Genomic DNA, 72,089 nt, shown 5'->3' with positions numbered 1-72,089 from the left:
CCCTGAAAGATGAAATCCTCAGGTCCATAGGTGCCCAATATGCTACTGGAGAAGAATGGACAAATAACTCCAGAAAAAATGAAAAGACGGAGCCAAAGCAAAAACGACACCCAATTGTGGATGTGATTGGTGATGGAAGTAAAAGTCTGATGCTGTAAAGGGCAATATTGCATAGGAACCTGGAATGTTAGGTCCATGAATCAAGGTAAATTAGAAGTGGTCAAAAGGGGAGATGACAAGAGTGACCATTGACATTTTAGGAATCAGTAAACTAAAATGGGCTGGAATGGGCAAATTAATTCAGATGACCATTATATCTACTTCTGTGGGCAAGAATCCCTTGGAAGAAAGAGTAGCCCTCATAGTCAGCAAAAGAGTCTGAAATGCAGTACTTGGGTGAAAGCTCAAAAATGACAGAATGATCTCTGTTCATTTCCAAGGCAAGCCATTCAATATCACAGTGCCACCTGGGAAGCCATAATTTAATTGTTCAATTCATTATTAATGATTCCACAACATATGAAACTTTTATCCTCTGTTAATAATCAGATGATTTGGGAATTTCATGACAATAGAATTATTTAGCATATAATGTTAAATTGTTAGTATTAAGATCTTTCTATACCCACTCACACATATTCATTCACTCATACCCCATACACACAAACACTAAATATCTCCCTTCTTACCTTTTCCCGCTGGAATTGCAGTTTAAGTCATGTAAAGCTAGCTTGTTGTTGTTGTTGTTTAGTCTCTAAGTCCTTTCAAACTCTATTGCAACCCCATGGACTCTGGTTCCTAGCAGCTGATTAGAGAGAGCAGGCGCTACAAGCCAAATAAAAGAATAAAGAGTGTCTATCTTAATTATATATGAAGAATGTCCTCTAAAAAACAAACAAAAAAACACTGTCACACTAACCCAGAAACAAGACAGATAAATTTTCTCTCTTGTTTTCTCACTGATCTAAAGCTGGTTCCTCTGTCCATGGGATTTCCAAGGCAAGAATACTAGAGTGGGTTGCCATTTCTTTCCAGGGGATCTTCCCTACCCAGGAATTGAACCCATGTCTCCTGGTTGGCATGAAGGATTCTTTACCACTGAGCCACCTGGGAAGCCCATAAAATTTGCTACAACATAGTAAATATATTTCCCTGAATAATTCATTTGACAACTCTGGCATTATTATTAGACAAATAGTACATGATTTTTTTTTCCTTATCAATCCCAAGGGAAGTTGCTTATTCTTTTTGTCATTTCTAGCTTTCTTTCAAAAATACATATTTGATTATATCACTGCACACAGGAAAATAAGTGCTTTTTTTTTTTTTTGCAGCTGTTAGAGAAAGAAGTGAGACACATTTGAGAAATCATAGCATCAATATTAAGCTTTTAAGAAAGTATATGTCAAAAATTCTTCTGACTGACGTTCAGGAGTGGCAGATGGCAGCCTCCAGGCGTTTAACTGAGGAGAGTTTAATGAGGGGTCTATTACAGAGGTGTGGGCAGTGAAAGAAAATAGACAAGAGATGGCAAACTACCCAGGGACTAGTTGCACAGGCTAGCTGATACCACCAACTGAACTGAAGGGACAGAAAGAAGGGAGAGTGTTATAAGGGACCAGAGAGACCACAGAGCCTGATATATGCCTCCTTCCTGCAACTGTACCCACGGAACACAATGCATTCACGTCTGTGGCAAGACAGGGGAGGGATGAATAGAAGGAATAGTTATTTCAATCTCTCTTTGCTCAGAATTCCAGGAAGTACACAGTTACCTATAAGCATCTCTGGGGTTGTTGAAGTCCAATGTCATAACGTGCTCTCACCTCACTCCTTCCTAATCTCCTTATAAGTGTAAACATTTTAATCCATAAATTCAAATAAAATATACATTTAGATGAATTTCTTAAGCAATAAAACCGAAGAGAAAAAAGAAAGCAGCTTTAGATCCCTGAAGAAACAAGAGAGAAAATTTATCTGTCTTGTTTCTGGGTTAGTGTGACAGTGCTGTTTTGTTTGTTTGCTTTTTAGAGGACATTCTTCATATATAGATAAGATAGATACTCTTTATTCTTTTATTTGGCTTGTAGTACCTGCTCTCTCTAATCATCTGCTAGTCATAGGCTAGTTTTTTATTGTTGCTGTTGTTGTTAATTTTTTGTTTATTTTTTGTGGGTTTTTAAAGAATATATTAGCATTCTTAGAGAAAACCCTTTGTAAAGTCTAAAGGTATTTTCTCAATGCTCAACCAACTCTTCATTTTAGCCATCGTCTTGTTGCCAATGCCCCAACATCCTTCACTCTACATTTTGGATTTGTGTACAGACACCTCTCCCCAGGCTTGGGCATGGATTTCCAGGTCTTTGGGATTTGTGTCAAGCTAGTGTTAAAGACCTTTCAGAATGCTGGCCAATTTTTTAATAGGTTTTATTCCCTTAACATACAAACTCGCAAGACTTCCCTGATAGTCCATGATTAGGACTGGCATTCTCACTGCTGAGAGCCCAGAATTCAAACACTGGTCAGGGAACTAAGATCCCACAAGCAACCCACCTCCAAAAAAAATAATTAAAAATATACAAACTCTCATTCATTCAATCAGCAATTATTTAATACTGAATAATTCTTCCTACCCAAAGAATTGGGATGGGTACCTGGAATACTGCAGTATTCTTGAGAATATTCAGATTTTTGTTCCTTTTCCCCTGCTTATACAGGGATGTATTTGAATGAAGTTTGTTTTTTTTTTTTTTTTTTTCTTTTTAGTTTGTATTGGAGTATAGCCAGTAAATGGTCTTCCCTTGGCCAGGAACATCCTCTAGAGAAGGAAATGGCAACCTACCCCAGTATTCTTGCCTGGGAAATCCCACAAACAGAAGAGACTGATGGACTGCAGTCTATGGAACTGCAAAGATTGGGACATAACTTAGCGACTGAGCATGCACTCACAAATAACTAATTAGCAATGTTTTGATAGTTTTGAGTGAACAGCGAAAGGATATATATATATCCATTCTCCTTCAAACTCGCCTCCCACTCAGGCTGGCACACAACATTGAGCAGTTTCAGGCGCTGTCCTTGTGGTTATCCACTTTAAATATAGCAGTGTGTACATGTCCATCCTAAACTCCCTAACTATCCCTTCTCCCCATCCTTCCTCCAGGCAACAATAAGTTTGTTCTCTATGTCTGTGACTCTCTTTCTGTTTTATAAATAAGTTCATTTGTATCATTTCTTTTTAGATTCTACATATAAGGGATGTCATACAATATTTCTCCTTCTCTGATTTAAGAATGAAGTTTATTCTTATTTTTGTTTATATTACTAGTTCTTAGTACCAAAATTTAAGAAGTGTATTCTAAACATATGTCCATAAGAGCAAAACAATAAAGATGATAGGGGATATGACTGTTAGAGGTAAAAATGTTTAGAGTCCAGAGTGAAGAAAATTTGAGAACAACCCCCAATTTTTTTTCCATTAACTTCCACTTTTGCAACATGGAAAATATGAGTGCTATATAGGTGTAGGGGAGAAGCCTAATTTCATTTTCTCTTTTCTTTAACAAAAGTATCAGTGAATTTTTTTTAATACTTTTCTTAAAAACATAACTTTTAATATTATATTTTAGTACTCTGAAAAACAATTTCATCCTTTTCATCTTAATCAGAAAAGCAATTTCATTTCTTCATTGTTGCTTCTCTTTATAAGCACACTCATTCTTCCAAGTTTTGTTATAACATGATTAATCTATTATTATGATGTGTATCAATCAGTTCAGTTATGCCTAGCAAAAACACAAAGTTTATTAAAATAAAATCATTATGTTCTGAAGTTTTTGCACAATGAATACATGATTATTATGAAATTAATTTTGATATACATCATATAGCATATAGCCTTCTTTTGGAATATAATTGAATAGTAAAGTAAAGCACATTCCATTTATAATAAAACTATATTAAAAATGCAAGCACTTGCATCAAAACTGAATTTATAATAATAGTCTCTGTGCATTTGTTACTTATCTTTGCAGGAAATTTGTATGACTTTTTAACCAAAATCTAAACTGTAACTAAAATGAGATGATTCATAGAAGATATAAAAATATACATAGAAATGAATGAAAATGAAAACACAACAACCCAAAACCTATTGGACACTGTAAGAGCAGTGTTAAGGGGAAGGTTCATAACAATACAGGCTTACCTCAAGAAACAAGAAAAAAGTCAAGTAAATAGCCTGACTCTATACCTAAAGCAACTAGAAAAGAAGAAATGAAGAACACCAGGGTTAGTAGAAGGAAAGAAATATTAAAAATTAGGGCAGAAATAAATGCAAAAGAAACAAGAGACCATAGCAAAAATCAAAAGCTAAAAGCTGGTTCTCTGAGAAGGTAAACAAAATTGACAAACCTTTAGCCAGACTCATCAAGAAACAAAGGGAGAAGAATCAAATCAATGAAATTAGATGTGAAAATGGAGAAATCACAACAGACAACACAGAAATACAAAGGATCATAAGAGACTACTATCAACAACTATATGCAAATAAATTTAACAACTTAGAAGAAATGGACAAATTGTTAGAAAACTATAACTTCCAAAACTAAGCCAGGAAGAAATAGAAAATCTTAACAGACCCATCACAAGCACAGAAATTGAAACTGTAATCAGAAATCTTGCAGCAAACAAAAGCCCAGGACCAGACAGCTTCACAGCTGAATTCTACCAAAAATTTAGAGAAGAGCTAACACCTATCTTACTCAAACTCTTTCAGAAAATTGTAGAAGAAGGTAAACTTCCAAACTCATTCTATGAGGCCACCATCCACCTAATTCCAAAACCAGACAAAGATGCCACAAAAAAAGAAAACTACAGGCCAATATCACTGATGAACATAGATGCAAAAATCCTTAACAAAATTCTAGCAAACAGAATCCAACAACATATTAAAGAAATCATACATCATGACCAAGTGGGCTTTATCCCAGGAATGCAAAGATTCTTTAGTATCTGCAAACCAATCAATTCAATACACTACATTAAGAAATTGAAAGTTAAAAACCACATGATTATCTCAATAGATGCAGAAAAAGCCTTTGACAAACTTCAACATTTATTTATGATTAAAAAAAAAAAGAACTCTCCAGAAAGCACAACAAAGGAAACTATAAGCAAGGTGAAAAGACAGCCCTCAGATTGGGAGAAAATAATAGCAACTGAAGCAGCAGACAAAGGATTAATCTTAAAAATATACAAGCAACTTCTGCAACTCAATTCCAGAAAAATAAATGACCCAATCAAAAAATGGGCCAAAGAACTAAACAGACTGTTCTCCAAAGAAGACATACAGATGGCTAACAAACACATGAAAAGATGCTCAACATCACTCATTATCAGAGAAGTGCCAATCAAAACCACAATGAGGTACCATATCACACTTGTCAGAATGGCTGCTATCCAAAAGTCTACAAACAATAAATGCTGGAGAGGGTGTAGAGAAAAGGGAACCCTCTTACACTGTTGGTGGGAATGCAAACTAGTACAGCCACTGTGGAGAACAACATGGAGATACCTTAAAAAACTGGAAATAGAACTGCCATATGACCCAGCAATCCCACTGCTGGGCATACACACCGAGGAAACCAGAAATGAAAAGAGACACGTGTAACCCAATGTTCATTACAGCACTGTTTATAATAGCTAGGACATGGAAGAAACCTAGATATTCATCAGCAGACGAATGGATAAGAAAGCTGTGGTACATATACACAATGAAATATTACTTAGCCATTAAAAAGAATACATTTGAATCAGTTCTAATGAGGTGGATGAAACTGGAGCCTATTATGCAGAGTGAAGTAAGCCAGAAAGAAAAACACCAATACAGTATACTAACACATATATGTGGAATTTAGAAAGTTGGTAACCATAACCCTATATTTGAGACAGCAAAAGAGACGCAGATGTATAGAACCATCTTTTGGACTTTGTGGGAGAAAGAAAGGTGGGATGATCTGAGAGAATGGCATTGAAACATGTATATTATCATATATGAAACAGATTGCCAGTCAAGGTTCGATGCATGAGACAAGTGCTCGGGGCTGGTGCACTGGGATGACCCAGAGGGATGGGATGGAGAGGGAGGTGGGAGGGGGGTTCAGGATGGGGAACACATGTACACCCATGGATGACTCATATCAACGTATGGCAAAATCACTACAATATTGTAATGTAATTAGCCTCCAACTAAAATAAACAAATTAAAAAAAATAAAATAAAATGAGGTGATTACTAATAAGTCATAAAAATAGATACATAAATATCTAAATAGTATCAGGAATGTTTGTTTTTATTTTATGTATTTGGTAGCTCATTACTCTTTTGGTTTATTTTGTCAGCTTTTATAACTTAGTAGTTATTGTGATTTTTCTGACTCTAAGGATGTAAAATAATATATGATAAAATTTTCCAAGCTAGTCTGATCAAAATAGATCCTTTTCAACTATATAATTTTGTCTCCCTTTTCTTCTGATTTTTTTCTACTGCCTTCCTCAAAAAGAAAAGAAAAAGCCTGTTTTTGTTTTTTTCTTAATTCCTGTAGGGAGTAGAATCTTGGAATTTTTTTTTTTTTTAATTTTCAAAATGTTATAAAGCAACACAGACTAAAATGGATAGTTCAGTTTTTAACCTGTCAGTCAATACCCTTTTTACACTAAAACTGTAGTGTCAGACTTATGTATGACAAATTTTCCTGTCAACCAAACAGTTTTCTAAAAACCCTTATATATTTTACAAAATCAGTGGTAAGAAATCTGTCTGATTGACAGTTGAGGCACATATAGTTTGGGGAAAAATATGTTACAATTAAGTGTCCTTCCCTTAAAAAAATAAAATTCAGATATGACCATCATTTGAGTGGTTGTTAACGGATTATTCACAGATACTTGCAGTTAATGCTGTGTGCAACTTTTGAAATTTCTTCACTGTTTAAAAACAAATAATATAATCATGGTTGTAAGTATGCATGGAATAAGCAGCCCAGACAGGTTGCTTTATGATGACTCCAATTATGAAAAAATAGCAGTAACTGTTAATCCTTGCTAATGTTCATATAACAACTGTTGTATAATCACATAGAACACACATATGTTCATATTTAAATTTTTTAATGAAAAGTTGCAATAATGACAAAATGCGTGTGACATTGGTTGGTGATAAATTTCATGAAAATACAGTCCCTAAATGTTGAGGAATTTCAATTTCTTCCTGCATTTGCTGACATTTACTTAATGTCTTCCCATTTAAAAACCCCTTAATTTAAAATTCTGATGGTAATCCCCTGGTGGTCCAGTTGTCGGTCACTTTCACTGTGGGGGCAGGGTTCAATCCCTGGCTGGAAAAGTAGGATCCCACAGGCTCAGTGGCATGGCCAATAAATAAATAAATAAGTAAAAATTTGAGGATGTTTTGGTGAAATATCTTCTTCCTTTCTTAGACCTTCAAAGTAGGAATTGTCCAACCTTACTTTAGACAACAAGATATATCCTTCATATCTTTCCCTCAATTCCAGCCCTGAGATATGACCCATTTCTACTGCTTATTATTCAGTATGTAACCAAGACCATGTACTACCATTAAAAGATATAGGATTGTCCCCATTATTTCAACACAAATACATATTTTATGAGCCTTTTATGCTATAAGTGGTGAGTTAAGGGTAGAAAGTACAAAAATTAATTTTATAATGCTCTCCCAAGAAGTCACTATTCTATGCATGAACTGATGATAACTTCATCCTCTTTTCCTAAATTTCATAAATCTTCAGATTATAAAACACACAAACAGAGTCAAGGGATTTTTCTGTCTTTAGATGAAACAATAAGAACAAGCCCTGAAGAAACAGTAGCATCCTACAGAATTATTGGAGTACTTTAAGAGAATGTTTAACAAGGAATCCACTCAATGGTAAATAATGAAACAATGCAGGTTTCAGTGTGTAGAGCATTATTCTGATAAGACTGAAGTTATTTTTAATTGCTAAATGGTTACTATAGACTGAATGTTTGTGTCCCCTTCAAAATTCAAATGTTAAGTTCCAACTCCTAGTGCAAATGTAATTTGGATGTGGTACCTTTGAGGAATGATTCGGTCATGAGAGTGACCTATTCACTATCACATTTCTTTACATTTGTGTGTCTCATTACCTTCATATATTATGAGCTGCTGATATCAGAAACCATGTACGCCCATTCATATAATCTCAAAACATTTTATACATACCAAAAGTGTTAAAGCATATATTCACACAGAATACATCTCATTATAGTGAATAATTTGCTAGATACTGTGAGAGATGCTAAAAACATATAATGCATTAAATTTAATCACAAAGACTACATAGACTACTGGGGAGATAAAATTAATGAGAGGGAGTAATAAATACATAGTAGACAATACAATTACAATAAGATTATATAATTATAGTTGTAAAGTCTATAGGAAATCTAGAGGTAAATCAATGAAGGAGGGATCATTAAGGATAATAGAGTTGTAAATTCATTCAGAATTTATGTAGCTGAAAATGTGCCAAGTACTTTAAATGCATTATTTTGATGAAGCTTTGTAATGATGTAAATTGTAGGTACTATTATTATTGTACTTTACATATGCAGAAATTGGAACTTGAAGGTTTTGTGAAAGATTATTAGTTGCATTCTCTATCTTTAGTGTCAGAACTATAATTTTTATTCTTCCCAGTCCCCCAACAATATTTGTAGGTGCATATGATGGTGATATTACCTTCTGACCTATAAAATTTGAGGGATTAGGACATGTTAGACTTTTAGGAAATTCTGTTAAAGAGAAGAGTACATTTACTCTTCCCACTTTTTTTCATTCTGAAAATCTAGTTTGGTTTCTGCTGCAACCAAATTCTTATTCACACATGAGGTGACCTTAAGAGACAATAATCTACTGAGGATAACATGTGTGAGCTTTTGTCCTTCATGCCACTGGTCAGCTGTGCTACCAACCCTGGACCGTCTTCTTCTGATTTTTTTTTTTTTTTTTTTTAATGGCAGAAAGTGAAGAAGAACTAAAGAGCCTCTTGATGAAAGTGAAAGAGGAAAGTGAAAAATTTGGCTTAAAGCTCAATATTCAGAAAACTGACATCATGGCATCTGGTCCTGTCACTTCATGGCAGATAAGTGGGTAAACAGTGGAAACAGTGGCTGATTCTATTTTTCTGGGCTCCAAAATCACTGCAGATGGTGATTGCAGCCATGAAGTTAAAAGACACTTACTCCTTGGAAGGAAAGTTATGACCAACCTAGATATCATATTAAAAAACAGAGACATTATTTTGGCAACAAAGGTCCATCTAGTCAAGGTTATGGTTTTTCCAGTGGTCATGTATGGATGTGAGAGTTGGACTGTGAAGAAAGCTGAGCACTGAAGAATTGATGCTTTTGAAGTGTGGTGTTGGAGAAGACTCTTGAGAGTCCCTTGGACTGCAAGGAGATCCAACCAGTCCATCCTAAAGGAGATCAGTCCTGGGTGTTCATTGGAAGGACTGATGCTGAAGCTGAAACTCCAATACATTGGTCACGTGATGCGAAGAGCTGACTCATTTGAAAAGACCCTGATGCTGGGAAAGATTGAGAGCAGGAGGAGAAGGGGACGACAGAGATGAGCTGGTTGGATGGCATCACTGACTCAACGGACATAGGTTTGGGAGGACTCCGGGAGTTGGTGATGGACAGGGAGGCCTGGCGTGCTGCGGTTCATGGGGTCGCAAAGAGTCAGACACACAGAGTGACTGAACTGAACTGAATTCCCATTTAACTTGTTTAAGCTAGAATTTGTATCTTGCTCCAAGCTAATCAAATACAAACTCATATGGAACTGAACTAGAAGATTCATGCAACTGAATCTTTGTTTATAAGGGGAAATGATGCACAATGTAAGCTACTGCTTGAATAATTTTAGCAATACTATTATGTGCATGGTTAATGGCAAGATAGTCTCATGATTATGTGAAAAATAGGAGACTGAAAAATGTAGTTGCACTCAGAACAGTTCAGAGGCATTTGAAAATTATCCTTATTTTGAAAATAATGGATAATGAAGCTATACACTGAGAGCTCTGGCTCCACTTTATGGTTATTTATTTAAAAAAAAAAAAAACACTCACATCTGCTAATTGTTTATTACCTTTGGTTTTCACTTTTTACTTTCCACATCAGTTTTACTGATTATTTCTTTCCTGAAATATTTTACATTTGAAATTATTTTCTTTAGAGACTTCTTTTATTGGCACCTGCAGCATTTAGATTCTTTCTAAACTTCAGATTCTAAATTAAGGCTAATTTACTTCATTGCTTGCAAACAAGGGATTAGTCTTTATGAATTCAGAATTGAAGTGATCTGGCTATTTGGAATATATAGCATAAGTCCACTAAAATATTTTTATAAAGTAGATGCTAGAATTCAAATATATGCATATATTGCTATGTAATTTTCTTTTCTTTTTAATTTATTTTTTAATTGAAGGATAATTGCTTTACAGAATTTTTTTTTTGTTTTTTGTCAAACCTCAACATGAATCAGCCATAGGTATGCATATATGCCCTCTCTTTTGAACTTCTCTCCTATCTCCCTCCCAAACGCACCCCTCTAGGTTGATACAGTGCCCTGTTTGAGTTTCCTGAGCCATACAGCAAATTGCCATTGGTTATCTATTTTGCATATGGTAATGTAAGTTTCCATGTTACTTTTTCCATACATCTCACCCTTTTCTCCCCTCTCCCGATGTCCATAAGTCTATTCTCTATGTCTGTTTCTCCTTTGATGCCATGTAAGTAAGTTCTTCAGTATCATTCTTCTAAATTCTGTATATATGTGTTAGAATACAATATTTATCTTTCTCTTTCTGACTTACTTCACTCTGTATAACAGGTTCTAGGTTCATCGACCTCATCAGAATTGACTCAAATCCACTCCTTTTTATGGCTGTGTAATTATTCCATTGTATATATGTACCACAGCTTCTTTATCCATTCATCTGTCGGTGGACATCTAGGTTGCTTCCACGTTCTAGCTATTGTAAATAGTGCTGCAGTGAAGAATGGGATACCTGTGTCTTTTTCAATTTTGGTTTCCTCAGGATGTATGCCTAAGCGTGGGATTGCTGGGTCATATGGTGGTTTTATTCCTAGTTTTTTAAGAAATCTCCATACCATCTTCCATAGTGGCTATATCAATGTACATTCTCAACAGTGCAATAGTTTTCCCTTTTCTCCACACCCTCTCCAGAATTTATTGTCTGTAGACTTTTTGATGATGGCCAATCTGACAGTTGTGAGGTGATATCTCATTGTTGTTTTGATTTGAATTTCTCTAATAATGAGTAATGTTGAGCATCTTTTCATGTATTTGTTAGTCATCTGTATGTCTTGTTTGGAGAAATGTCTGTGTAAGTTTCATATAGGGTGAGATATGTGCTGAGTTTTTGTTTGTTTGTTTTTCTTCTGAAGAGCAAAGCTGAGTGAGGTGGTAATCCTGTCTGCTGATGACTGGGTTTGTGTTTTTGCTTTGCTTGTTGTTTAGATGAGGTGTCTTGCACAGGGTGCGACTGGTACTTGGGTGATCCTGGGTCTTGTATTCAAGTGGTTCCTTTGTGTGAGTTCTCACTATTTGATACTCCCTACGGTTAGTTCTCTGGTAGCCTAGGGTTTTAGAGTCAGTGATCCCACTCCAAAGGCTCAGGGCTTGATCTCTGGTCAGGAATAAAGATTCCACAAGTGGTGTGTTACGGGCATTGAGTGAGATTAAAACAAACATCCAAAAATGAGAAATCAAAGATGAACTGCAGACAAATGGCAGTTACAAAATCAGGCAAATAATAATTAAAATAATGGAATATACATATACACCCATGAGCAAAGTCAAAACAGTCCAACAAAAATAATGTACAGTGGATTGACCCAGCGAACAAAGGAAATAAAAAATTATATTTACCAGTTAAGAAAAAAAAAAAAAAAGCACAAACTGGAAACAAAACTAAAGCAAGGTTTCAGGTAGGGAATAAAGCAATGAAAACAAAACTAGCAAATATGTTAAGAGAAAAGGAAAGAAAGAATAGATAGCAAAGTTACATCAGTTCAGTTCAGTTCAGTTCAGTCGCTCCATCATGTTGGAGTCTTTGCGACTCCGTGGACTACAGAACGCCAGGCCTCCCTATCCATCACCAACTCCCGGAGTTTAGTCAAACTCATGTTAATTGAGTCAGTGATGCCATCCAACTATGCTCTGTCGTCCCCTTCTCCTCTCACCTTCAGTCTTTCCCAGCATCAGGGTCATCTCAAATGAGTCAGCTGTTAGCATCAGGTGGCCAAAATATTGCAGTTTCAGCCTCAACATCAGTCCTTCCAATGAACACCCAGGACTCATCTCCTTTAGGATGGGCTGGTTGGATCTCCTTGCAGTCCAAGGGACTCTCAAGAGTCTTCTCCAACTCCAAGACTCCAACCTCCTACATAGAGCTAGATAAAGAAGAGTTGTTTACATTAAAGATTAACTGTAAGGGGAAAAGGACAGTAGTAAAAGCAAACAAATAAATGTAGAAAAAAATGATAGTAGGTTTAAAAAATTAAAATTAAAGAAAAGAAAAGAAAAAAAAAAAAAAAAAAAGCAAACTTCACAGAACTGCAAAAGCCCAATGTAGAGGCAGAGGTTAAATAACAATAAAAAGAAAGAAAAAAAAAATGTGACTGAGAAAAAAAGCTCGTGGACTTCATAGTGCCAATAAAATCAACTTCAACAGAGCAGGGAAAAAAGGGAAAAAAAGGAAAAAAAATCCAAAAGAATCTACAGAACAAGTTAAAACATAAGAATAATAAGTGTTGTTCTTGAGTCACTGCTGTCAGAGTCCTTTCCCTCGCTGGGAGTCACAGTCCACCTCACCTCCCCAGGATGCCTCCAACACGGTGCTGGTCTCTGGACCTGCTGTGGGAAAAGCTCAGATTGTATTCTGGTCGTACTCCCGTGTGTTCTTGCCTCCAACGTCCATAGCTGTCAGAACTAGTGCATTTTCTCTTGTGGGAGCTCTCAATGACCTTTTATGTGTTTAATAGACACAGGGTCTGCTTAGTTGATTGTGTGGATTTAATCTGCAGCTTGTACAGCTGGTGGGAGGGTTTGGGTCTTCTTCCTTACCCCACACTGCCGCTGGGTTTCAGTTGTGGTTTTATTCCCACCTCTGCATGTGGGTCATGCACTGGGGTTTGCTCCTGAGGCTGCCCTGGAGGACTTGGCTCTGCCCCTGTGAGGCTCAGGTGTGGAGGTGGTGCAGCTGCTTGGGTTGGAGGGGTTCTGGCAGCACCAGGTACTCAGGGGACTTGGCGACTAGGGCAGCAGGAAATATAGTGCTCTAGAAGGGTATGGCAACTCGTATTGGCCAATACGCTCCAGTATTCTTGCCCTGGAGAACTCCCTTCACTGACAGAGAAGCCTGGCAGGCCACAGTCTACAGAGTCGCAAAGAGTCGGACATGACCGAAGTGACCCTGCACACAGACACAAGACTTGTTTTGGCTGTGGCAGATCTGCCTCAGTGAGAGTTGAGCATGAAGGTGGGGCAGCCACCTGGCTTTCGGGGACCGTGGTGGCACCAAGTGTGCAGGGACACGGACTTCCTCCACAACAAGAGTTATGGCCCTATCAGAGTCTTTTTCGAGCCTGTTGTAGCTGGCAATCAGAAGGCCTCTTTGGCTAGTCTTTCTCTGTAGCTCCACCCATTCAGGCACTTAGAGGGCTCCCTTGCCTGGGGTCCTTCTCTGCTGTTTGGTGCATCAGGCACATAGAGGAGCCCCCCTGACTGGGGCCCTACTGTGTAGATCCCAGTGTGAGGCACTTAAACGGGCACCCTGGGTGAGATACTGCTCTGTGGTTTGATGCATCAGTCACTTAAAGGGGCACCCTGAGTGGAGTCCTACTTTTTAGTTCAGTGCATCAGGAATTGTATGGGCCAGTCTCTCTGTTGTTCAGCTGCCAATGCCAGCATGTGGGGAGAGAGACTATGGTGATGGCTCCATGCCCTGTGCGTGACTCAGCAGTATCGCTGTGCTTCCATGGCTGCCCAGCTTTCTTCCACAGGCATTTCCCACCACAATCTCTTCCCTCACCTCCCCTCCATCTGTCTTTCCACAGTCAGTAGCAGCCCTCACCCTGGGGTTGTTCCACAATCCCTAAACTCCAGCTCCCAGCCACTGCATCTTCCAGGGAACCTGCATCCCTGTTCAGTGTATGAATGTCTGTGGCAAGGACTCTCTGATTCTCATTTCATTTAGGCTGACACAGATCAGCTGTTTCACTCTCAGCCTTAAATGTTTCTCCTCTGACTCAGACAATTGCCCTGATGTGGAGATTGGATCCCTGCTTCAGTTCCCCCAATGGCCGAGGACAGGTCCAGTCCTACTAACACTCTGGTTTTCCCCCCTAGTTCCTTTGTCCTACTGAGCTTTGAATGGTTCTATATATTCTTTTCCACTCATCAGGTGCTCCTGTCCTCTCTCAGCTGGTGTTCTGTATGCACTTCTGTGTGTGAAGGTGTATTCCTGATGTATCCCTGGAGAGAGATGTATTCCATGTCCACCGACTTCTCCACCTTCTTTTTCTGTTGCCATGTAATTTTGATTTGTTACCTTCCATTTAAGTTTCAGATTGTGTATACATAAAGCAGAATCTTTAAATATATACAAAATCCTAGTTGAATATTTTGGAAGACAGTACAAACTCATCAAAGATGATTGAGCTAAAGAAAACTGCCTAGATGTTGGTTTTCCACAGATGTACTGAGAATCATTAGTCCTAGGTTATGATGAGCTCAAAAACATTTCAACTTCTCAAAATATAAACATCACTAGTAATGGTATGCAAATTACTATAATGGTGGTAAAAAGTTTTAGCACCATAATAATATTCCATTTTAAAGTGAAAACATCTGTGAAATGCAGTAATTCATTTTCATCAACTGACTTTGCAGAGAGTGTTTCTTTTTTTTTTTTTATAAGAACATCTATTTTGTAATGAGCAACAGCTGAAAAGCAAATAAAATTAATGATATCATATTCTATGTTCCTTATTTCAAAGTGGCAACCATTTAATTCTGTTTTTTTTTTTTTTTTTACCCTGTGTAAGGAACAGAAAAAAAATTTCATATCACAACTGTCTTCCAGTTTAGGATGGGCCCAGAGTAAAGGGACCAGAATCATCTCAGCTCTGTTTTCTCCTAGGAAACTCAGGACTTGCTTGTTTAGGCAAAAACAGCACTTGGGGCTCACAGGGTTTAGCTCTGCTCATCAGGGTTATGGGTTTGACTTCAAAGTTTGGATAATGGAACCATGTTATGAGACTCAGAGTAATAATTTTCCCAGGACACACTCTCCCATGTTTGTCTTTCTAAATGTGTGTCTAGAGCAGTCTTGAATAGTCTGAGTCCTAAACTTCTGGAACACAATAACATTGATCAATTGCATTGGTTTTATATGCCATTATTATTATACATAGGGTTTGGTGGCTAATGGTGGCTGGTGGCTCAGCTAGTAAAGAATCCACTTATAATACAGGAAATTTGTGTTAGATGCCTGGGTTGATCCCCTGGAGAGCAAGGCAACCTACTCCAGTATTCTTGCCTGGAGAATCCCATGGATGAAAGAGCCTGGCGGGCTACAGTCCATGGGGTTGCAAAGAGGACATGACTGAGCAACTGAACATGCATGCATGTATTATTCTACATAGGACTTCCCAGGTGACATTAGTGGTAAAAACCTGCCTGCTAATTCAGGAGGCTTAAGAGATGTGGATTCAATTACTCTAAAGGGGTTAGGAAGATCTTCTGGAGGAGGGCATGAGAACCCACTCCAGTATTCATCCCTAGAGAACCCCATGGGCAGAGAAGCCTGGCAGTCTTCTGTCCATGGGTCCATGGGATCACAAAGAGTCAGACATGACTGAAGGGACTTAGCATGCACTTGCGCACGCACACACACACACACACACACATTACTCTACATAATATTCATCAGGTTTTGATCCAAGTGTATTTCCATCAATGACTGCAAAGCTAGCACTTTATTTTACTCCTGGCAACCAATTAAGAAGCCTACTTTGAACATTTTATTTTGTCGGCTGAAACACCTAAAGAAAACCACTCTGAGATGGGTGTTTATGTTACCGAATCCAAGCTCACTCTGCTTCCTACACAATAGGCCAATAAATCTGGGAAAACCAGCTGAATAAAAAGATGGCAGACTAATGTCTCAAAAAGGCCATCTTGTGGGGGCCTAGATGCCAGGTTCTTTCATGGATCAGAGACAAGAGGAAGTGAGGAAACAAAGTAAAAAGACCATTTACTTCTTGCAAATGTCTCCTAGAATGGCAAGCCTTGGGCAGGGGAATATGTTAATGTATCTCTTCCAGCAAAATACAGGTGGACAGGGTTATGAACAAAGGCACTTTAGTTTAACAGTCAGGCAGAGAGGGGCAGGGTTCCCTGAGGCAGGCCATTATGTATGATTATAATAGCAAAAGCAGCAAAACAAGGGTTAAAGCAAGAGGAATAGATTCAGCACCTTCCTGACTGCATTTACCTATTCATAAGATGCAGGGATTGCACAAGTTTAACCCTATAACTATTGTGTATAAGGAGTTTGGGGATAGGCTTTATTCATTTTTCTTCAGACTGAGTTTTTATTGTATATGTGATTTCTTCCAAAATCTTCGGGAAAATCTTTTGAAATAATAAGAAATTCTGTTAGCACATATTGTGGCGTTGTGAATAGATTTCTTTAACCTGCCATAGGAGGAAGATAATGGGGGAAGTTAAGTTTTTCCTCAATCTTGACATAGAAGACTATTCAGAAACTGCCACAATAACATATTGTATCTTCATTACTAGAAAGAATGTACTTTAGTGGGTGAGAATACTAGTTACAGAATTATGAGTTTGGAAACAGTGGTGGAAAAAGTCATCTCTGACTAAGGAACAGAGACAGCATTCCTTCCAGGAGCACAGGGTCCTGGAAGTGGGTTATAAATTTCATCTTTGTATACGTTGTCTCTAGTTTTCCAGGCAGGTTGCTATTAGAACACTCCCATTATGACTGGAGAAGCAGAAAGCTCCTATGTTCCTCTTTTTTGGCAGCAAAGATAACAATAGTAAAAAATGTGTTCTAGGGAAACCTTTCTTGAAATCTGATTTCCTGGAAATTTTTAGAGATCATGTTGAATTTTGAAATGCACAATGGCTAACAATATAGTGTCCCAGGGTTTTGTCCTTGTAAGTGAGGAGACAAGCTTTCATAACTGCTTGAAGGTAACAGATAACATTTAATGGTCATGTACAGATGTGAGAGCTGGACAAAAAAAAAAAAAAAGCCTGAGCACTGAAGAATTGCTGCCTTCAAACTGTGGTGCTGGAGAAGACTCTTGAGAGTCCCTTGGAATGCAAGGAGATCAAACCAGTCAATCCTAAAGGAAATTAATCCTGAATATTCGTTGGAAGGACTGATGCTAAAGCTGAAGCTCCGCTATTTTGGCCACTTGATGCAACGAACTGACTCATTAGAAAAGACCCTAATACTAGGAAGGATTGAAAGCAGGAGGAGAAGGGAATGACAGAGGACAAAATAGTTGGATGGCATCACCGACTCAATGGACACGAGTTTGAGCAAGCTCTGGGACATGGTGAAGGACAGGAAAGACTGGTGTGCTACAGTTCATGGGGTCGCAAAGAGTCAGACATGACTGAATGACTGAACAACAACTACAATAAACTTCCAGTCATATGAGTAATATTTTCCAGGAATATAATGTACAGCAAGATGATTATAGCTAATAATAGTGTATAAACATATAATTTGAAAATGCTTATTCTCATTGCAATAATGAAATGGGAATTATGTAACAGAATGGAAGTGCTAGATAACACTGTGGTGGTAATCATTTTGTGACATTTGTTCATTGAATCAATGGATTGTACACTTTGAACTTATAATAACAATAAAGGGAGCTAATTTTAAGTTATATTCTTAGAGGCTGCTATGGTATGAATGTTTCTGTCCTCCCCCGAAATTCATATGTTGAAATCCTAGCCCACAGGGTGATGATATAAGGAGGTGTAGCCTTTGGGAGGTGATTAGGTCATGAGGGTGGAATCTTCATGAATGAGATCTGTGCCCTTATAAGAGAAACAGAGAAAACTCCATTACTCTGAGATTACAGAAATCAAAAGAAAACCTTCTAAGTGGAAGTGCCTCAGGGGTCACAGAATCTACATAATCTGTATGTGCCATTATCTTGACTTCCTACCCTCCAGACGGGGAGAAATAAATGCTTGTTTTTTATAAGCCTCAGAGTTTATAAACTTCCCAGGTGGCACAAGTGGTAAAGTTAACTTCAGTTCAGTCGCTCAGTCGTGTCCGACTCTTTGCAACCCCATGAATCGCAGCACGCCGGGCCTCCCTGTCCATCACAAACTCCCGGAGTTTACTCAAACTCATGTCCATTGAGTTGGTGATGTCATCCCGCCATCGCATCCTCTGTCATCCCTTTCTCCTCCTGCCCCCAATCCCTCCCAGCATCAGGGTCTTTTCCAATGAGTCAGTTCTTCATATCAGGTGGCCAAAGTATTGGAGTTTTAGCTTTAGCATCAGTCCTTCCAATGAACACCCAGGACTTATCTCCTTCAGGATGAACTGGTTGGAGCTCCTTGCAGTCCAAGGGACTCTCAAGAGTCTTCTCCAACACCACAGTTCAAAAGCATCAATTTTTCGGTGCTCAGCTTTCTTCACAGTCGAACCCTCACATCCATACATGACCAGTGGAAAAACCATAGCCTTGACCAGATGGACCTTTGTTGGCAAAGTAATGTCTCTGCTTTTTAATATGATGTCTAGGTTGGTCATAACTTTCCTTCCAAGGAGTAAGAAGAGTCTTTTAATTTCATGGCTGCAGTCACCATCTGCAGTGATTTTGAAGCCCCCCAAAAATAAAGTCTGACACTGTTTCAACTGTCTCCCAATCAATTTCCCATGAGGTGATGGGACCAGATGCCATGATCTTAGTTTTCTGAATGTTAAGCTTTAAGCCAACTCTTTCACTCTCCTCTTTCACTTTCATCAAGAGGCTTTTCAGTTCCTCTTCACTCTCTGCCATAAGAGTGGTGTCATCTGCATATCTGAAGTTATTGATATTTCTCCCGGCAATTTTGATTCCAGCTGTGCTTCTTCCAGACCAGCATTTTTCATGATGTACTCTGCATATAAGTTAAATAAGCAGGGTGACAATATACAGCCATGACATACTCCTTTTCCTATTTGGAACCATGTTGTTCCATGTCCAGTTCTAAATGTTGCTTGCTGACCTGCATACAGGTTTCTCAAGAGGCAGGTCAGGTGGTCTGGTATTCCCATCTCTTTCAGAATTTTCCACAGTTTATTGTGATCCACACAGTTGAAGGCTTTGGCATAGTCAATAAAGCAGAAATAAATGTTTTTCTGGAACTCTCTTGCTTTTTTGATGATCCAGTGGATATTGCCAATTTGATCTCTGGTTCCTCTGACTTTTCTAAAACCAGCTTGAACATCTGGAAGTTCTCAGTTCACGTATTGCTGAAGCCTGGCTTGGAGAATTTTGAGCATTACTTTACTAGCATGTGAGATGAGTGCAATTGTGCAGTAGTTTGAGCATTCTTTGGGATTGCCATTCTTTGGGATTGGAATGAAAACTGAAAACTTTTCCAGTCCTGTGGCCACTGCTGAGTTTTCCAAATTTACTGGCATATTGAGTGCAGCACTTTCACAGCATCATCTTTCAGGATTTGAAATAGCTCAACTGGAATTCCATCACATCCACTAGCTTTGTTCATAGTGAAGTTTTTTAAGGCCCACTTGACTTCACATTCCAGGATGTCTGGCTCTAGGTTAGTGATCACACCATTGTGATTATCTGGGTCTTGAAGATCTTTTTTGTACAGTTCTTCTGTGTATTCTTGCCACCTCTTCTTAATATCTTCTGCTTCTGTTAGGTCCATACCATTTCTGTTCTTTATTGATCCCATTTTTGCCTGAAATGTTCTCTTGGTATCTCTAATTTTCTTGCAGAGATCTCTAGTCTTTCCCATTCTGTTGTTTTCCTCTTTTTCTTTGCATTGATCACTGAGGAAGGCTTTCTTGTCTCTCCTTGCTATTCTTTGGAACTCTGCATTCAGATGGGAATATCTTTCCTTTTCTCCTTTGCTTTTTGGTTCTCTTCATTTCACAGCTATTTGTAAGGCCTCCTCAGACAACCATTTTGCCTTTTTGCATTTCTTTTTCATGGGGATGGTCTTGATCCCTGTCTCCTGTACAATGTCATGAACCTCCATTCATAGTTCATCAGGCTCTCTCTCTATCATATCTAATCCCTTAAATCTATTTCTCACTTCCAGTGTATAGTCATAAGGGATATGATTTAGGTCATACCTGAATGGTCTAGTGGTTATCTCTACTTTCTTCAGTTTCAGTCTGAATTTGGCAATAAGGAGTTCATGATCTGAGCCACAGTCAGCTTCCGGTCTTGTTTTTGCTGACTGTATAGAGCTTCTCCATCTTTCGCTGCAAAGAATGTAATCAATCTGATTTCGATGTTGACCATCTGGTGATGTCCATGTGTAGAGTCTTCTCTTGTGTTGTTGGAAGAGGGTGTTTGCTATGACCAGTGCGTTCTCTTGGCAAAACTCGATTACCCTTTGCCCTGTTTCATTCCATACTCCAAGGCCAAATTTGCCTGTTACTCCAGGTGTTTCTTGACTTCCTACTTTTGCATTCCAGTCCCCTATAATGAAAAGGACAACTATTTTGGGTGTTAGTTCTAAAAGGTCTTGCAGGTCTTCATAGAACCGTTCAACTTCTGCTTCTTCAGCATTACTGGTTGGGGCATAGGCTTGGATTACCATGATAGTGAATGGTTTGCCTTGGAAATGAGCAGAGATCATTCTGTCGTTTTTGAGATTGCATCCAAGTACTGCATTTCAGACTCTTTTGTTGACTATGATGGCTACTCCATTTCTTCTAAGGATTCCTGCCCACAGTAGTTGATATAATGGTCATTGGAGTTAAATTCACCCATTCCTGTCCATTTTAGCTTGCTGATTCCTAGAATGTCAACATTCACTCTTGCTATCTCCTGTTTGACCACTTCCAATTTGCCTTGATTCATGGACCTAACATTCCAGGTTCTTATGCAATATTGCTCTTTACAGCATCAGACCTCGCTTCTATCACCAGTCCCATCCACAGCTGGGTATTGTTTTTGATTGGCTCCATGCCTTCATTCTTTCTGGAGTTATTTCTCCACTGATCTCCAGTAGCATATTTGGCACGTACCCACCTGGAGAGTTCCTCTTTCGGTATCCTATCATTTTGCCTTCTCATACTGCTCATGGGGTTCTCAAGGCAAGAATACTGAAGTGGTTTGCCATTCCCTTCTTCAGTGGACCACATTTTGTCAGACCTCTCCACCACGACCTGACCGTCTTGGGTGGCCTCACACAGCATTGTTTAGTTTCATTGAGTTAGACAAGACTGGTCCTGTAATCAGATTGGATATTTTTCCGTGATTATGGTTTTAGTCTGTCTGCCCTCTGATGCCCTCTCACAACACCTACGTCTTACTTGGGTTTCTCTTACCTTGGATGTGGGGTATCTCTTCACGGCTGTTCCAGCAAAGCGCAGCTGCTGCTCCTTACCTTGGACGAGGGGTATCTTCTCACAGCCGCCCCTCCTGACCTTGAACATGGAGTAGATCCTCTCAGCCCTCCTGTGCCCGCGCAGCATCAGCTCCTAACCCCACCCCGGAGGTCAGGGGCCCCGCCCGAGAGGAGCTACCCCACCTCCAAGTGGTAAAGTACCCACCTGCAAATACAGGACACTAACGACTTGGGTTAGCTCCCTGGGTTGGGAAGATCCCCTGGAGGATGGCATGGCAATCCACTTTAATATTCTTGCCTGGAAAATCCCATGGACAGAGGAGCCCATAGAGCTAGAGTCCGTAGTGTCGCAAAGAGTTGGACACAACTGAAGCAACTAGGCACAGAGTTTATGGTACTTTAGCAAGTTGAACTGGAAAATTCCATGGACAGAAGAGCCTGGTAGCCAGCAGTCCATGGGGTCGCTAAGAGTCAAACACGACTGAATGACTTCACTTTCACTTTTCACTTTCATGCATTGGAGAAGGAAATGGCAACCCACTCCAGTGTTCTTGCCTGGAGAATTCCAGGGATGGAGGAGCCTGGTGAGCTGCCGTCTATGGGGTTGTACACAGTCGGACATGACTGAAGCGACTTAGCAGCAGCAGCAAGTTGAACGGGCTAAGACCAGGACAAATTATTGTTTAGAAAGAAAGTGAATGTCTTTAAATATGTAGCAAGCATGTGGAAAAATACAATTCCTCATCAACACCATGGATGTATTAAAGGCCACATCCACACAAGCCACAAATAAAAATGTCAGTATCAGTGGATATTACTGATTTTCAAAATCTTCCATTTCTAAATTAAGTTGTTATATGCCAGCCAGAAATAAATATAAATAAGACTAAGACAACTTCTAGAAATATATATATTTTCAATTCCCCTTATGTTCTTGTATGCAAAAATAACTTTGAGAGAATATAAGCAGACTAAATAAAGTATTAAGGAAACTGTCTACATGGGCTCTGCTATTCATTTATTATGGTTAATATGCTTTAAGCAAATTAAAGTGAAAAGGTGTTAACTAAAAATATTTACTTAATATAAATTAAAGTGATGAAACACTCTTTGGTACAATATGACACAATATTTAATTTTATCAAAATATTTTTGTAAGGTTTTGTTTTGTGTTGTTTTGCCTGTTTGGCTGGTTAGATGAATTTGTTATTTTAAAAAGCTATTCTTTATTTCTAAATAGACCACTAAATAAATCCAGTTAATAAATAGAAATTAATGAACTGGATATAAATTCTGCTTGTACTATGAATCATTACTATAATAATTAGTGCCCCTCCCATAAACAAATAGCAAACTGGATAAAATGTATAAAGCAAAGATTTGCCAAATATAGACAAAAGACAGTAAAACAGTGGGGGACTTGAGAAAAATAAATAAATAAAACAGGCACTACTCTTGTTTGGCTATACCCTGAAGGTGGTTTCCAAGCCACAAGCAGATAAGGGAAACTGAAACACCGTCCTGGAGTCTTATCTGGGTTGAGGAGAAGATCAGAATTGAGGGATGCTGAGTTTTTCATGGCAAAGTAACAAAAGGACTGTGCTACAGAATGGGAAAGCTGTGAAAAACTGTGAAAAAGGGCAGAAAAACATTTATTTCTGTGTTATTGACTATGCCAAAGCCTTTGAATGTGGAATAAACAGTGGAAAATCTGAAAGAGATGGGAATACCAGACCACCTGACCTGCCTCTTGAGAAACCTGTATGCAAGTCAGGAAGCAACAGTTAGAACTGGACATGGAACAACAGACTGGTTCCAAATAGAAAAATAGGAAATATTTTAGAAATAGAAAAAAGGAAAAGGTGTACATCAAGGCTGTATATATTGTCACCCTACTTATTTAACTTATATGCAGAGTACATCATGAGAAATGCTGGGCTGGATGAAGCACAAGCTGGAATCAAGATTTCCGGGAGAAATATCAATAATCTCAGATATGCAGATGACACTACCTTTATGGCAGAAAGTGAAGAAGAACTAAAAGCCTCTTGATGAAAACGAAAGAGGAGAGTGAAAAAATTGGCTTAAAGCTCAACATTCAGAAAATTATGATCATGGCATCCAGTCCCATCATTTCATAGCAAATAGATGGGGAAACAGTGGAAACAGTGTCAGGCTTTATTTTTCTGAGCTCCAAAATCACTGCAGATGGTGATTGCAAAGATGAAATTAAAAGATGCTTACTCCTTGGAAGGAAAGTTATGACCAACCTAGACAGCATATTAAAAAGCAGAGATATTACTTTGTCAACAAAGGTCTGTCTACTCAAGGCTATGGTTTTTCCAGTAGTCATGTATGGATGTGAGAGTTGTACTATAAAGAAAGCTGAGCACAGAGGAATTGATACTTTTGAACTGTGGTGTTGGAGAAGACTCTTGAGAGTCCTGAAAGAAGATTTTGGACTGAAAGAAAATTCAACCTATCCATCCTAAAGGAAATCAGTCCTGGGTGTTCATTGGAAGGACTGATGTTGAAGCTGAAACTCCAATACTTTGGCCACCTGATGTGACGAGCTGACTCATTTGAAAATACCCTGATGTTGGGAAAGATTGAGGGCAGGAGAAGAAGGGGACAACAGAGGAGTAGATGGTTAGATGGCATCACCAACTCAATGGACATGAGTTTGGGTAAACTCCAGGAGCTGGTGATGGATAGGGAGGCCTGGCATGCTGTGGTTCATGGGGTCACAAGGAGTTGGGCACCACTGAGCGACTGAACTGAACTGAACTTAATACAGTGGAAAGGGGATAAAATTCTTCAAGAGGGTTTGGTGAAGATATTGGTTGAGTATTCATGTGAATAAGTGCAAGGAGAAACCCTCAAAGATGGACAAATAATCAGGAAAAATAGTAGGAGGAAAAATTATCAGAGATCAAACAAGCCTGGGAATAATCTGTGTTCCTAATGTGTAGATATCTTGAAAGTTAAGGGGCAGTGGGTAGGCTTCTTCAGAATATGCTTTTAGAACAAAGCTAAATTGGATATGGGCTAAAAGATGCTCTGAAGCTACTATTAAAACAATAAGAAACTTTAAAGGCAAACCTCAAAGGGGACAAATCTGTAAGTAGCTGCAACTATGTACTAGAATCAAACTCAATACTCTAAAAATGAAAAGTGAAAGTTGTTCAGTCATGTCTGACTCTTGGCAACCCCATGGACTGTAGCTAGCCAGACTTCTCTGTCCATGGGATTCTCCAGGCAAGAATATTGGAGGGGGTTTCCATTTCCTTGAAAGAGAATGTTAGTCACTCAATCTCAGAATCTGGATCTCCTGCACTGCAGGCAGATTCTTTACCATCTGAGTCACAGGGAGGGATATAACAAATGTCTGTAGCCAAGAATGTGAGATTACAGTATCTAGAACTGAAATTGTAAATGTGCAAAGAAGCAGGAGTATAACTGATAATCAGGAATAAGCATATTAGCAATTAATAGCAATAATTTATAAATGGTGAGGATGATGAAATGAGCAGACAAGTTAAATCTCTATATAAATAGATTCAAAAATATACAGGAATATATATATATATATATATATATATATATATATATAATTTGGAGACATAATACCTGGGAAAAATATATTATATGACATTAAAAGAAGAGTAAACATTGCAGATAAAAAGGACTAGTGAACCTGGAGAGTTAGCAGCAGGATTTATACAAAACAAAGCATAGCAAGAAGATAACAATACAAATAAACATGGCTTCCATTAGGAATGGCATATCAATGAGGAAATTATACATGTAATTAGATTATTAGAAAGAGAAAAAGGGAGAGGAAAAATTAGCAAATTACTAAAAAAAAATAGAAATTTTCCAATATGTTGAAATCTATAGTCTACAGACCCAAGAAAGTCAATTAAATCTAAACAAAGAAAAATAAAGGAAATTATATCCAGGTGGTCATAGTCAAATGGCTGAACAAATAGAGATAAAATATAATTTAAAAAATATTTTTAAATGTCAAGGAAATAAAAAAGCTCCAAAATAGAAAATACATGGGTAAATATAATAAATATATTTTAAATTTAATTATCTTTAAAGAATAAGTGAAAAGATAGTAAAATATGTGGTTTGTTCAGTTCAGTGCAGTTCAGTCACTCAGTCATGTCTGACTCTCAAATACTCATGGACAACAGCACTCCAGGTCTCCCAGTCCATCACCAGCTCCCAGAATTTGCTCAAACTCATCTCCATTGAGTTGGTGAAACCATCCAACCATCTCATCCTCTGTCATCCCCTTCTCCTCCTGCCTTCAATCTATCCCAGCATCAGAGTCTTTTCAAATGAGTCAGTTCTTCACATCAGGTGGCCAAAGTATTGGAATTTCAGCTTCAACATCAGTCCTTCCTATGAACACTCAGGACTCATCTCCTTTAGGATGGACTGGTTGGATCTCCTTGCAGTCCAAGGGACCCTCAAGAGTCTTCTCCAACACTACAGTTCAAAGCATCAATTCTTCGGTCCTCAGGTTTCTTTATAGTCCAATTCTCACATTCATATGTGAGTAATGGAAAAACCATAGCCTTGACAAGACGGACCTTTGTTGGCCAAGTAATGTCTGTCTCTGCTTTTTAATATGCTGGTTAGGTTGGTCATAGCTTTTCTTCCAAAGAGCAAGTGTCTTTTAATTTCATGGCTGCAGTCACCATCTGCAGTGATTGTGGAGCCCCAAAAAAATAAACTCTGTTTCCCCATCTATTTGCCATGATGTGATGGGACTGGATGCCATGGTCTTAGTTTTCTGAGTGTTGAGCTTTAAGCCAACTTTTTCACTCTCCTCTTTCACTTTCATCAAGAGGCTCTTTTGTTTTTCTTCGCTCTCTGCCATAAGGGTGGTGTCATCTGCATATCTGAGGTTATTGATATTTCTCCCAGAAATCTTGATTCCAGCTTGTGCTTCATTCAGCCCAGCATTTCTCATGATGTACTCTGCATATAAGTTAAATAAGCAGGGTGGTAATGTACAGCCTTGACGTACTCCTTTTCCTATTTGGAACCAGTCTGTTGTTCCATATCCATTTCTAACTGTTGCTTCCTGACTTGCACACCGATTTCTCAAGAGGCAGGTCAGGTGGTCTGGTATTCCTAATTGTTTCAGAATTTTCCACAGTTTATTGCTATCCACACAGTCAAATAACATATCTATAATAAAAATGCACAATACTTACAGGTGAGAATCTAAGTATATTCTGAACTTCCAATACAGTATATGAAGTTGTTGGGAGACAGTAAAGTTATAGATGTGTATTATAAAACTAGATCAAATGTTTAAAAGGAAACTAAAAAGTCAATGTTGGTGATGAAATTAATCATCTTTAAAAATCAACTAATTTTAAAAAAAATCAAGGGAAAAGAAAAAGAGGAAAAAAATGTTACACAGACAAGTGTAAAACAAATAGCAAGAATGTAAATCTAAACCTAACAGTACAACAATTACTCTAATTGCATTATATTTGTATAAACAAGCAAATGTAAAGCTATAGATCATCTGGTAGGTTAAAAATGCAATATCCAACTATATTGTCTGCAAAAAAGTTGACACTTTATAACAAAGATGAATTAAAACATAAAAATTTCTAAATTAAACCTTAATATAACAATGGCTGGAGTTGATATGTTAATATTAGAGAAACTGACCTTTAGAACATGGATTAATAGGAATGTAGAAGTAAATTACACAATGAAAAGAGGGCTAATTTATCAAGAACAATCCTAAATGTGTATGAGTGTAATAACAGACCTCAAAATACATGAACAAAAACCTGATGGAACTGAAAGGAAAACATAGATAAAGCCACAAGTGTAGTTAAAGTTATAAACACTCCTTTCTTAGTATTTGGTAGAAGAAGTAAATAAAAAATCAGCTAATATGAAATACTTCAAGAACAGTAAAAACCAATTTAACCTAATTGATCTTTAGGATTTTTGTAGTATACTTCAGTTGACTAAAACTTATAAACTACCAAAAAGTTGAACGATATTCTGGACTGTAAAATAAGACTCAATATATATCAAAGGATTGAAATCATGCATGGCATTCTTTCTGATAACAATGGGATTAAACTGTGAAACAATCATGAATAATTATCCCAGAAAATCCCCCACATATTCAAAAGGTGTACTTTTAAATGAAAAAGAAATCTCAAAAGACATTACAGATATAATGAAAACAAAAAGGCAATGTCAAAGAATGCTCAAACTACCAAACAATTACACTCATCTCACATGCCAGTAAAGTAATGCTCAAAATTTTCAAAGTCAGTCTTCAACAGTATGTGAACCATGAACCTTCAGATGTTCAAGCTGGATTTAGAAAAGGCAGAGGAACCAGAGATCAAATTGCCAACATCTGCTAGATCATTGAAAAAGGAAGAGAGTTCCATAAAAACATCTATTTCTGATTTATTGACTATGCCAAAGCCTTTGACTGTGTGGATCACAACAAACTCTGAAAAATTCTTCAGGAGATGGGAATACCAGACCACCTTACCTGCCTCCTGAGAAATCTGCACGCAGGTCTACAAGCAACAGTTAGAACTGGACATGAAACAACAGACTAGATCCAAATCGGGAAAGGAGTAACCCAAGGCTGTATATTGTCATCTTGCTTATTAAATTATATGTAGAGTACATCATGAGAAATGCTGGGCTGGATGAAGCACAGGCTGGAATCAAGATTGCCTGGAGAAATATCAGTAACCTCAGATAGATATGCAGACGACACCACCCATATGGCAGAAAGTGAAGAAGAACTAAACAGCCTGTTGAAAGTGAAAGGGGAGAGTGAAAAAGTTGGCTTAAAGCTCAACATTCAGAAAACTAAGATCATGGCATCTGGTCCCATCACTTCATGGCAAATAAATGGAGAAACAGTGGAAACAGTGGCTGACTTTGTTTTTCTGGACTCCAAAGTCACTGCAGATGGTGATTGCAATGATGAAGTTAAAAGATGCTTACTCCTTAGAAGGAAAGTTATAACCAATCTAGACAGCATATTAAAAAACAGAGACATTACTTTGGCAACAAAGGTCCATCTGGTCAAGGCTATGGTTTTTCCAATAGTCATGTATTGATGTGAGCATTGGACTATAAAGAAAGCTGAGTTCAAGAAATTGATGCTTTTGAAGTGTGGTATTGGAGAAGACGCTTGAGAGTCCCTTGGACTGCAAGGAGGTCCAACCAGTCCATCCTAAGGGAGATCAGTCCTGGGTGTTCATTGGAAGGACTGATGCTGAAGCTGAAATTCCAACACTTTGGCCACCTGATGTGAAGAGCTGACTCATTTGAAAAGACCCTGATGCTGGGAAAGATTGAGAGCAGGAGAAGGGGACGACAAAGGTTGAGCTGGCTGGATGGCATCACCAACTCAACAGACATGGGTTTGGGTGGACTCCAGGGGCTGGTGATGGATAGGGAGGCTTGGCGGGCTGCGATTCATGGGGTCACAAAGAGTCAGACACGACTGACTGAATTGAACTGAATTGAACTTATATTACATGATGAAAAAGGTACTTTTCCTCTATGATCATCTTCCCCCAAACCTATAATCCCCATCTAAACAGTAAAAAGATCATCAGAGAAAAACAAGCAAAGATTTTTTACTAAATAAAGACCAAACTCTCTTCAGTACAGTAAAGATCATGGAAGACAAAGAAAAACCAAGAAACTGCCACAAATCTGAGGAGGAGATTGAAATATGACCAAATGCAGTGTGATATCATGTGTTTGATGTTGGAATAGAGAAGTGACATTACTTGTGAAATTGGTGAAATTTTTTAAAAAAATAGTTTGTTGTTTATTTAATAATAATGAACTAGTTTTAATCTCAGTTTTGACAAATGTACCACAATGATATAACATCTTAACATTAGCAGAAAGTGAAACAAAAGTGTAGTGTTAGAATCTATACTGTCTTTGTAACTTTTCTGTAAATCTAAAATTATTTTGTAGAAACATTTATTTTTTTAAAAAAGAAAGGTATTGTAGAATATTATGACACATGTCACTAGGCCAAAGAACATTACCAGAGATAATAAATTAATTTCTTATTTATAAAGGAGATATTTAATCTGTCTGATTTAATTCCAGAGAACATAATAATCCCAATTGTTCTTGCACTTAATAATAGAGTTTTAAATACCTGGCACAAAATTTGTCAAATCTGAAAGCAGAAACAGATAATTTTATATTTGTATTCCAATACTAAATAATTCTAGCTTAATAATTGATAAAATGCATAGATAAAAATTTAAGCAGAATATAAAAGACCTTAATAACTACCAAGCAACTTTACTAATGATTGTTAGACCATCACCTTGCACCGTGATGGGAAAACAGAAAAGGCTGAAGGTGCAGACAACTAACTTTTTATAGAAAAGGTGGGAGAGTGTCATGAGAGCTGAGAATGCTGTGGCATTTGACTTTACAATAACACTGGAAATAAATTTGATATAGTGCCCATGAAATCTAGGTACAAAGAAGCCTAATATTAAATTTATATTTAAGAAGTATTCAGGAAAAGGCATCACTAAAGTGGCCTTGTTAGTGGGATAAAGTCATGGACCAAGAATGTGTGGCTTCATTTCTGAGGACTTGAAGTAGACCCCACATATAGAGATCAGGCTGAATTTTTTCTTTCTTTTTTTCTTTTTTTTTTCAAGAATCCCATCCAAGACTCAGAGGTGACATCAGCAGAAAGAAGTTGAAATTCAGTACTGTGTATAGAATTGGAGGTGGGTATCCAGAAAACTCAGATCATGGCATCTGGTCCCATCACCTCATGGGAAATAGATGGAGAGACAGTGGAAACAGTGTCAGAATTTATTTTTTGGGACTCCAAAATCACTGCAGATGGTGACTGCAGCCATGAAATTAAAAGACGCTTATTCCTTGGAAGGAAAGTTATGACCAACCTAGATAGCATATTAAAAACAGAGACATTACTTTGCCAACAAAGGTCAGTCTAGTCAAGGCCACAATTTTTCCAGTGGTCATGTATGGATGTGAGAGTTGGACTGTGAAGAAAGCTGAGTGCCAAAAAATTGATGCTTTTGAACTGTGGTGTTGGAGAAGACTCTTGAGAGTCTCTTGGACTGCAAGGAGTCCAACTAGTCCATCCTGAAGGAGATGAGTCCTGGGTGTTCACTGGACGGACTGATACTGAAGCTGAAACTCCAATACTTTGGCCACCTGATGTGAAGAGTTGACTCATTGGAAAAGACCCTGATGCTGGGAAGGATTGGGGGCAGGAGGAGAAGGGGACGACAGAGGATGAGATGGCTGGATGGCATCACCGACTCGATGGGCATGAGTTTGAGTAAACTACGGGAGTTTGTGATGGACAGGGAGGCCTAGCATGCTGCAATTCATGGGGTCGCAAAGAATCAGACACGACTGAGCGACTAAACTGAACTGAACTGGTGGCTTCCCTGGTGGCTCAGAGGTTATAGCATCTACCTCCAATGTGAGAGAACTGGGTTCGACCCCTGGGTCGGGAAGATCCCCTGGAGAAGGAAATGGTAACCCACTCCAGTATTCTTGCCTGGAGAATCCCATGGACGGAGGAGCCTGGTAGGCGACAGTCCACGGGGTTGCAAAGAGTCGGACAGGACTGAGTGATTTTTTTTTTAATGGTCTAAATTAGGCAACCAGATGAAAATCAAAGCCCAAAGTCCACCGTAGTTGACAACTTACCAGTGGGGAAATCATTAAGAAAATTGTAAGCTCACCCTTGTTTGTTTCCAACCCCAGGATTTCCCAGACGACATATGAAACCAGCTTGAGTACACAAAAGTCAAGGAGAGAGCAAAGAAAGAGGTGGATCACTCCAGATCGGTAGACAGCAAATGTAATAAGCAAGGGAACTTACATATTAATATGAGTCTCATCTTGTGGCCACAAGACAAATAGATCTCCACACCCACCTGTCAGAATCCTGAGTTAATATGGAAGCTTTAACAGGTTTCACTCATGTATTTAGTCCAGATGGTCTCCACAACATTTCACTTTCTCAAAGTTGTGTCCTTGAAAGAGCTCCAGCTGTGGGAACAGTGGGTGTAATGTATATTCCAAGGACAGGGGAGAGGGTAAGGAGCCTCATTGCACCAGGTCTAGCTAGCTGGTCAACTGTTGATCACATCCTCTTGATAACATTCTCCAGCAATCCCACAGGAGAAAGCATTAGCTTTTTACACCATCTACTTTTACAGGGAGTCAACAACAGATTGTAATACTATCAATCAAGGAAATTGTTCTTGACTCTTAGTTTTTCATTGACCCACCCATCTTTTCTCTGCTAACCCTAATTATTAATTTTGTCATTCTTGTTACCACTCTTGCTACCATAAATCAAGAAAAATTAATTAACTTTGAACAAAACTCAAACATCATCATTGCCTACAAATTCAGCATTTAACTCTGTACTCCTTGTGGTTACAAGAATAAAATAACTTTAATAGTTCTGAAAAATATTGCCTTTAATTTCTTGAGGATAAGAAATATGGAGACAAAAATGATGAAAATGCAAAATCCAGGAAATATCCAAATCATTTTTCAGGACATAAAGAACAGACTGAAGACTAGAAAAATGTAAACCATTAAATTGATGAAACGTTAATGCTGGGACCTTCAGTTGATATTTGTTGTTGTTATTTAGTTGCTGAGTTGTGTCTGGCTCTTGATGACCCTATGGATTGTAGTCCACCAGGCTCCTCTGTCCAGGGTTTTTCCAGACATGAATACTGAAGTGGGTTATCATTTCCTTCTCCAGTGAATCTTCCTGACCCAGAGCCCAAACCCACATCTCTTCCATTGGCAGACAGATTCTTTACCACTGAGTCTCCTGGGAAGCCCTTCACTTGACAGAGGTTACTCCCAAGGCTATTTCTAGTCTCTTCCACTAAATGCCAAGAGGTAACAGAACTGCCACAGAAGTGTCAGAGGTTTGTCACTGTTTTCGACAATGAATAAGGCTGTTAGGTTGCTCAAAATACTTCCATATTTGCCTGGCTCTCAACAACCAACTCTCTGCTTCCTGTTAACCTACCACCCTCACTTCCACATCCAGCTCATGGGAAGTGTGAGTGATAAGGAATCAGTCCTGCTGGTAGAGTTGCTTCAAAAGGAGGTTTGTAGGCCGTGCAAAACAAAGCATATTCTGAGTAAAAACTGAAAGGATAAGTTAAGAATACAGCTTTGCCAGAAACAAATCATGTTGCTATTGGCTTTTTCTATACTGCCTTTAATGTAAATAAATAAATAAAAATAAGTAAGGCTAGAGGAGAACATCTGAGTTATATTCTCTTCATTCAATAGAAAATGAAATTAAAAAAAAAATATTTGACATAGGAAGAAGCAACTAAAACACTTACAAAAAATAATTTTAGGATAAAAGTACTCTAAGATTTTCCTTTGACTGTGTGGGTCACAAACAGCAGTGGAAAATTCTTAAAGAAATGGGAATACCAGACTACCTGACCTGCCTCCCGAGAAATCTGTATGCAGGACAAGAAGCAACAGTTAGTACGGGACATGGAACAGCAGACTAGTTCCAAATTGGGAAACGAGTACTTCAAAGTTGTATATTGCCACCCTGCTTATGTAACTTAAGATGCAGAGTATATCTTGTGAAATGCTGGCCTAGATGGAGAACAGGCTGGAATCAAGATTGCCGGGAGAAATATCAATAATCTCAGATATGCAGATGACACCACCATTATAGCAGAGAGTGAAGAAGAACTAAAGAGCCTCTTCATAAAAATGAAAGAGGAGAGTGAAAAAGTTGGCTTAAAACTCAACATTCAGAAAACTAAGATAATGGCATCTGGTCCTATCACTTCACAACAAATAAATGTGGAGACAGTGGAAACAGTGACTGACTTTATTTTGCTGGGCTCCAAAATCACTGCTGATGATGACTGCAATCATGAAATTAAAAGGCATTTGCTCCTTGGAATAAAAGCTATGACCAACCTAGACATCATATTAAAAACAAAGATATTATTTTGTCACCAAAGGTCTGTCTGGTCAAAGCTATGGTTTTTCCAGTAGTCATGTATGGATGTGAGAAGCTGAGTGCCAAAGAATTGATGCTTTTGAACTGTGGTATTGGAGAAGACCCTTGAGAATCACTTGGACTACAAGGAGACCAAACCTGTCAATCTTCAATGAAATCAGTCCTGAATATTCATTGGAAGGACTGATGCTGAAGCTGAAATTCCAATACTTTGGGCACCTGATGCAAAGAACTGACTCATTGGAAAGACCTGATGCTGGGAAAGATTGAAGGCAGGAGGAGAAGGGGACGACAGAGGGTGAGATGTTTGTATGGCATCACCACCTCGATGGACGTGAGTTTGAGCCAGCTCCAGGAGTTGGTGATGGACAGGGAAGCCTGGCGTGCTACAGTCTAGGAGGTTGCAAAGAATCAGACAGGATTGAGCAACTGAACTGAACTGAAGCTTATATCAGGTGTAATAAATTATAATAATGTTTAATATATGTTATGTTTTGATGATATTAAGTTTTTTTCAGCCTTGTAAAAATGTATATTTTGGGTCGATTTTTTATTTTAAATAAATATTTACTCATGTAGTCAATTTTGTTAATAATTCTTATTTTCTTGCAAAAGATGTCTCCAAATTATATAATTTTGTTTCAATATAACTAGATTTTAATGAAAAGAAGACTAGATTATTATACACTTAGGAAAAATGAGGCAATTATTTTTAGAATTATAAAAATTAGTACCTAATAAAACTAAGGCCCATATTTGGATATTATTTCAAGAAAGATCACCTATATAAACAGGTGAGATTTATAAAACACTTGTACAATTATGTAGTAAACTTATTTCAGATGAAGCTCCATAGTTGAGAAATAAAGTATATTTATAATAAGCACACTGAGACATGGTTATGATGAAAGCTAATTGTTAGAATAGCTTTCCTACAAATATGTGCTAGAAATTTTGAAAGAACTTTATATATTTGTAAGAATATATGTGTTTATATATATATATATATATATATATATATAGAGAGAGAGAGAGAGAGAGAGAGAGAGCTTTCTCTCTATATATATACACACACATATATCTAGTTGCTTCTCTCTCAGAACCTCTACTTTTGGTCTTTGTTCTGCTTAAAAATCTTCATAGTAAATTTTTGCATAGGTGGCCCCTCATATTATTCAGATGTCAATTCACTTCTAGCTTTTCTTATTATACAATTTGAAGACAGTGTGTTCCATCCAAATCATTGTCTATCCTTCTTTCACTGCTTTATTTTGCTCTCAGAACTGCTCCTTATCTAAAAATACCTTTTTGTTTTTTCTTATTTATTATCTATTGCTCATCCTCTACATATGGATGGCCCTGTAAATAGGCAGAAGGCACTATAAATTCATAAATTAACTATAAATTTAAATAAAATTGAAGGTGTTCTTCCTTGTCATAGTATTCACATTAAGAAGAAATTCAATACTTTTCTGCCTTAATATCTAAATCTGGCTATTGCATACCATAGTGAACAACTTCTATCATTGCAGAAAGCTATTGGAGAGCACTGCTTTATCCGATGTCAGCTTGAAGAGATAAAATCTTTCCAATTATTTCTCTGTCATATATGGAGTCTAGAAGAGTTACAGGCACACAGAAAGTATTCCATTAGTATTTGCTGAATAGACTGTTAAAGTAAATCCAGCACATTTTAGCTACCTCAGAGAACAAAATACTGCACTATTTTGCAAGTGAGAAAACAACAAAAGGGCTTTCCTGATGACAAAGAAGATAAAGACTCTGCCTGCAATTTAAGAGCCTTAGAAGGCACCGGTTTGATCCCTGGGTTGAAAAGATCCCATGGGGTAGGAAACAGCAACCTATTCCAGGATTCTTGCTTGGGAAATCTCATGGACAGAGGAGCCTGGTGGGCTATATAGTCCATGGAGTTGCAAAGAGTCAGACACGACTGAGCACATGAGCACAAACAGCAAAAGGACACAAGAACAATTAAAGATAATAATAATATAGCAGACCCTAGGTAAATATTTAAATTTCAGAGAATTAATTTTATTCTCTTTTACTCTCTTTTTTTTCCTCAAACAGACATACGCAAGAAAACAGGAAGCAATTATAGAAAATTTCTGTTTTATATTCCCCAAAAGATATAAGAAGATGCTGTATCCATAAAAATAGAGAAAGCAGTTATGGAGAAAAATCCATTTAAGATAAAGAGTAATTATATGTAAATGGAAAACTTGATTGGTAGATTGGTAAATGCAATCCTTGATTGAAGCAGTAAACAGTAGACTGATTAGTACAGAAAAGTGAAGAACAAAAGTAGAACATCAAAGCTAGGACTCAAAAAAAAAAAAAAAAACAACTGGAAATTAAACTTGAATAAGTGAAAAACACTTCTAGGAGTTTCTATCTATATAACAAGATAAAAAGCAGTTAGATGATAGAATGAAACAAAGGTGATAATTTAAAATGCTAAATGTCAATCAATAGAAAGAAACTATTTTGAAGGTAGATATGAGTTTTCAGATAGAGTTTTAGATAGAAATTAATTAACAGGTTTTCCAAAAAAGCTGAATTTCAAAGAAAGATGTAAAAAAATTCTAAACCTTTGTGAGGGAGGATGACTATTCACTTCTTCCCTTCTAGATTATTTGACTAGTATAGTAATTAAATTGGCATAAGACAGATTAACAGAAGGGAGAGCATATTTAATTTCATACATCCAAGAGCTCCAAAGATATGAGGCTTTTGCATAGTTAGGCAATTGATGCCATTCTGAGTTAAGGAGAGTGTCCTAGAGATCTGGAACTTTAAAGGAAAGGAAGGCATTTCTCAGGAAGGAAGGTGTGAAAAGCAAATATTTGGTAAACAGATGCTGATCATGTCAAGAGAAGTCTTTCTGATGTAAAAAAATGTTACCTTTGATAATAGCTCTCTTCCTGGTTAGGGATCACTGTCTATTAAAAAATTTCTTTTCCGCAGTTAAGGGGTGGTGGTGAGAGTGATTATAAGCTCTTCCTGAGTCTGTCTGGCCTTGTGTTCTGCTCGAAATAACCCTTAAGTCAAACTGGTGCATATTGGGGAGGCCTGGCCCCCATAAGCTTATATCCTGTGTACTCTAACTGAACACACCAAAAAAGGGATTTTTATACAAAAGAAGCTTGAGACCTTTTGCCACAGTAAATAAATGAACAAATAGAGAAATAGAAAGTTTTCCTTTTCAGTGGGAGAGATATCAAAGAGGTAAATGGTGAGAATTATGAAGATTCTGTATTCACCCTATTATATTAATTTACAAAGACAATATAAAATGAGATTTGACTGCCACCCATTGTGAGACTTCTAAACAAAGTGGGTTGTCTATTCTACTAAGGATTCAGGAAGGATCAAAAATCAATGGCAGCAGCACACATTTTAATCTTACTAGAGTTTTGAGGAAGAGGTAAATAGGTATGCAGCCTTGTCTGTGATTTCTCTCTGATTTCTAATTATTCAAAAAGTGTAAGAAAATTAAGTCCCTTGATCATTTTATCAAAAAGCAATCTCCTGAAATTTTTAAGAACAGTTTTAATGTTTTATTATATTCAACTTTTACATATGAATATTGGGCATATGTAACAAGACTGATAGCTGTCACAGTCAATGGATGGTATGAGAGCCTATAGGTGGAGTTTCAAATACTTAATTTGTGCATTTGTACTAGCTTATACCCTTTATGAACTTTCAGGGCATCTGAATAGCAAGTTCAATTCTTTATATCCCAGTTAGACATAGAAAAGTAAGAGGTAAGAAAACAAATCGACAGAAAATTTCCTACCACCTCTTTCATCATTAAAAAAAAAAAAAATGTTTTATTAACCTTCTTTAAGAAGAAGTCCAGAGACAGGGTGATTAATTTGATGACTGAACCATTTTATCCTTGATCTAGGATCTTTCTGTCCTACCATTATCAGCTTTGACCTCAGGGTACTCCCTAATGTTGATGCGCAGTCACTAAGTTATGTCCAACTCTTTGCAGCCCCATGGACTGCAGCATGACAGGCTTCCCTGTCCGTCACTTTTTCCTGGAGTTTGCTCATACTCATGTCCATTAAGTCAGTTATATTATCTAAGCATCTCATCCTTTGCTGCTCTCTTTTCCATTTGCCTTCAATCTTTTCCAGCATCAGGGTCTTTTCAAATGAGTTGGCTCTTTACATCAGGTGGCCCAAGTATTGGAGTTTCAACCTCAACGCCAGTCCTTCCAGTGAATATTTAGGGTTGATTTCCTTGGTTATTGACTGGTTTGATCTCCTTGCAGTCCAAGGGACTCTCGAGAGTTGTCTCCAACACCACAATGTGAAAGCATCAATTCTTCAGTGCTCAGCCTTGTTTATAGTTTAACTCTCACATTCATACAAGACTACTGGAGAAACCATAGTTTTGACTGTATGGACCTTTGTCAACAACGTGATATCTCTGCTTTTAATATACTGTCTATGTTTGCCATAGTTTTCCTTCCAAGGAGTAAGTGTCTTTTAACTTCATGGCTGCAGCCACAGTCCACAGTGATTTTAAAGCCCAAGGGTGGTGGTGGTGGGGGGGGGGCGGGCGGGCCGGGGAATAGTCACTGCTTCTACTTTTTCCCCTTCTATTTGCCTTGATGTGATGGGACCAGATGTAGTGACCTTAGTTTTTTGAATGCTGAGTTTTAAGCCAGGATTTTCCACTCTCACTCTTTTTCACTTTTACTCTTTCACCCTCATCAAGAGGTTCTTTAATTCCTCTTCACATTCTACCAGTAAAGTGGTATCATCTGCATATCTGAGGTTGTTGATATTTCTCCTGGCTATCTTGATACCAGCTTGTGATTCAGCCAGCTTGGCATTTTGTATAATGTACTCTGTTTATGAATTAAATATACAGGGTGACAATATACAGGATTGTTGTACCCCCTCTTAAAGTATTAAAATTCCTGCTGTAGATTTAGGCATCATTTGCTGATACAATGACATTCATTGAGGAAAAAGACTATTTTCCTATGTGTTTTCCTTTTTATGTGTCTGAAAACCTTTCCAAAATCACCCAGCAAGTGTCCGCCTTATCTAATTGATTAGTATTCCTTATGTTTCTAATTGCTAAAACTATTATTATAATAGGAATAAAATGGCTGAGGCTGACTTCAAACTGAAAATAGGTACTCAAAGCTGGTTTTCTGTAAAAGTCTGTGGTTTAGATAAAAAAAAAAAAAAAAGTGAACTTGGTGTTTGAAATGGCAACAATGCTGCTATACTACCCAAATCCAAAAGTTAGTTTACAATAATAAATGGCATTTATAACAAAAAGCAACCTAGACAGCTTATTAAAAAGCAGAGACATTACTTTGCCGACAAAGGTCCATCTAGTCAAAGCTATGGTTTTTCCAGTAGTCATGTATGGATGTGAGAGTTGGACTATAAAGAAATCTGAGCACTGAAGAATTGATGCTGTTGAAATGTGGTGTTGAAGACTCTTGAGAGTCCTTTGGACTGCAAGGAGATCCAACCAGTCAATCCTAAAGGAAATCAGTCCTGAATATTCATTGGAAGGACTGATGCTGAAGCTGAAACTCCAATAATTTGGCCACCTGATGCAAAGAACTGACTCGCTGGAAAAGACCCTTATGCTAGGAAAGATTGAAGGCAGGAGAAGAGAAGGACAGAGGATGAGATAGTTGGATGGCATCACCAACTCAATGGACATGAGTTTGAGCAAGCTCTGTGTGTTCAGGGAAGCCCAGCGTGCTGCAGTCCACAGGGTTGTGAAGAGTTAGACATGAGTGAACAATTGAACTGAACAGATAACAAAACGCCACCTGGTGGCTCATATGGTAAAAATCCTACAATGCAGGACACCTGAATTCAATCCCTGGTTGGGAAGATCCCCTGCAGAAGAGAGTAGCTACCCACTCCAGTATTCTTGCCTGGAGAATTCCATGGACAGAAGGGACTGGTGGGCTACAGTCCAAGAAGTTGTAAAGAATGGGACCTGACTGAGTAACTAACACTTTTGCTTTCACGGCAAAAAGCTGCCTAGACCAGTCCTACAAATCTATTGTGTTTCTGCTCAGTAACTACGGCTATGGCCTCATCTTTGCTAGTTATCTGTTGACTAACAATAGAGCGGCTATCATTGTTTCAGCCTTCTCTGTGTATAACAACATATGGCAGCACCATAGGGCATGAAAGACAGGAAATTGCTATTTATAGCTTCTGGTAGAGAAACAGACAGAAATGTCAGGAATCAGTAGGTCTTTGGAATGAGGTAATCTCTGCTTCTCTGACATGGCACCACGCAGTGCAGAACGAACCCATAGGTCCAACAAGACTTAGATCTCACTTGATGCAATGGTAAATTTTGAAATTGAAAAAGATATATGGTTTGAGAGCAGAAGCTGATTTTCTTCCAGCAAATTAATGGTTGAATTGCCTAGGAGAGTACTGGACTAAAGGTATTTCTTGTTACAGGAGCAAGTCTGTTAAATTATTCACTAAAATATTATGTATGTGCATTTGTTTCTATACATGTGTACATGTGCTTGTGTGTGTATCTATGCTTATACTGATATAAACCAGTTAATCCTAAAGGAAGTCAACCCTGAATATTCATTTGAAGAGCTGATGCTGAAGCTGAAGCTCCACTACTTTGGCCACGTGATGTGAAGAGCTAACTCAGTGGAAAAGACTCTGATGTTGGGAAAGATTGAGGGCAGGAGGAAAAGGGGATGACAGAGGATGAAGGAGAAGAAGGGGATGACAGAAGATGAGATGGTTGAATGGCATCATGGACTTAGTGGACATGAGTTTGAGCAAAATCAGGGAAATAGTGAAGGACAGGGAAGCCTGGTATGCTACAGTCCATGGGGTCACAAAGAGTCAGACAGGACTTAGCAACCGAACAACAAAATGTGTATGTATTTATATATCATTTTTATATTCATCAGAGTAGTTCAAGGTCATGAAGTCCTTCAGTTTGGTATCTACAAACCTTTGCACATGTCTGTAGCTGCAGTTCTGCTTAATAATATGCTCCAAGGCAGAGACAGCCAGCCCATGTCTTCTTTTCATGAGAGCACTCTCCTAGAGTCATCTCATGCATCATTTTATATACACAGTAGAAGGAAGATATACTATTTATTTCAAGACATTGTTGACTTTAGAAAGCTGCACAACATGAGATTTGCAAATTAAGATTTATTTGGGGCAAAATGAAGACTGTAGGCCAAGAGACAGCTCTTCAGATAGAGAAACTGAGAAAGTGCTCTAGAGAAGTAATGGGAGAAGGTCAATATGTAGGATTTGATGAGAGGGGAATTCAGGCAATCAAGCACTTATTTGAGATTTTCTGCTAGTCTAATGGGATTTAATGCTTTTCTAGATATGAGGAGATGCAAGGATTGGGATCATGAAAACAGTTCTTGAAAACATCTGACTATCTAAAGACCTGTTCCACCAGTTCCCTGGAGCACAGAGTGCCTCCTTCTCCACCCTGAACTCCCTTCAGGGTCAAAGGTCAACAGCTGCAGCAGAACAGGATTCAATTTCCATAGAGGCAAATGGCAAATGCCCTTGGCAAGCACCAATTTATAGTTGATAATATTGTAAGCCATAAGACATACATTTTAGTTAGAATTTTAAAAAAAAACATGCCAAACACTTTTAAAACTTTTTAGTTGAATTTAGTGCTACAATATGAAATAATATATTATCAATATCATATATCAGTTAATAACATATATTAAGTATCAGGGCTTATCAGTATAGATAACAAAAGACTAAATTTTGGGGATAAAGTTCTGCCTGTTTTCAAAAACAATTCAAGTAATGGTGCACCTATCTGCCATTATAAAATGAAATCATTTTCCCTAATGTCTGTTGGGCAAAGAATTTTTTTTCTTTATACTTCTAGGATCTTTTAGTTGCCATTTCCTTCTCCAGGGGATCTTCCTGACCCAGGGATCGAACCCTGGTCTCCTTCATTGCAGACAGATGCTTTAACCTCTGAGCCACCAGGGAAGTCCCTTTAGGGTCTTCTGGCTTGACTAAAAATTAAATTGATGTGAGAGGTGTTACCAGTGAGGTAGAAATTGATAGGCAGTCAGTATAGGACCTCAGTCTTATTTTCAATAAGCATCTCAGTCCATTAGCCTGGAGCTATATCCTTTGTCCTGAATTCTTGGATTGTGTCCTTAGTCTGATAATCAGTACTCAGCTACACAGAAGAGTAGTAATTAACTTCAGTTCTATATGCCTGAGGAAAAACAACCGGTAATCCTACTTACAGGGTCCATTGTAAAATAGTCAGGGGACGTGAAAAAGGGTGGAACTTAATCTGAGGATCTAGAGAAGCCACAAATATGTAAGGTTAAGCATCTTGACCTTTAAACTTATTGGTTAAAAATGACATATTTTAAGGACAGAAGCAGCAAAAAATGTACAGATTAATACTAGTAAAGATAAAACTGTTGTAATTTCTGCCTTTTGAGGGACTTTTTACCCCCTCTCAGTGTCTATGCTGAGAGTTTTGTACTTTCCTTCCCTTTAATAAATCCTATTCTATTCGCTTGCTACTGTAGAGTGTTTGCATGTTTGTGAAGTTAATTCTTTGACCTCATGAAGAAGAACTAAGATTCCCATTTTAACAGGAGAAAATCAGACTAAAATTTAATAACATGTATATATAGGGAGTATTAGTATTAGTCACTCCGATTGTATGTGACCCCATGGACTGTAGCGCGCCAGGCTCCTACATCTATGGGATCTTCCCAGCCCAAGGATCAAACTATTAGGGCAAGCATGCTGACTGAAACTGCCCACCCTGGCCAGATACGATAGTAACCATTTGCATGGGTTGTTTTCAGACAGGAGGTCCTGGTAAGGATCACAGAACTAATAAGCCACAACCAACTGAAAGAGTTCAGGAAAGGTCAAAATGTGATACCACATGTCCAACCATCTCCCAGAATCCTCGCTGGTATACATCTTGGTTGAACAAGGCATGCACCACCAGGAAGTACTTTGAGTCAGAATGACTGGCTAAAGACAACCCAGAAACTAATCCCATCATCATAAAACCCAAGCAGTTCTCCCGGTTCCCTTACCCTTCTGCTTTCTGCCTGGGTGCCCCTTCCCAATAAAATCTCTTGTTTTGTCAGCACATGTGTCTCCTCAGATAATGCATTTTCAAGGGCTAGACAAAAGCCCACTTTTGCGCCCTGGAAGGGTTCCCCCTTCCTGCAACAGAACCTGGGTCTCCTGCATTGCAGGCAGATCCTTTACCATCTGAGCTACCAGGGAAGTCCCAGAAAAACTAACTTGCTGTGAATGCATGCTAATGCTTCAGTCGTGTCTGACTTTTTGTCACCCTGTGAACTGTAGCCTATCAGGCTCCTCACTCTTCTATTCATGGGTTTCTCCAGGCAAGAATATTGGAGTGGGTTGCCATTTGCTACTTCAGCAGATCTTCCCCACCCAGGGATTGAGCCTGGGTGTCTCCTGCACTGGCAAGCAGATTCTTTACCACTGTCACCACCTGGGAAGCCCAAGTAACTTGCTGAAATGGCTGAAACTCTCACCTTAAATACGGTCTTCAGCTAAAAGTAAAAGAGGATATTGTGGAAGGCAGTAGTGGTTTGGGACTGCAAAGGGAAAAAAAGGCAATTTGCATGGAGATGGAAAAGCAAATGCTTGGTAAACAAAGGCTTGCTACGTCTTATAGAGACTTTGAGACACATAGTGGACTCTGATCTCTAGGCCCTGTCTAGCATTTCCTCTAGCACACCTACTCCTTATTCTTTGCTAATATCTCTGATGATAGCTTTATTCTTGGAACAGACTGTCATATAAATTCTTTTAGCAGTTTGGGGTCAGGTCAAAGTTCCTTCCTGAGTCTTTGGGTCTTGATTTCAGCTCAAAATAATCCTGATGCCAAAGAAATATTTGCAGGTGGCAAGTTTTTCTCCCCTACATATCCAAAAATAATAAAAGAATAATTATGAGGTTCAGAACAAGTGCATTTAATTTCTACCTACTGTATCTTTTTTCCATGTTGTATGGAAAAAATAAAATACTTAGATGTTATGTATGATCCTTTGTCCTTAAATCCTTTATACATTTTGTAGTGGTTTTTTGAAAGTAAGAAATTATTTGGAAATGATTTGGGACTTTAATTATTCTCAGGAGAAGAAAATAACAATTGATTATTCTTAGTAATTTCTTTATATTCCACTAATAGACATTGAAAAGAGTAGAAAATATGAAAATCTACTAAAAAAGACAGACTATTTATTATAGACGAACTAAACAAAATAGAAGTTATTTGACAGAAGTACATTGAATTAACTGAAACTTTATCACTATTAATTACTCATTAAATGAAAAAAAATTAAAAAATGCATTAAGCATAACACTTAAGAGCAATAAAAAGAGAATTTCATCTGAAATGACACAGATAACATGACATGCTTAAAATAAGTTATATTATTTTTATAATTACAGTAATTTGGGAGTCTTGTATAGCAAAAACAATTTGGATTACAATCTTTAAGGAATATTGCACAAAGTGGAGAGGAACTAAAGAGCTTCTTGATGAAAGTGAAAAAGGAGAGTGAAAAAAACTGGCTTAAAACTCAATATTGAAAAAACTAACATCATGGCATCCAGTCCCATCACTTCATGGCAAACAGATGGGGAAACAGTGAAAACAGTGAAAGACTTTATTTGCTTGGGCTCCAAAATCACTGCAGATGGTGACTTCAGCCATGAAATTAAAAGACACTTGCTCCTTGGAAGAAAAGCTATGACCAACATAGACAGCATATTAAAAAGCAGAGACATTACTTGCCAACAAAGGTTGGTCTAGTCAAAGCTATGGTTTTTCTAGTAGTCATGTATGGATGTGAATTGGACCATAAAGAAGTCTGAGTGCTAAAGAATTGATGCTTTTGAACTGTGGCACTGAACAAAGAATTTGAGTCCCTTGGACAGCAAGGAGATCAACTCAGTCAATCCTTTAGGAAATCAGTCCTGAATATTCATTGGAAGGACTGATGCTGGAGCTAAAGCTACAATATTTTGGCTAGCTGATGCAAAGAACCCACTTATTGGAGAAGACGCTGATGATGGGATAGATTTAGGAAAAGAGAAGAAGGGAGCAACAGAGGATGAGATGGTTACATGGCATCACTGACTCAGTGTACATGAGTTTGAGTAAACTCAGGGAGATACTGAAGGATAGTGAAGCTTGACATGATGTAGCTCATGGGCCACAAAGAGTCAGCAAGACTTAGCAACTGAACAACAACATTAAAAGGATTCAGAATATAAGGCCAGATGAGTCAAAAACACACTGTGAATATCTTGGCTGATCGAAGTGACTCATATTTGCCTTATTTACCAAATGTCAAAGCATATGAAACCCTTCCCACAGATCTAGCATTAACACTATCCTGCCACGCTCGATATATTCTTTTGCAATTTCAGGGACTCCCAGTCTCTCAACAACTAAGTTTTAAGTCCAATCACATGTCCAGATTTAGACCTCTCAAATTGTAAATGATAAGAAGATCAATGAGTCATCATAACAATACCTCTTCTGTGCATATATAGGACTTTTCTAGAGAGATTTATCCATAAAGTGAAAAAATTCTCTGTCTCGATACCACGTTAGCAATTAACCGGTACATCCACTCATCTCACACGCTAGTAAAGTAATGCTCAAAATTCCCCAAGCCCGGCTTCAACAATATGTGAACTGAGAACGTCCAGATGTTCAAGCTGGATTTAGAAAAGGCAGAGGAGCCAGAGATCAAATTGCGAACATCCACTGGATCATCAAAAAAGCAAGAGAGTTTTGGAGAAACATCTACTTCTGCTTTACTGAGTATGTCAAAGCCTTTGTGTGGACTTCAACAAACTCTGAAAAATTCTCAAAGACATGGGACTACTTAACCATCAGACGTCTGATTCCTAAAATGTCTATGTTCATTCTTGCCATCTCCTGCTTGATCACTTCCAATTTGCCTTGATTCATGGACCTAACATTCTAGGTTCCAATGAATGTCTACATTCTAGGAATCAGCAAACTAAAATGGTCTGGAATGGGTGAATTTAACTCAGATGAACATTATATCTACTACTGTGGGCAGGAATCCCTTAAAAGAAATGGAGTAGCCATCATAGTCAACCAAAGAGTCTGAAATGCAGTACTTGGATGCAATCTCAAAAACGACAGAATGATCTCTGCTCGTTTCCAAGGCAAACCATTCAATATCACGGTAATCCAAACCTATTCCCCAGCCAGTAACACTGAAGAAGCCGAAGTTGAACGGTTCTATGAAGACCTACATGATCTTTTAGAACTAACACCCCAAAAAGTTGTCCTTTACATTACAGAGGACTGGAATGCAAAAGTAGGAAGTCGAGAAACACCTGGAGTAACAGGCAAATTTGGCCTTGGAGTATGGAATGAAACAGGGCAAAGGGTAATCAAGTTTTGCCAAGAGAACGCACTGGTCATAGCAAACACCCTCTTCCAACAACACAAGAGAAGACTCTACACATGGACATCACCAGATGGTCAACACCAAAATCAGATTGATTATATTCTTTGCAGCCAAAGATGGAGAAGCAAAGAGAGTTCCAGAAAAACATCTATTCTTCTTTATTGACTATGCCAAAGCCTTCGACTATGTGGATCACAATAAACTGTGGAAAATTCTGAAAGAGATGGGAATACCAGACCACCTGACCTGCCTCTTGAGAAACCTATATGCAGGTCAGGAAGCAACAGTTAGAACTGGACATGGAAAAACAGACTGGTTCCAAATAGGCTGTATATTGTCACCTTACTTATTTAACTTATATGCAGAGTACATCATGAGAAACGCTGGGCCAGATGAAGCACAAGCTGGAATCAAGATTGCAGGGAGAAATATCAATAACCTCAGACATGCAGATGACACCACCCTTATGGCAGAAAGTGAAGAGGAACTAAAAAGCCTCTTGATGAAAGTGAAAGAGGAGAGTGAAAAAGTTGGCTTAAAGCTTAACATTCAGAAAACTGAGATCATGGCATCTGGTCCCATCACCTCATGGGAAATAGATGGGGAGACAGTGGAAACAGTGTCAGACTTTATTTTTTTGGCTCCAAAATCACTGCAGATGGTGACTGCAGCCATGAAATTAAAGGACGCTTATTTCTTGGAAGGAAAATTATGACCAACCTAGATAGCATATTAAAAACAGAGACATTACTTTGCCTGCAAAGATCCATCTGTTCAATGCTGTGGTTTTCCTAGTGGTCACATAGAGATGTGAGAGTTGGACTGTGAAGAAAGTTGAGTGCCGAAAAATTAATGCTTTTGAACTGTGGTGTTGGAGAAAACTCTTGAGAATCCCTTGGACTCCAACCAGTCCATCCTGAAGGAGATAAGTCCTGGGTGTACATTGGAAGGACTAATGTTGAAGCTGAAACTCCAATACTTTGGCCACCTCATGCAACGAGTTGACTCATTGGAAAAGACCCTGATGCTGGGAGGGATTGGGGGCAGGAGGAGAACGGGAGGACAGAAGATGAGATGGCTGGATGGCATCACCGACTTGACGGGCATGAGTTTGAGTAAACTCCAGGAGTTGGTGATGGACAGGGAGGCCTGGAGTGCTGCGATTCATGGGGTCGCAAAGAGTCGGACATGACTGAGAGACTGAACTGAACTGAAGTGAACTGAACTGAACTGATGCAATATTGCTGTTTACAGCATCGGACCTTGCTTCCATCACCAGTCACATCCACAACTGGGTATTGTTTTTGCTTTGGCTCTGTCTCTTCATTCTTTCTGGAGTTATTTCTCCACTGATTTCCAGTAGCATATTGGGCACCTACCGACCTGGGGCGTTCATCTTTCAGGGTCATATCTTTTTGTCTTTTCATACTATTCCTGGGATTCTCAAGGCAAGAATACTGAAGTGGATTCCCATCCCCTTCTCCAGTGTACCACGTTTTCTCAGAACTCTCCACCATAACCCGTTCATCTTGGGTGACCCTACACAGCATGGCTCATAGTTTCATTGAGTTAGACAGCCTGTGATCAGATGGTTGTGATCAGATGTTGTCCATGTGATCAGATCAATTTCCAACAGAAAATTGGATTAAAGATTTACTGAACATGGCCCCACCCATCAGAACAGAAAAATGGTTTAAAGATTTATTGAATATGGTCCTGCCCATCAGAACAAGACCCAATTTTCCCTTTAGTCAGTCTCTCCCATCAGGAAGCTTCCATAAGCCTCTTATCCTTCTCCATCAGAGGGCAGACAAATTGAAAATCACAAAAGTGAAGAGGAATAAACAAATAGCATAAGTAAAAGACCTTACTTACATCCTTTACCCCCATCTCTCTTCATTAATTAGTTCTGTAAAAGAAGAAATTTGAGTAAAAGAAGAAGATAGGAAGGATGGAGGGAGAGACTACTGGAGCCCCTAGTAAATAAGGGATGGAATGGAACAAGAAGAATTAGAGAACAGACATCAACTAAATCACTACTCCACTGCTGGTTTTAAAAATTCTCCAGGCAGTTTAAACTGTTGCTGCTGCTGCTGGTGATGGGGTCATTGAAATGTATTACAGATTAATACAGAGATTTGAAGTTTTCATATTCAGTTTTGGGTATTAAAATGAAACTGCTCAGACCTGAAAGTGTATGGATTCTGTTCTAAATGTCTCTCATGTTCATGGTAGGAAGATGTGACAAGAAAACCAAATGTCTACACTATGAACACAAATTAAAATAATTTTCTGTTTGAATCCTGTTAAATATAGTCCATTAAATAAACCAGTACAAATTATTTTTCTTTATGTACCTTGTTTAATAATATCCTTTGCCTTTTTATTTATTGGGCTTCCCACACATGATATACAAAATAAGATGATTCACTAATTTAAAATAAGTTAGACATTGTAGAAATAGGTAACTATTTATGTTATTTGTTAGCTCTTAGAAAGCTCAGTATATTGAGGAAAGATAACAAAATAAAATTTACCATCAAACTGTACAGTAACATGTGAGAAATAAAATAAAATTTTCACTAGGTTTGTGTGAGAATTTGATTATTCTTTTCATTATTTTAAAATATTTAGAGTTTTTCCATTCTCTTTTTAAAATAAAATTAGTTGAATTGGCTAAAAATTAAAGGTGCTTTGCTTTTAGAAAAGGAGAGTTATATAGTATTATCAGACATCTAACCGAATCAAAAAATTGTTTTACTTCACATTTCCTAAAGGACAATTTAAGAATTAAAAGTCACATTGATAAAACGAAGTTGATGTTTTTTAATATACTTTAAGCTTCTTGATTCCTAAAAGTATATATATTTGACAGATTTTCTACAAGAAAAAGGAGAAAATAACTGATTTAAAGTATTACTTGGACAGAACTGTCTATATGATCCCAAAGTGTTTTGGGATCCTTAGTTTAGCTCACTCTTTCTGAGTGACATCAGGCTCTTAGGAATCAGTACAAATGGGGTGAGAAATCATTACTCTCTAAGAATGTCCTGTCCTTGCAAACTAAAAGTATATATTATAAAGGAACATTTGATTGTTGCACTTAAAACAAGTGAAGGGTAGTTAGTTGATATATGATAGATGTTTTGAGAAGTCAGTGATCCTGTGTACAATGGCTGTTTTGTACATTATTTAAAATAATTTCTAAGATAAATGGTATATATAAAATATATTATGCATATATGTACTCATATATATTATTAAACATCTCAAATGCTGGGAAAACTTTTTTTTTTTTTTGCAGATTTTCATTTTATACTTAATGAAAATTCTTGTTTTTTAAAACTGACTCATTCCAATAGCATAATCTAAATACTTTCTAAAAGCATTAAGAAGGAAATGAATCACACAGGTCCATTTTGTGCCTGCAAATAGATCCAAAATTTCTTGATAAAATTCAGAGGCTATGAAGTCTCATGGACTAAGTTATTTACCTAAATGTTAAAACTCTCTTTATAGTTTTACGTACTTGTTTCGCTGGGGTCATTGGATTGGGATTTTCCTCCACGTCAACAAAAAAGTGGTGTTGTTTCCCTGGTGAACTGAACTCAACTGTAGTATATCCAATTTACAATTTAAAAAATACTTTGCTTTGCCTTATATTGGTCCTTTAAGATGGCTTCATGGCCAAATGTCCAAGCTAAAATTTTCAGAAGCAGTTGGATAGGTCAATTTCCAGTATCAGTCTAAAACTGAAAGCTGACATAAAACAGAGATGCTTTCTGTTGAAACTTGTTACCTATAGCCCTTGCATAGCACTAAATTTTCAAATGCCTCTGCTAATGTAATCACTTGTACTAGAATCTTCTCTTTAATTATTGCCCAGTTTGGCTTATTAAATATCCCTCCACACACTGAGCTTCATTTTGAGGATAGACGTTTCAGTGTCAGTCTGTGTCATGTGTTTGCTCTTTACTTTCCATCTTTTAAATTTCAGATCTGATTTAAAAAGCAGGTAGTCACAACAAAGCAGATGCTGGGAAAGATTGAAGGCACGAGAAGAGGGTAACAGAGGAAGATATGGTTGTGTTAGGTAATTAGAACAGGAAAAAGGAGTCCAGAATTGTGGTGGCTAAAAGACAAAGGAAGGAAAAAGCCTGTGAAAATAGAACAAAGGAAGGTCCAAGGATGAGAGTGAGAACCTCAGGTAAAACAAACAGCCCTCCTGGCTAGCTCAATTTACATAGGGCAGACTCAGGGGGAGGAGAAAAAAAAAAAAAAAACACATATAAAAGAGGAGCTAAAATTGAGCCAGGGCCTCCCTTCTCCTAGCGTCTTTTGGGTTGGCCCACCCTCACGTCTTGAGGATGTATTTTCCTTTGCTTGCCAAACAAAAGTGAGCTGTAACATTGGTCCGTCCATTGCTTCAAATGTTTGCTGCAGCAAGACAGAACCGAGGAAATTACAAACTCCCCCAACATATATGGTGCTGTGACTCAGGTTTAACCTGGCTGAAACAACCTTGTCTCCAGCCTCCGTGACGTGCAGGGCAAGCACAGCAGAAGCCTAACTCGGTGAAACCTGTGATGGAAGCTGAAACTGAAAGCAAAGAAAATCCTCCACAGTGGAAGTGACAGGAAGCCCAGGGTGCTGGAAGCCGGGAGAGCAAAAACAAACTTGGCAGAAAGCTTACATGGCTCAGTCTCCAGTTCCAGGAGACCTCCGGTTAAGGTACGAAGTCCTTGCTCCTATGGCTGAAAGGACGTATGGCTAAGAAAATCTTAATTTCTTTATAATCTCTTGTTTCTTGCTGTGCTATGCTTAGTCACTCAGTCATATCCAACTGGGACTTGAGCCTGGCCAAAACACACAAAGCCTGGTTTTAGGAGCTAATGAAGTCTCATTGCAAAAAATTAAGTGAGAGACACAGTTATAGTAAGAGATAGATTTGTTCAGAGGTGGATTTAGAAAGATGCACACTCTGCAGGGTGGGCCATTGGAGAGGGTGAGTGGAATGTGCTGTGGTTAGTTTTTGCCAGCTGGGTGATTTCATATGCTAATGAGTGGGAGGATAATTCCAACAGTTGGGGAACCATCCACTCCTCTGTCATAGTGTTTTGACAGTGCCTTGAAACTGTCCTGGCACCTCTGGGTTTGTCATTTAGCTTGCAGATTGAGGATCAAGGTTTAGTTTAATTTGACTTGTCATCTTGGACCCATTTGATTTTAATCGGTTTATGTTATGCCCTTGGGCTATGTCATTCTTTCAAAAATTGTGCCCTGCCCCCTTCCATCCTGTTTCATGCTCTTTTCCTGAGCCTCAACTGTGCCCACAATGTTGCCTTTACCCTTTTCTGGAGGGACAACCAGAAAAAAGCTGGCCCTTGGGAAAGCAATACTGTATAATACCCAATATCTCTAGATATTCTGGCCTTCATCTTCCATGTTTCCTAAAACATGTGCAACAACAGCATGTCTCAGTGAACCCGCTAGGGCAGATGACAGGCACACAATACCTGCTAGAAGTTCCATCTGTTGGTGGCATCCCTTCAAGAGCAATTGAGCTCCCAGGGATCATGTTTGCCACTTTGGGAGTTAGCTTGCAGGCTGTTTGGGCCCAAACCCTTACTACTCTTCTTCTAAAGTTACAAACATATTCGTGGATCAAATTTCCACTCCACTTTTACGGAACATCTGGTCTGTTGCCTCTTATCAATTTGTTTGTAAGCCACTTGCTAACTCCTACAACCAGGACTCTGCCCCCTTGTAGGCAACATTGCTCTACACTGCTTATTATTAAAATATTCTTAATGCCCCTAACAGGACCAAAAAAGCCACTCTTTTGTCATTATTTCTGTTGTTACCTAGAGTGGCTCTCTGACAATGAAATGTTTACCATTGGAAGCACCCTAAACTGCTCTTATGGAGGACTAGGTGGAGAAATCAGTGACTTACATTCCCTCAGAGCAATAAGAGGGTAAAACTTATGGCTATAAGCTTTTTTTCCCCCAGTCTCAGGGCAGACTTGGATTACTTTACATCATGGTGGACATATCATGGAGGTATGTCCCATCTGCAATGGACAAAACAGCAATGAGTTAAGATTACAATCCCTTAATCCTACCCTGTACTGGTCACGCTGGAGACCTTGGGGACATCCAACTCCAGTCAGGGGGTCCCAGGAGGTCTACCTGCCTTGACTTGCCTTTGGATCTGGTCCTTGGAACGTTGTCACACCTCAACCTGCTCAGGGATCTGCCAGTCCAGGGGTCCCAGGAAGTCGATATGCCTCGACCTGTCCAGAGACCCAATTCTTGGGAGGCCAACCTGCCTTGATCTGCCTGGGGATTCGATCTCCAGGAGGCTGTCATGCTTCAGCCTGCTTGGGGATCTTCACCCTGACCTGGGGACACCTGGCTCTCAGGTTGCAACAGTACTGGGTAGGATAAACTTCAGAAAGACTCATCCCTAAGGAAGTCCACCCATAAAAATAGGAGGCCTATTCGTTTTTTTCTTTTTTCTTTTCCTCCCTGTCATCACTGTCTTTCAGATGGGAAATAACCAATCTACTTCCTGACAGATGCCCTTGAGATGCATCCTTGATAACTGGAAGCTGTTTGATCCTCTAACTCTAGGGAAAAGTCACTTAAAATTCTTTTGTGCCACTGCATGGGCGTGGTATCCTCTGGGGGACAAGGAACACTGGCCTGAGGATGAGAGTTTAAATTACAATACCATCCTATAGCTAGACTTATTCTGCAAAAGACAAGGGAAATGGACAGAGACCCTCTACGTCCAAATTTTATTCATACTAAGAGATATGAAGAAACTCTGTCTTAAGTATGGGATTGTTGTATGCCCTAAAAGTGAGCCTACTAAGCAAATGGTGTTAGGCACAGACAACCAAGAGAAGGAAGCCCCCCATGAAGGCTCCTGAGTTGACTGGTGCTCTTTCCTTGTATCCAAGCATGTCCCCATATCTGAAAGCACCCCTTCCACAAAAGCCAACTCAAGTATATCCCTTAGTTGAAACTGGAGGACGATTTGAACCAACCTGGGTCCATAAGCCCTCCTCCCTCTTAGAACTAAGACAGATCAAGCAAGACCTGGAAAGCTATACAGATGACCCAGCAATTATATAGATACATTCCAACACATTACCTTGGCCTTTGACTTGACATGGAAGGACATCGTGGTCATATTTAGTCAAACTTTATCTAACCCTGAGCATACTAGGGTCTTAAGACCCTTCCTTTAAAAGAAGCCCAAAGCTATGCTATGGGGCTTCACATGTCAGATGATAAATACCCAGTAGAGGAAACTGTGGTCTCCTCCTCAGATTGTACTTGAAATTATAATGACCCTGAGCACATCTGGGAAAGGGATCACTTTCTGATGCAGGACTAACTAAGGCAGGACTAATATCAGCCCAGCAAAAAGTAATCAGCTAATATGCCTGGGTCTTAGCAATAACTCAGGAACCCAAGGAGAACCCCATTGCCTTACTGGAAAGGCTAAAAGAGGCCCTCCAAAAGTTTACCAATCTGGACTTAGACTCTTATGAGGGTCAGGTGATTTTAAAGGACAAATTCCTGTCTGTGCATCAGACATTAGGATAAAGTTACAACAGCTGCAGTAGCAGGACCCTGCTGCCTCTTTAGATGAGATGGTCCAGGCAGCCACCCATACCTTTTATAACAGAAGACAGGAGAGGGAAGCCAAGGCCCAGGAAAGGGAGAAAAGGAAAGGGACAAGCCATGCCCAGATGCTGGTCGCCCTTCAGGTAAGCCCTATGGCAAACCCCGAGTCTTTGAAGGACAAGGCATGAGGCAAATGCCTAATTTGTATACAGGCGAGACATTGGTTCACAGAGTGTCCAAACTGTGACAAATCTCCTTAAACTGCTTGCTACAAATGCCATCAGTTGGGACATTGGGCGGCACTCTGCTCCTGGGATCCAAGAGCCTCAAGGTCAAGCACCAAGACTACCCTCACAATGGTTCAACAGGACTGAAATGGCCCGCTCCAGTCAGCCCACCTGTCACAGATAACCATCACGGGGCTGGGGCCAAGGGATGTGGCAGCTAGATCTGAGAATTTCTTGGTTCACACAGGGGGCTACCTACTTTGTCATGACTTCCTACTCCAGAGCCTTCTCCTCCCAAACCTGTACCATTTAGGGAGCTATATATAGGAAAAACAATTACAAAAAGATTCATCTGAGCATTTTGTTGCTGGAATGGACGAATATTTTCCCATTAGTTTCTGGTAGTCTCTGAGTGTCCTACTCCCTTATTGGGAAGAGATCTCTCCCTGCCTTTGAAATTTTGCAGCTATTGCAGTCCTGATAGAAGATGCTTTAAAACTCTCTCCTGGGGGCAAACTAACTATTTTTAACAACCACCAAGTGAAACAACTCCTGAATGGGAGAGGCCATTTATGGATGTCTAATCAAAGAATCTTCAGATATTGAGTAGTGCTGATGGAAAATCCAGGCCTGACTATGTTCCCTTGTGAGGTTATTAATCCAGCTACCATCCTGCCTACCCCCATGGGCTCTCTCCCCTTTCACTCTTGCCTAGACATTTTGGACCATTGGACAAAACCCCTTGAGGAATTGTCAGAAGATCCTCTGACCAATCCTGAGGAAATCTGGTACACTGATGGAAGCAGTTTTGCCTTGGATGGAAAAAGAAGAGCCAGATATGCAGTAGTCTCCAATTTTGAGACCATAGAGGCTAAACCTCTGCCACCAGGTACTTCTGCCCAATTAGTTGAGCTCATAGCCCTGACTTTAGCTTTAGAGCTGGAAAGAGGAAAAAGAGTAGTCCTTTATACTGACTCCAAGTATGCCTTTCTGGTGCTACGTGTACATGCTGCTATTTGGAAAGAAAGAGGCTACTTGACCAGGGTCCCAAATCAAATATGATGATCAAATCCTGAGGCTCTTGGAGGCGGTGCCCACTGAGGTTTCAGTCTCCCCCTGTAAAGGACACCAAAAAGGGAGCATGGAAGTGGCATGAGGGAATCAAGCAGCCAATTAGGCAGCTAAAAAAGCAGCATTACAGAACAACGACCTAACAGGGTTTGCTACCTTAGTTCCATAGACTAATTTGCCAAAAACTCCTTCATATACTGAAGGTGAGACTCTTAAAGCTAAGAGTGAGGGCTTTCAAGAAAATCATATGGGGTGGTTCCAAAAGGAAGGACTCTTTTTTTCTGCCTGGGAACCTCTAATGGAAGTTGGTTAACTCCTTATTTGCCACCACTCATATAGGGGAAAAGGCCTTCCAAAGATTACTAGAAAGGTCCTTCAGAGGAACAGGCCTCTAAAAAAGCTGCTCAATGAAATTATTCTGAGATTTGGTCTGCCCAGGTGACTACAAAGGGACAATGGGGCATCATTCATTTCTAAGGTCACCCAATGGGTCTCCAAAGCATTGCACATACATTACTTATTATCTCCATTGTGCCTGGAGGCCTCAGTCTTAAGGAAAGTAAAAAGAGCCAGACAATTCTTAAAATAAGTGATAAAAAAGATAACCTAGGAGACCTCCCTGGGATGGAGGAGGCTTTACCAACAGCTCTCCTCTGCACCCATATTTCCCCTAAGGAACTGGCTGGTCTTAGTCCTTATGAGATGCTATGTGGGAGACCATTTGTTTATGTCAATGACCTCTTCCTAGATACAGAGGCTCAGACCCTTCAGTCTTATACCATGGCCATTGGGCATTCCAACAGGATGCACACTTGTAGAGTGTCAATCAGAACCCAAAAGATTCTAAAGAGTCAGCACTATATCCTCCAGGGACTCAAGTCCTAACTAAAGTCTGGAAAAATTGGTTCCCAAAAGCTCAACTCCAGCCCACATGGAAGGGCCCCTACCCTGTAATACTTTCTACCTCCACAGCAGTCAAGGTACCAGGGCATGACTCCCAGATTCACTACTCATGAGTCAAGCCACGGAAGAAAACAGAAGAGGACACGCAACACACCTGTGAAACCCTGGGAGATCTCAGATACCATTCAGGACTACAAATGAGTACCATTCTAATGAACACCGCCCCCCCCCCAAAAAAAATAAAATTAAGCTTCTGGGGATAAAATTTCTCAGGACAACTATGAACAGCCAGCATAGCTTGGCAGGGGTGTACTCCAAAATAGGAGATAGATCTCCTGATTCCTGAGCAAGGAGGGACTTGAGCCATCTTGAATGAGACATATTGTTTCTGGGTGAATACCTCCAGCTAAGTTAAAGTTTCAGAGTCCTAAGAAAAGCATTCACATCCTCAGTTCAGTTCAGTTCAGTTGCTCAGTCGTGTCCAACTCTGTGATCCCATGAATCGCTGCACACCAGGCCTCCCTGTCCATCACCAACTCCCAGAATCTACCCAAACCCATGCCCATCAAGCTGGTGATGCCGTCCAGCCATCTCATCCTCTGTCATCCCCTTCTCCTCCTGCCCCAATCCCTCCCAGCATCAGGGTGTTTTCCAATGAGTCAACTCTTCGCATGAGGTGTTCAAAGTACTGGAGTTTCAGCTTCAGCATCAGTCCTTCCAATGAACACCCAGGACTGATATCCTTTAGGATGGACTGGCTGGATCTCCTTGCAGTCCAAGGGACTCTCAGGAGTCTTCTACAACACCACACTTCAAAAGCATCAATTTTTCAGCGCTCAGCTTTCTTCACAGTCCAACTCTCACACCCATACATGACCACTGGAAAAACCATAGCCTTGACCAGATGGACATTTTTTGGCAAAATAATGTCTCTGCTTTTTAATAAACTATCTAGGTTGGTCACAACTTTCCTTCCAAGGATTAAGCATCTTTTAATTTCATGGCTGCAATCACTGTTTGCAGCGATTTTGGAGCCCCCCAAAATAAAGTCTGATACTGTTTCCACTGTCTTCCCATCTATTTCCCATGAGGTGATGGGACTAGATGCCATGATGTGACTTTTCTGAGTGTTAAGCTTTAAGCCAACTTTTTCACTCCCCTCTTTCACTTTCATCAAGAGGCTTTTCAGTTCCTCTTCACTTTCTGCCATAAGAGTGGTGTCATCTGCATCTCTGAGGTTATCAATATTTCTCCCTGCAATCTTGATTCCAGCTTGTGCTTCTTCCAGCAGCGTTTCTTATGATGTACTCTGCATATAAGTTAAATAAGCAGGGTGACAATATGCAGCCTTGATGTACTCCTTTTCCTATTTGGAACCAGTCTGTTGTTCCATGTCCTACAGGATCTCACAGAACAAGCTTGAGAGTTCTCAGGTGGTTACAATCTGTCTTTGGGGGATCTTTCTCCTGGTGAGGGGTAATTTGGAGTTATCCTTATTATCACCATATTGATGCTGTTTATGATTGCTCAATGTATTATCAATTGTCTAACTCATTTTGTCTCTGCCCAGGACAACAAGCTACACATACAAGGATATATAAAACTACAGCCGACCACGGAAAATATCACTCACCCTTAGATGGACACCACCATAAGGACTCTGAGGCCTGAGACTTACAAGAGAGGGAAACCCAATGTCCCTCTCCATCCCATTTCAGCACGAAGTAGCCAAATAGACCTCAACATCCCTATTCCCAAAGAGTTGGGCCTCCTATCTCTTGAGAGGAGAATGTTAGGTAGGTAGAATAAGAAAAAGGAGCCCAGAACGGTGGTGGCTAAAAGACAAAGAAAGTAATAAGCTCATGAAAATAGAACAAAGGAAGGTCTGAAGTTGGGAGTGAGAACCTCAGGTAAAGCAAACAGCCCTCCTGGCTAGCCCAGTTTACATCAGGCAGGCTCAAGGAGAGGAGAAAAAAAAAAAAAAAAAAAAAATATATATATATATATATATATATATATATATATATATATATATATATATATATAAAGAGGAGCCAAAATTGAGCCAGGGGCCTCTCTTCTCTTTGCGTCTTTGGGTCAGCCCACCTTCACACCTCGAGAATGTATTTTCCTTTTCTTGCCAAACTAAACTGAGCTGTAATACTGATCTATCCGTTGCTTCAAATGTTTGCTGTGGTGAGACAGAGCCAAGGAAATTACAAACTCCCCTGAAAGTTGTATGGCATCATCAACACAATGGACATGGGTTTGAGTAATCTCTGGGAGACAGTGAAGGACAGGAAGCCTGACATGCTGCAGTGCATAACTTAGTGACTGGATAGCAACATATAAGACTGACTAATTGTTAAGTAGTGCAAATAGATAAAGCAATTCTAAGACAATTGATTTCACATTGGCTAATTTATAAGGCACACATTATAATTTTTTAAGTGATAAATAGCTCTTCCACACTTCTTTGGGTAGCAGTACATATTTATGAATAAATAATAGCTGTATAAATGTGTTTGTACTGAGGGGAAAATTGAAAATAATTAAGTTTAATTAGAAGCTGAATTAGAAACTGATTTGGATAGGGGAATGACAATTTAAGCTATGTATAGCTTTATTGTTGTTGTTATTGTTGTCATTGCTGTTTTTGAATTCCTGAAACTCCCAGATGGGGATCTACTAACTGCATATTATCATGGTTATTATTAGCATTGCTATTTTAGATGATGTGACATGTATGATAAGCTCAACTGTGATCCCAGAAACATGGATTCACTCTAAATTTTCCTCTTCTAAAATGAACTGTATTCATTTTACTAAAATGGCACATAAATGGAGATTTATCATATAATTATAGGGAAACTATTCACTATTTTAGAACAAGAATTGACTTGTTTTACAGTTTAAGACACCTCTGACTGTCTCCTGCTGCTTGCTCACATTATTAACTGCAGTTTTCCTGCAGGAGGTTTTGTATCCATCAGGGTTTAGGCAGAAAAACAGACACACTTTTACATTTTTTAAAAAAGAGGAAAATGTCATGCAGGGAATTGGCTACACAATCTTGGTAAAACTGAGCTCACACTTGAGATTCACAATTGCAGGAAGCCATGAAGCTAATACTCTCCCTAGATGAAGAAAACAGAGACCAGTTCTCCTGGAGACCAGAGCCTGGGTCCCCTGGGGATGAAGGAGCCAGGGTGTGCTCCTCTCCAGAGCAAAACCCTGGAGAGAGAGAGCCTGGGTAAGAGAGGAATAGGGAGAAAACCTAGCTTTGCCGAGGTTCTACCCTCTCATCTTGCTAAATGCCTTTGTTGAAAGTAAACAGACATGCCCGAGAAAGGGCCAGCTGCCCAGCGACGCAGAGCAGAGCGATGAGGAAGGAAGGCCCCGGATATGCACGGTGCCCCAGGGCACTGGCACTTTCCTTCTGCCCAGACACCTCTGATCCTGCTCTGGCTTGTCGATAAGGAAAGCCTCATATTGAAAGCAACATAAAGGTACAGGTCTTTCCATCTTGGAGACACTATTTTTCTAAGAAATTTAAACACATAACATATGAGCTGAGTACTTAATGTTCTTTCTCCTTAATAACACAACAGTGAGAAGTATCACTTCAACAAGAAAGTCCAGGTGATCTAGTTATGCTCAAAATATATTTCTGTTCGGTTGCCTAAAGATGATGAGTAGATAAAATGATAGGCTTTCCTAAAGCCATTCAGAAAAGTTATAGAATATGAAGTTTTCTTAAGTTCTCTTTGGCTCTGAAGCATAAATGATAAACAAGGCTGGGCACAATTTAAAAGTAGTGAAGATATCCTATATGGTTGGTGGGAGTGTAAATCAGTGCAGCCATTTTGGAAAACACCATTGAGTTCCTCAAAAAACTAAAAATAGTGTTGCCACATGATCCAGCAATCTCACTCCTGGGCATATATCCAGGAAAAGGTATAATGCAAAAAGATACATCCTCCCCTATTTTCACAGTAGTACTGTTCACCAAGACATAGCTAACCAAAATGTCCATTGACAGATGAATGGATAAAGAAGATGCAATATATATACACAATGGAATACTACTCATCCATAAATAAGAATGAAATAATGCCATTTGCAGGAACATGGATGGACCTAGAGATTATCAAACTAAGTGAAGTCAGAGAAAGATAAATACAATATTGTCACTCATGTGCATTCTAAAATATAACACAAACTAGCACAACATTGTAAATCAGCTATTGTTACTGTTGTTTAATCTCTGAGTAGTGTCCAGCTCCTTTGTGAACCTGCAGTCAGTAGCTCACCAGGATCCTCTAACTATGGGATATCCCAGGTAAGAATATAGGAGTGGATAGCCATTGCTTTTTCCAGGGGATCTTCCCAACTCAGGGATCAAACCTTCATCTTCTGCATTGGCAGATGGTTTCTTTACCACTGAGTCACCAGGGAAGCCCCAAATCAACTATAATATAAAATGAAAATAAGATTAAGCACTAAAAAAATAAAATAAATTATGACACGAGTGAACTTATTTACAAAACAGAAACAGATTCACAGATATGGAAAATTAGCTTATGGTTACCAGAGGGGAAAGGGAATGTGGGAGGGATAAATTACAAGCTTGGAATTAACAAATGCAAACTACTATATTTAAAATAGATAAACAACAGTGTATATCATAGGAAACTATATTCAATATATTATAATAAACTGTAATGGGAAAGAATATAAAGAAGAAAATGTGCACACGTTTATGGGGTTTCCCAGGCAGCACTAGTGGTAAAGAATGTAGGGGACTTCAGTTCAGTCGCTCGGTCTTGTCTGACACTCTGTGACCCCATGGACTGCAGCACTCCAGGCTTTCCTGTCCATCACCAACTCCTGGAGCTTGCTCAAACTCATGTCCATGGAGTCAGTGATTCTGTCTAACCATCTCATCCTCTGTCATCCTGTTCTCCTCCTGCCTTCAATCTTTCCCAGCATCAGGGTCTTTTCAAATGAGTCAGTTCCTCGCATGAGATGGCCAAAGTATAGGAGTTTCAGCTTCAGCAATGGTCCTTGTAATGAATATTCAGGACTGATTTCCTTGAGGATTGATCGGTTTGATCTTCTTGCAATCCAAGGGGCTCTCAAGAGTCTTCTCCAACACCATAGTTCAAAAGAATCAATTCTTTGGTGCTCAACTTTCTTTATAGTCCAACTCTCACATCCATACATGACTACTGGAAAAAACATACCTTTGACTAGTCAGACCTTTGTTGGCAAAGTAATGTCTCTGCTTTATAATAGAGATATAACAGATGCTGCTTCGATCCCTGCATCTGGAAGATGCCATGGAGAAGAGTATGGACTCCTCTCCAGTATTCCTGCCTGGAGAATCCCAAGGACAGAGGATCCTGGCAAGTTACAGTCCATAGGTTTCAAAGAGTAACACAACTGAAGTGACTTAACAACACGCATATATGTGTATAATTGAATCACTTTGCTGTACACCAAAACTAACATAATATTGTAAACCAGCTATACTTTATTTATTTATTTTTAAGTAGACATGATACATGCTATTCAATAACTTTTGCAACAGAGAAGAAGGTCTAGCGTGGACAAAATCCAATTTTGTTGAAACAAAAGGCTAGAGACTTTTTAAAGGCTGAAATGTGTGAAGGGAAAGGTGCTGAGATGTATTAAGGGGGTTGGTCCACTGATAGCCTAGACCATCTGGGTTTGTTAATTGGCAGTCATCCAAAGGAGAGAAATAACCTCCTAGCTTTAGGACAGGAGGCAGTCCTGTTAAGTTAGAGCAAGTCTCCCATTAATTCATGCCTTTATCCTCCTCAGGGACTGGGAGGGAGAGGGAAAGCTATCTCTGAATGTTCACATTTCAAAAAGACAGCTTTCAAGTCCTTGGGGAAACAGTTTGTGGAGGTAGATTTACATCTCAAAGAGCAGAGAAGGGATTTATAATTACTAGCTTTCAAAAGAAATTGCTCTAAGAAGGGGTTCACAGCCTATCTGCCTATCATCAGATTTTGGCTGGAACAAATGGTAAATCTTCTGCTGGGCATTTTAAGGAGACCTGGGGTCATTCTAAGGATATGAAAGAAATCTTGCCAGAGTCTGTTCACATCTTTGGTGCAGTGATCTGGACAGAGTTATGAGATTGACATTCTCATCAGCTCTTTGTTAATCACACTTGGATGGTTTAAAATTGTTCTGTAAGTTCTTTGCCCCCACCCCAAGCCAGATTTTTTTAGCCAGTCTCCATCATAATACTTATTAGATGGTTTTGTATCATGTATTTGAAATATCAGAATCTCCACCTATACAGGGTAAACATTCAGAGAGGAGCCTCTGTATTCATTCACTTTTCCAATCTGTTTATTTAACATGGGAACAAGTATAAATAATAATTCTTAAACTGTATTAAATTTTATTGCACACACCAAGCACTCTGATAATTGTGACTATTTCCTCATATTATTTAATCTTCCCTGTGGTTTTACTCAGGAAATGCCTGGAGGTCCTTATTTGTCAAGGATAGTTAGCATAGGAAAATGGAAACTGGAAAGTTAAAGAAACTCCACATAAACTGGAACCACTGAATATGTTAAACTAATGTTAAAACATATATTGGAAATTTAGCTTAAAAAAAAAAACCTGCCAGTGAAAATGTTTACTTTACCTTTCATTTAGTGAAAAGTAGGTGGTAATTGCCATTATATGCTAAATATGCTAATTCTTAAACAGAAAAATATCGGGGCACAATTTTTTAAAATAGTATACAATAAAACATGGCATTCATTACCTCATTTTACTTTCACAATATAATTATTTTAAAAAATCCTGTAACTAATGTTTAGCAATTGACAAAGTCCTTTATTTTTTTAAGAACATACATCCTTGTATATTTTATAACTTTCTTTGAACATTTTCTCTTCTTCTTTGCTATTTGTCCAACTCTGTCAAACCTTCATTTTCAATCACTTTACTTTGAATTCTCACATTTCTGTTACAGTGATTTCATCAGAATTCACCACAATTCCTATATTTTAACTATTTTTCTTAATAATTCTCTATAATTGATTAATGCTATGCTTCTATTTTATCAGATATTTCAGATATCTTCAGTTTGACCAGTGTCTGTTAGCTAAGATGATCATGTGGCCTGGTAGAGTCTTTGGCTATGTTCAGGAATTATTTTAATGGAGCACCTTTTATCTCAAAGTGTCACGATTTGGATCATTGATTATATACTGGCCTTAATAGTAGTCAACCTCAGAGAATGCTTATTAAGCACAAGCATGCTTCTAATAATAGTAGGCTTTTATTAATGCTAAGTAGGCTTCTATTAATGCTCACAACGACTCTGTGAGGTAAGGAATACTGGTATTTTCATTCTACTAGAAAAGATACTGAGACAAAGCTGGCTTAGGTATCTTGCTTAGAAGATACAATTAAGACACATTTTTCCTATCTAAACCCAGGTGGTATGGCTCCAGAGCCAAAGCTCTTAACCAAATTCACAATTTACTATTCCCTTGGCCCCAAAACACATTTTATTAATGAGCAAGTCTAAATGCTAATATGCACGACAACAAAAAAAGTTACCACAGTTCAAAAATACTTTTGGTTTTTATTCAAAGTGGCAACATTGCTTTTCTATCAAAAGTATAATTTATAAGAAATCTGTATTATTATATAATTAGTATAGATTAAAAATCAGAGGGTAGAAGAAGTTAAATCTCTTATCCTCATTCAGCAAGTGAGCATGTAGATGACTGATATGTCATCTACACAGGACACCTGGCTTTAGAGGTGACCCCCTCTTACATTGACTCTGCCTTACTGCCCAATATTGATAAGACAGACGTCTTCAAATATTTGTTTCAACAGTGAATAAACAAGGATTCAATATAATTGGGAAAGTTTCATAATTTATCTCCAAAAATGTACAGAAAGTGTAGTTAGAAACTTGAGTAGAAAATAAAGGTATGATCATAAATTGTGATTGACATCTATAAAATAAATTTCAAACTGTATTAATGCTTAATGTATTGTAATGGTATGTAAGACTTTATCTGAAACACAATTTTGCTACAAAAAGGAAAGGTTTAAGCACCTAAGGTAGTATTTATAATTCCGTGTCCAAAACAAAAGAGGGGCTATAAGATATAAATTGGAATCTCACACATACGCAAAAACAAATAGAAAAATAATGAAAAAATTTTATCTCTAAAAGTTAACTTGTTTATAGACTACATAATTCTGAAGATTACTTTTATATCAAAGAAAATTTGATAGATATTTTCTTTCCTATAAATAAATGGGGGGGAGGAGTTGAAACAGTTGCAGATTTTATTTTCTTGGGCTTCAAAATCACTGTGGACAGTGATAGCAGCCACGAAATTAAGACTCTTGCTCCTCGGGAGAAAAGCTGTGACAAACCTAGACAGCATATTAAAAAGCAGGGACGTCACTGCTGCGTCGAGCAGAGCGGGTGAGAAAGACCTGAAACGGGGGCCAGCGCCTAAGGAAAAGACAAACAGATAATTCGGCAAGCCGGGAGGCAAGGCCCCTCCTGTCAGGAAGACAAAATGGCTTCTTGGAGCCGCACTTTCATTAGCAGAAGTCACATGAGATCATTAGGGATAGCGATACTGGGGAGTTTGATTGGCGCAGGCTCTGCTGTCTATCAGGAATATCTTGTTTTGTTTCCATGGACACGGATGCAGGGTAGGCAGTGAAGCAGAGCAGAAAGCATGGCCCGCTCCAAGAATGTCCATTCGGCCTGCTTCCTAGGACAATCACGAGGGCGCAGTTTGCCGCACCCTCGAGTCATGGGGCAGGTTCTGGTCTCCTCTCAGCCAGGCTGCAACACATCACTTTCCTGGCAAAGGTCCAAATAGTCAAAACTACGGTTCTTCCAGTAGTCGTGTATTGATGTGAGAGTTGGACCATAAGGAAACCTGAGTGCCAAAGAATTGATGCTTTAGAATTGGAGTGCTGGAGAAGACTGTTGAGAGTCCCTTAGACAGTAAAGGGATCAAACCAGTCAATCCTAAAGGAAATCAACCCTGAATATTCATTGGAAGGACTGATGCTGAAGCTGAAGCTCCGATCCTTTGGCCATCTGATGTGAAGAGCAAACTCATTGGAAAAGACCCTGATGTTGGTAAAGACTGAGGGCAGGAGGAGAAGGGGAGACAGAGGATTAGATAGTTAGATAGCATCACTGACTCCATAGACATGAGTTTGAGCAAGCTCCAGAAATTGGTGATGAACAGGGAGGCCTGGTATGTGACAGTCATGGGGTCACAAAAAGTTGGACACGACTTAGTGACTGAGCAACAATACTATGATAAAAGGTCTAGCATATTTAGAATGATTTTCATTTTTATGAATTGTTCTAATTTATTCAAAGAGTATGTAAGACAAATAAAATATATTTGTTTTAAAATCATGTATTATTGATCTTTGCAAAGATTATAAGCTTTTGAAATAGCTTTCTCTTTTTTATAGTTAAAAAACAATCATGCATTCAATAAAATAACATATAACAGGGCTTGATGCAAAATACACAGTGTTAATGAAATGGTTAAAGAAATAATATTTGTTAAGAGAGACTTCCCAGATGGTGCAGTGGTAAAGATTCCACCTGCCAATACAGGAGACACAAGAGACTTGGTTTGAACCCTGGCTTGGAAAGATACCCTGGAGTAGGAAATGGCAACCCACTTGGTATTCTTGCCTGGGGAATTCTATGGACAGAGGAGCATTTTAGGCTATAGTCCATGGTGTCTCTAAGAGCCTGACACAACTGAGCACACACATATATACATTTAATAAGAGAGCTTACAAGGCACATTTGGTAAGAAAGAAAGGACTAAGTCCTGCCATCCTTCTATTAGCCTGCCAGATGCCTCTTGTGACCAAGGCCCTATCAAACATTCATGGGGGCTGTGGACCATATGGGAGACCATCATGCTGTTTCTTTCATTTTGTATTGAAGTGTGAAGATTTTTTTTTTAACTTGGAATACTATTTGAGATTCATGCAGTTTAGTTTAGATATATGCTATTTGAATGACCCAGTGTTTATATTACCTGAAGAAAAGGAATCTTTGGTAAATTGCTGCACCCTCGTATAGGGGCGAGGAAGCCCTGACCCAGGGGAGGCTGAGCTCCCTTGTAGCCCCCTCCTGCTTGGAGAGAGACAATGCTCTGTTCCCATTTAGCACAGGGAATTCAGACTGAGAGAACAGGCTCACTTTCCATCAGGTCTATTCATTAGGCAATATAAGCATTGGTGAGCCTACTGAAAGAGAAGCTCTGGAAATTTACCTAAACATCCATGCATACTTGGACTTCCCAGGTGTCACTAATGGTAAAGAACCTGACTGCTAGTGCAAGTGTAAGGCATTCAGGTTTGATATCTGGGTGGGGAAAATTCCCTGGAGGAGGGAGGGCATGGCATCCCACTCCGGTATTCTTGCCTGGACAATCCCATGGAGAGGAGAGCAGTGCAGGCTACAGTCATAGGGTCACAAAGAGTCAGACATGACTGTAGTGGCTTAGCACACATGCATACCATAGATGCTTCCATTTAATCAGACATTCAGACTCTTCCATCTGTGTGTGTGTGTGTGTGTGTGTGTGTGTGTGTGTGTGTGTGTATGAGAGAGACAGAGACTGTTCTTATCAGGGTTACCATGAGTAGTATGAAAGTGGAGTAAACAAAATTGAGAAAACCATTCAATTTTGCTATAAGATGGATCCAAATTAAAAAGAGGTACATTATACTAGTTATTTTCCTAGCAATATGCTAAAGTTTCATAGGTTTCCTTTGGCAAAATAAATAAATAAGTTCTGTATGTTGAGGAAGCACAAATTAAACCTGAGCTGATAAATCCATTGTTCTCTTTCTAGTTGCAAAATTGCTTTATGAAATGTATGGGGGAATAAATGTTGCTGTAAGAAATCAATGTTTCTATGTGTTTGTTGTCCTAGAAATATTTAGGTGGGCATTTTATCATTATTTTAATAAAAATTCAGAAATATTTAAAAAATTATAGTGATGACAACAATTTATGGGTATGCTTAAGAGCAAGTGCGTATGCTATAAAAGATCAAAATAAGATTCAGAGAATTTATGTGAGAATTGACCTTAACTAAACAATTGCATACTTGATTGTTTTTTACTTGAACTGTGATACTTCTGGGTCAAGAATGTGTTTTGAGAAAATGTAATAAATATATTAAGGAAAGAAAAATTTTAAAATATGTAGAATTAAATATTCCAGGTTTACAAAGTAAATTTTAAGACACTGCTAATAATAGTCTGTGTAAAAGAAGTTGTAGTATAAATATTTTCTACCAAATATAAAGAATTTGTTTTTTACTCCAACAAATTTAGTCTATACATAAATCAAGGTAACTTTAAGTTTCTATAAATGAAACATCTAAATAAATAAATAAAAGTTGAGACCTTTAACAAGGTGGCATTTTTATTTAGTTCTTTGTTGCTGAAAAAGTCTGGTTGTTGGTGCATCTACACATGCATATCTCAGTATGCTAGCTAATAATTACCTACTCTATCATCTAATTATTTGGGGAAATACTTACAATGTTCGGAGAAAAATTAATGTGCCAATTTACAGTATCAATAAAGAGGCAGAATATTGGTTTTTAAAAGCTCACAAAATGCACAAATGTCTTTTAGCAGCAAAATGCAATTAAGACAAATTTTTATCGTTATATCAGAACATTGTAAAATTTCATGAATGAGAATTGTCAGAGCACTCTTTGGGATACCTTGTCAGAATTAATGCCAGAATGATCAATTTAGCTGATAGCATAATTACTAACAGGAAATCAAACAGTAAAATGCATGTGCTTTTTTGATACTGAGCTAATGTTTTGCTCCTGCAAAATGCTACCATGTAAACCAATTGAAAGTAATGGTAATTTAACTGATTCATCATAAAATTTGCATCCTATTTAAATTTTGATTTAAATGTAAGATGCAAAACATTTCTGTGAGCACAGAAATCTAAGTAACCATAAAATGCAATTAGTGTTGGCAGTTTTAGTGTTTTACACAATAGTAAAGTGAAGAATGATCTATTGATGCACCAGTAATCAAGCACCCTTACTTTATTAGTTGTAGAAAGAAAACTAGCCAGTGGCTTACCCATAATAGGTTAAGGAGTTACCAAGTTTTCTCTTAATAATCTTTTTTGCTTTAGTATTTTAACCCCTCATTGTTTGATAGTAGTAATTTGAAATAACCACTTTTAAAAAATTCTAAACATCCACAGTACTCAAAATAAGTGCTAAACTTTAGTTCATAGGAATTCTTGAAGTTAGCAAGATAAAAAATACACAGAAAATCATATTGTCCAAACTTCTAATATGCTTTAAAATTTCACCATGGTTGTTTAATATACATTTTAAAACTTGGTTGGTTAGGCAGTTAATATCTTAGTTGATTGCATCCTAATAAAAAACCCTCTTCTAAATTACTCCATAATATAGCAGGAGCAGCAGCAACAATAAATGTGACCAAGGAAAGCAGAATTTCTTCAGACAAACTTTCAGGCTGTTCTTCACTAATTCTTCATCTCCATTTCTTCTCTTGTCTCCTTGGTACCCCCTTCTGTTTTCCTAAATTGAGTTGTGCTGTTCTGCTTTTTTATTTCAGTGATATGTTCAGATTATGTGTCCCTTTACCCAGTTCTCTTGAACTCAGATGCCCATAAAATAGTATCCCATTGTTTCTGTTTGTTTTAACATCAAGGGGGAGCCAGGGTGGATAGGTGTAGGGATCCCCAAAAAGGCAAATAAGGTGCAATTGGAACCTGAAGTGTGTGTTGCTGTGGTTTAAGGAGTGTGCAGATAAGTGCAGGTCCTTTTGAAGGGAAAGCGGGAAGGGACAGTCTGGGATGTGCTGAATCCCAGGGGCAGCTCAGAGAATGATAGTGTCATGCCCAAGGTAATGTAGCTGAGATATCTCTCTCCAGAATAAGTTTGATCTTCTGAGATCTTGAGCCAGTGGGGGAGTCCTGCTGAAGCTGCTGAAGGTCAGTAGTCATTAGGAGTCTGGTTCATGCCATTTATCACACAAACCCCAATACTCACAGATGCCTGTCTGGGGTATGGGAATTTATATACCTCATTTTCTTTATCCATTCATACTTAAAGGACAATTAGGTTGTTTTCATGTCTTGGTTATTATAAACAGTGCTGCACTGAAGAACGTGGGAGTACAGATATTTCTGGGATATCCTGATTTGTTAGATATTTATTTGGTTAATTTGTAATCAGTGATAGACTGAAGATAATAATAATAAAAAAAAAAAACTAGGGAAGTTACCTGAAATTTAGCTATTTCTCCCTAAAGGTATAAAAGACCCGTGTTTCAATGGTCAGTAGACCATAAGAAGGGCTTCCCCCATAGCTCAGTTGGTAAAGAATCTGTCTGCAATGCAGGAGACTCAGGTTTGATTCCTGATATGGGAAAATCCACTGGAGAAGGGATAGGCTACCCACTCCAATATTCTTGCCTGGAGAATTCCATGGACTGTATAGTCCATGGGGTCCCACAGAGTCGGACACAACTGAGTGACTTTCACTTTCAGACCATAAGCAAAAGGAAATCTATTTTCACCCCAGTTAGTAGTGTTTGTTTAATGACAAAAATCATTGTCTTATATCATTGTCAAAGACACTAAATGCAACTGTATTTTTTTATTCATCCTTATTTTCAATTACACATATACACTGCTAGTAATGCATCAAGTAAGCTTCCCTGGTGGATCAGATGGTAAAGAGGCTTCCTGAAATGCAAGAGACCTGAGTTCAATCCTTGGATTGGGAAGATTCCCTGGAGGGGATCCCCAAGAAAAAGAAATGCAAAAAAGCAAAATGGCCATCTGAGGAGGCCTTATAAATAGCTGTGAAAAGAAAAGAAGCTAAAGGCAAAGAAAAAAGGAAAGATATACCCATTTGAATGCAGATTTCCAAAGAATAGCAAGGAGAGATAAGAAAGCCTCCCTCAGTGATCAATGACAAGAAATAAAGGAAAACAGTAGAATGGGAAAGACTAGAGATCACTTCAAGAAAATTAGAGATACCAAGGGAATATTTCATGCAAAGATGGGATCAATAAAGGACAGAAATTATATGGACCTAACAGAAGCAGAAGATATTAAGAAGAGGTGGCAAGAATACACAGAAGAACTGTACAAAAAAGATCTTCACAACCAAGATAATGATGGTGGTGTGATCACTCACCTAGAGCCAGACATCCTGGAATGTGAAGTCAAGTGGGCCTTACGAAGCATCACTATGAACAAAGCTAGAGGAGGTGATGGAATTCCAGTTGAGCTATTTCAAATTCTAAATGATGATGCTATGAAAGTGCTGCACTCAATATGCCAGCAAATTTGGAAAACTCAGCAGAGGCCACAGGACTGGAAAAGGTCAATTTTCATTCCAATCCCAACCAAAGAAAGTCAATGCCAAAGAGTGCTCAAACACACGCACAACTGCACTCATCTCACATGCTGGTAAAGCAATGCTCAAAATTCTCCAAGCCAGTCTTCAGGAATACATGAACCATGAATTTCCAGATGTTCAAGCTGGTTTTAAAACAGGCAGAGGAACCAGAGATCAAATTGCCAGCATCAGCTGGATCATCAGAAAAGCAAGAGTTCCAGAAAAACAGCTATTTCTGCTTTATTGACTATGCCAAAGCCTTTGACTTTGTGGATCACATTAAACTGGAAAATTCAGAAAGAGATGGGAATACCAGACCACCTGACCTGCCTCTTGAGAAACCTATATGTAGGTCAGGAAGCAACAGTTAGAACTGGACATGGAACAACAGACTGGTTCCAAACAGGAAAAGGAGTATATCAAGGCTGTGTATTGTCACCGTGCTTATTTAACTTATATGCAGAGTACATCATGAGAAATGCTGGGCTGGATGATGCACAAACTGGAACCAAGATTTCTGGGAGAAATATCAATAACCTCAGATATGCAGATGACACCACCCTTATGGCAGAAAGTGAAGATGAGCTAAAAAGCCTCTTTATGAAAGTGAAGGAGGAGAGTGAAAAAGTTGGCTTAAAGCTCAACATTCTGAAAACTAAGATCATGGCATCCAGTCCCATCACTTCACTGCAAATACATGGGAAAACATTGGCTGACTTTATTTTTCTGAGCTCCAAAATCACTGCAGATGGTGATTGCAGCCATGAAATTAAAAGACACTTACTCCTTGGAAGGAAAGTTATGACCAACCTAGATAGCATACTAAAAAGCAGAGACATTACTTTGTCAACAAAGGTCCATCTATTTAAGGCTATAGTTTTTCCAGTAGTCATGTATGGGTGTGAGAATTGGACTATAAAGAAAGCAAAGTGCTGAGGAATTGATGCTTTTGAAGTGTAGTGTTGGAGAAGACTCTTGAGAGTCCCTTGGACTGCAAGGAGATCCAATCAGTCCATCTTAAAGGAGATCAGTCCTGGGTGTTCATTGGAAAGACTGATGCTGAAGCTGAAACTCCAGTAATTTGGCCACCTGATGTGAAGACCTGAGTGATTTGAAAAGACCCTGATGCTGAGAAAGATTGAGGGCAGGGGAAGAAGTGGGTGACAGAGGATGAGATGGTTGGATGGCATCACCGACTGGATGGACATGGGTTTGGGTGGACTCCAGGAGTTGGTGATGGACAGGGAGGCCTGGCGTGCTGCAGTTCATGGGGTCGGAAAGAGTCAGACACGACTGAATGACTGAAGTGAACTGAACTAATCAAGTGCACAGTAAATATTTATTAACTTTTATAAACATATATTTATAAGTAAGCACTCCTGGGATATAATA

At 38.6% G+C, this 72,089-nt stretch overlaps 1 pseudogene; it reads right to left on the bottom strand.

Moving 5' to 3' along the window:
• Positions 1 to 20,529: 20,529 nt before the first annotated feature.
• LOC139032128 (craniofacial development protein 2-like) lies at positions 20,530 to 47,761 on the bottom strand (annotated as a pseudogene).
• Between the last annotated feature and the right edge of the window lie 24,328 nt (positions 47,762 to 72,089).

The sequence above is a fragment of the Odocoileus virginianus genome, chromosome 30 (assembly GCF_023699985.2).
Source record: "Odocoileus virginianus isolate 20LAN1187 ecotype Illinois chromosome 30, Ovbor_1.2, whole genome shotgun sequence".
Taxonomy (NCBI): domain Eukaryota; kingdom Metazoa; phylum Chordata; class Mammalia; order Artiodactyla; family Cervidae; genus Odocoileus; species Odocoileus virginianus.
The sequence above is the reverse complement of the archived record's forward strand: the minus strand, read 5'-3'. Positions and strand labels throughout refer to the sequence as shown.